This window comes from Lynx rufus, unplaced genomic scaffold (assembly GCF_022079265.1).
Source record: "Lynx rufus isolate CCGP_SWC_20201006 ecotype Redwood Valley unplaced genomic scaffold, mLynRuf1.p SCAF_1, whole genome shotgun sequence".
Lineage (NCBI taxonomy): Eukaryota > Metazoa > Chordata > Mammalia > Carnivora > Felidae > Lynx > Lynx rufus.
Window position 1 is genome coordinate 77,096,716 of NW_025814823.1, and position 60,948 is coordinate 77,157,663.

The 60,948-nt window shown below is 46.2% G+C and overlaps 1 protein-coding gene across 1 annotated transcript; it reads right to left on the reverse strand.

Annotated features, from left to right (window-relative positions):
• Nucleotides 1-15,260: 15,260 nt before the first annotated feature.
• EFNB2 (ephrin B2) lies at nt 15,261-57,722 on the reverse strand. The gene is made up of 5 exons (XM_047085740.1): nt 57,601-57,722; nt 35,411-35,694; nt 18,575-18,667; nt 17,709-17,822; nt 15,261-16,367 (listed from the first exon to the last, which is right to left on the reverse strand). Exons 1-5 carry the CDS (start codon nt 57,720-57,722, stop codon nt 15,979-15,981), a joined length of 1,002 nt encoding a protein of 333 aa, XP_046941696.1. The 3' UTR covers nt 15,261-15,978.
• Nucleotides 57,723-60,948: the final 3,226 nt, after the last annotated feature.

A 60,948-nucleotide genomic window follows, 5' to 3' on the forward strand; every position in this document is an offset into this window, starting at 1 on the left:
GAATCATGACTCTGATTATATGAAATCGGATGAAAATGGACATGCATTAAAGATTGTACTCAAGGGGCACCGGGGTGGCTCAGTCGGTTAAGCGTCCAACTCTTGATTTCGGCTCAGGTCATGATCTCACGGTTTGTGAATTTGAGCCCCGAGTCGGGCTCTGCGCTGACAACACGGAGCCTGCTTGGGATTCTCAGTCTCTCTCTCAGTAAATAAATAAATACACTTAAAAAAAAAAAAAAAGAGTGTACTTAACTCACTAATAAGGGAACCGGTAGGATGCACAAGATCATACAAAGGACAGACACAGTTTTACATCAGGAACATAACGCACGTGCCAACTCCGGCAAAGCCAGCCTCTTCCGCAGCCTAGGAGGAAATTGCACTGAGCCCCTACCTCTACCAGACAGAATGTATTTCCACGTGCTCAGACGGGCTTGCAATGGCGTCAGTCGTCTACACCTTACAGAGTTGCACACCAGTCAGAGGCATGGAGAGGCCGGAACGGGCTAAGCTGAATGATGTGCTCTCCTCCAGGAGTCTGCAGACCCCAGTCATGCTGCTTCTGTAAAGTTTACTGGGAGGGAGCCTCTCCCGTTCATTTACTTGCGGCCCACAGCCACCTTCATGGTACATCGTGAAGAGAGCAGAGAGCTCATGGCCAACAAAGCCGTCATGTTACCTGTCCGGCCCTTCATGGAACATGGCTGCCAGCCCCTGGCCGACACCGTGCCTGGTTTCCTGCTGAAGCGTCTTTCTCCCTCATACTGGCTGAAGTTCACCGCTTGGGATGTTATAGGAAGCAGGTGACGAGCAGTCTAGGAATGTCTTTCAGACCAATAACTAACGGCAGGAGATATTTGGTGTGTTAGTTGGCGAGCGCTGACGTAACAAAATACCAGAGACGGGGCAGCTAAACAACAGATATGTATTTTCTCACCGTTCCGGAGGCTAGAAGACTGAGGTGAAGGTGTTGGTGAGAGTTGGCTCCTTTCTGAGGACTGAGAGGGAAGGGTTTGTTCCCGGCCTCTGTCCCTGACCTGCAGACGGCTCTCTTTTCTCCGCGTCTTCACGTTGTCTTCCCTGCATGCACGTCTGTGTCCAGATTCCCTCTTCTTATAAGGACCAGTCGTGTTGGATGCGGGCCCGTGCTAATGGCTCCACTTGAAACCGGTCACCTCTGTGAGGACCCTGACTCCAAGTATGGTCACATTCTGTGGTCCTGGGGGTTAGGACTCAACATCCGAATTTGGGCGGGAACACAATTCAGCTGATAGCGTTTAGTTAGAGGGGAATTTGTGCCCTCAGGAAGTATACCGTGGAGATGGTCAGGTCGTCTACCAATGTGTGAGAATCGCACTCCTGGGGTTGCATCTGGAAGCCGTCACCACCAGCCCACTCATTCTGGGACTCAGTGGCTGTTCGTGAACACCTCCTTTCACCCCTCACTCTGTTCTCTGGCTGTAGCTCCAAATGTAGAATACTAGCGTATGAGCGGGAACCTCAGCAATGATACATTCGATGCACACCTTTATATTATTATATTTTGACTTAGTGTACAAACCAAGAAAAACAAGATCTTACTTTTGGGTCCGATTCAGTAGCACCTTAATATGAAGCAGATGTTGGCTTAAATAACAGGCATAACCGTGAGGGGCAAAGAAAGTTTGTTCTTTCTTTACTCTGGAAAAACTTTCTAATGGGTTTCCCCTGTGTTTAAGAGACATCTAACGATACTGTACGTATAACGTAATGTTAATATTAACGCTTCACGTGTCCAGTAGGGGGTAAAGATTTAAAAAAAATCAGCAACCCAGAAGGGCGCCTGGGTGGCTCAGTCAGTTAAGCGTCTGACTTCGGCTTAGGTCATGATCTCACGGTTTGTGGGTTCGAGCCCCGCGTCGGGCTCTGTGCTGACAGCTCAGAGCCTGGAGCCTGCTTTGGATTCTGTGTCTCTCTCTCTCTCTCTCTGCACCCCTCTCTCTCTCTCAAAAATAAATAAACATTAAAAAAATTTTTTTTTAAATCAGCACCCCGGGATCAAGCGTGGCCATAGTGAAATGTATCACAAAGCCAAGACTTCAGATCAGCTACTTAAAGTACAGAAGCACCGTTCAAAGATCATTATTGAGCGCCTATTATCTTCCAGGACTATTTACGCAGGCTATTTCCACGAAGCTTCACAATAGCTCTTCAAGGTGGGTGTTAATAGACCACTTTTCATTGATGAAGAAGCAGAGGTTCCAGGAGGTTAAGTGGCTTTCTCAAGAACCTGTAGTGAGTAAGCATCAGGAGTGGATTCCCACCACCACCCGTCGCCAACGCAAATGCACAGTGTCTGCTATCTCTTGTGAAAGCTGTGACGTGACAGCACTGCGTTTTTGAAGGACCCCCTTTACGCATCAAACCCTGCGCGCTTTGGATGGAACAGGAGGGCCACCGCTTGTAGATTTTGCACAGGGAGCAGGACAGATGTGCTGAGCAACATGGCAGGGAGGTGTGTCCCATTAGATTCCCAACTCAGGGTGGGGATAGCTCGGGCCGGCCAAGCCTGCTCTTCCTTGCAATGGGATCTTTCCTAACGTGTTTTGATAATGCTCAGGGGAAACCTTTCGTGGCTCAGATCCACGGAACACAAGCCCCGTGAGCTATTTCCCTGCATGTGGCAATTGGCCAACAAGAAAGGGAAAGAGCCTAACAGGAAACAAGTGGACTCCATCTTCTCTCTTCATGGTCGTCAACCGTTAGCTGTCGATTGTGTCTTTTTGCTGAAATAATTAAAAGCCTCGCCCAGTTTCTCAGTGCCTGTGAGGCGAAAAAAATGAAAGTATTCATGGCGTGAAAAAGAAGAAGGAAGAAAAGAGAAGCCAATCATGTTTGTCCTTACTGCTCCAGAAAACGACAGCCAAAGCCTGTTCTACATCTGGACAGGGAAGGCATAGGTTGAATGTTACAGAGAAGTTTTTATTGCCAAAAAAATAGTTGTGCATTGACTTGCTATAAGCTGACATTTTATTGGGGAAAACAAGAAAAATGGGCAGTGTCTTCAGGAGGCACGAGTTAAATAAACCAGATGTTTCCTGAGCAAAGCCCTCTAGCCTCTAGAACCTGTTCGTCAGATGAGACCGTTGAAATTTGGGGTCTACTAACCAGGAAGCCTGCAGCGGGTGCAGTTCATGCCAGTGGGATGGGATGTAGGGGACCAGCCAGGAGAATGTAAGCTCGGGGGGACCCGGGACACGTCTGGGAGGGCTGGGAGGGAGGAAGAAACAGAGGTGCCCAAAACCCACTCAAAAAACAGCTGCACCCTTTTCTTAAGGGCTCAGGCATTCGCCAGCCCCTCTGTGCAACGCCCCTGATCTGTTGGCTGAATCTCTATTTCTTAACCCTCCGTAATATGTGCGGACAAGTGAGGGTCAGATGGGCATCGTGGAGGCTGAGAGAGCGGGTGTCCATCCATAAATGGAGACTTTCTGAGCCCCATCCAAGACCAGGTGGGAAACCATACGTGCTGCCTGACGTAGGGAGTCCCAGCCCCAAGTTCTAGTCCTGTCTCTAAACGTTCTAAATACTTATCCCAGAAAAACAATGTACTAGAGGCATGTCTCCTCATACCCGTTGCTCCCTCTTATCTGATACATGGAATTATGTTTGAGCGTTTACCTCCTTTAACTGGAGAGACTGAGCCCGTAAGAGAGAAGACGTCAAGCTGTTATCAGCCATGTACTTGTCAGCAATCTTGTGTGCGTGTTGGGAAAAAGGGATTCTTGGGTCACTGTCCAGTCCTCATGAGATCTGGACCTCTGGCTTTGGGTACAGGAAGTGTTATTTTAAAATGGAGAATCAGGTGCTTGGGTGGCTCAGTTGGTTAAGCATCCAACTCTTGAGTTCAGTCGAGTTTGAGCCCCGTATCGAGCTCTGTGCTGACAGTGTGTAGTCTGCTTGGGATTCTCTCTCTCTCTCTCTCTCTCTCTCTCTCTCTCTCTCTCAATAAATAAATAAACATTAAAATGGAGAATCAACATTTATGGAACGGCTTTAGTAGGCAGTTGTAATTCTTAGAACACTTCTTTACCTTCCCCCCAATTTTGTTTTTCTTAAGAAAACAACATTTATTTTCCTAAAAAGAATATGTTCCTTTGGAAAACTAAGATTAAAGTCCCAGGTTGTGATTGCTACACCAATAGAAGCTTTTTATCTTTGAGCTTTTCCGTTTCTCCTTCCAAGCTTCCAGCACATTTTAGGCAAAATGAGGAGTCATTCGAGGGAGTCGGTCCCTCAGTACCCAAAGCCCATCCCTGGCGATTTTTCCATAGAACAATTAATGCCACCTCTGGCTGTTTCCACGTGCACATAGTAAAAACAAAGACAGGTCACAGAGCACACGAAATTCACGAGGGAATTACTGCCCAAATCTTACTAGTTGAAAGTTATATTAGATCCTGGATACTCAGTACAGTTTGCAAGAGAACTGCTAGCAAGTAGCTTATACCACGGTCTCTTCTCTATTGGAAGCAAAATGTAAGTCTGCATCGTGATCTCAGCTCAAGACCGTGAGTCTGAATGCACGTACACCCTGGGCCCCGAATTAGTTTCGAATACGCTAATGAGCACTGATGTATATATATACACCATCTCTCCTCCCCTCCCCCTCTCTCTATCTCTATCTCTCTTTCTGACATTTTTCATTCCCAAAGCCTGGCACCAAAGCAATATAGTGGCTTAACAATTGCTACTTAAAGAGATGGTATTTTCTTAAAAAAATTTTTTTTAAATATTTATTTATTCTTGAGAGAGAGCAGGAGAGGGACAGAGAGGGAGGAAGACTAAGAATCTGAAGCAGTCTCCAGACTACACTATCAGCACAGAGCCCAACGTGGGGCTCGAACTCATGAACCGCGAGATCATGACCTGAGCCGAGGTCGGACGCTCAACCGGAAGAGATGGTACTAACCTTTTTCATCGCATTTGCCTCTTGTAGCTTTTAAAGGACATCACAGAGCAAAAAACGCAAACAAACTGGAGAAGAGAGGCCGTGGAGTGGAGCGGTTATATATTTAAACCAGAAAAAAATTTAAAAAGGGGGAGAGAGAAAATTGGAAGGTAGTCCAGGTGTACCTATCAAAACTCCAGATGTGCAATCTCTTTTATACAGCAACTCCACCACTAAAAATGTTCCTTTCTGGGGAAAATACCGTAAGATGTTAAGCACATATAAAGTAGGGTCGTAGGCACATGCTGGGGCAACAGACGAGCCTGCAAATCTCCTGTCATAACGTGTGAATTTCAGTTCTCTCTCTAGAGCCCAGAAAGTAGCACAGATCAGTGGGGGCCTCTGCTCCCCTCAGTCATTCTGGACCCAGGCTGACGGAGCTCCCACCGTGTTTGAGCTCTGTCCTCTGGAATTTAACCACAAGTGAGGCTGGGGAAAATAGGAGAGCGTGTAAATTATCTGATGAGCTCCACTGTAAATACTCAAGATGTATTGCGTGTAGGAGCCTAAAAACCAAACTTGGCTAGCGGGTGATGATTTAAATGAACTGTGGTATATTATGTTTTTTTTTTTTTAAAGTAAATTCGAATGTGCCAATGAGGAAAAATCTCCAAGATGTATTATTTATTTTTATTAAAAAATTTTTTTAATGCTTTTTATTTTTGAGAGAAAGAGAAAGAGAGAGAGAGAGCAGGGAGGGAAAAAGAGAGAAGGAGTCACAGAATCCAAAGCAGGCTCCAGGCTCTGAGCTGTCAGCACAGAGCCCGACTCGAACCCACGGACTGCGGGATCATGACCTGAGATGAAGTCGGACGCTTAACCGACTGAGCCACCCAGGCGCCCCAAAGATGTATTATTTATTTTAAAAGTATGATGGAGACTAATGTGTATAGTGTAATCTCTATAGAGATAATTTTTTAAAAACATGCATTTATATGCAAGTACGTGCAAACAATGGCTTTCTGAACAGATAGACAAGATTCTGTTTATGACGGTCACTTTGAGGAGTGGAGAAGGGGCTGGGAAAGGAAATAACCTTTTTCAATTTTTACTTTATTATTTTTTTCTAGGACACATACTTTTTACCAGATGCAAGTACAGTACCGTTTTCATCCAAAATAAAAAAAAAGCTAAAAAAGATACAGGTAACAGACTAGCTGATTATATGATGAAATTCTTGTTAATTGCCCCAAGATCGATAACGGCATTATGGTTCCTTGAGGCGGATTCCTTTATCTCAGATGCTAAGATGCGAGAAGGAGGTGTCATGGGGTCTGTGACTCCCTTCAAATGCCTCAGCTAAAGAACCGCGCGTGTCAGGGAGTGTGTGCGTGTGTCTATGTGTCCACAGAGCATGCCCACATGTGCAAAACATTGACCGTCGAATCTCCATGGTAGATAAACGGGAGTTGGCTGTTCCGGTCTGTCAACTTTTCCGTGTAGCTTTTCCCAAGTAAAAAGCGAAGGAAAATAAAATGAAGGAAAGCGATAAAAAACATCCCGCCTAAGAACAGAGAGCTTCACAGATCTCCCGTCTTCCTACCTTGGGGCTGATGTAGATGAAGTCCAGAGGTACTCACATTAAAATGTCAGAAATCAGACATCAAAAATCTGAAGTCAAGACACATGACAGAGAACAGCGGTGACAATGGTCTGTCAGAGAACAAGTTCTTGAAAAGGATTTCTGTTCGGGCCTATAAAAAGCCGGGCGACCTTATTAAGCATAACCAGACTCTTTAAACTGCTTAATGACTGTCGTAATCACGGTACCTGCCTGGCTGGCTTAAAAAATTCCGCTGCCACATTTGAAACACTTTTCCAAACTCTGTTCTCCAAGTTAGCGTAAGTGAGGCTCTTAAAAACAATGCACAGGGGGACGCAAAGCCATCTGACTTTAATCCATTCTCTTGCGAGCCTGTGAGGTGGTGGTGACTCAGGGAAAAAGTATGTCCCTACAGGTCATTCTTCAGGAGGTGAGGTACACTGCCATTTCGGTGGACGGCCGCCTCTCCCTGTGTCGTTAATGGTCACCGCACACAGAGGTTTATGAGTCCTGCTCCCTGCATTATACACAGCCTCCGATCCGTTTCCCACGCTCTGGCAACTGTCTGCAACCAGACCCCAGTCCCCACGGGGGGGAGGGGGGGTCACGGCGCTGGAGAGAAAGGGCCCATCGAGGTGTATTTTCCATTGTGGGACAAGGTAGGTCATAGCTTCTTTGGAAACGGGGAAGGGTGCCTCGGCCACGTCCAGGAGATGCCTTTAACAGACCCGTGTCTGTCTGCGACATACACGGCGAACCTTGGACACACACGCTCTCGGCGAATGGCGTGTTCTAGTCTTTTCCTGACCCTTAGGCCACAGTGTGGAGGAATGCCTTGGGTGCGGTGAAGGCGAGACTAGCACCATCCTTATTTTTCTCGGAAATATTGAAGGGAGCCGGCGGGAGCTTATCTGTCCTCTTCCCTTCGCAAGGGGGACCCTTGAAAGGCAGAGACCCAGGTTCCTGCAGGAGCAGCCCCGCGTCTGCGCGTCTGAACCGCGTATGTTCCATGTACCTTCTAGGTCACTCTGGCAAACATCCCAGACGCTCAGACTTCATATTTTCCCCCTGCTGCTTCCGCGCTCCGTGCTAACTACCGTTAGCAGACATAAAGCTCCCTGCGATTCTTTCCTCAGAACGAGCTAGAGGAAAACTACCAATTATAGCCAAGAAGCAGTCCTTCAAACACACGTACACATTGCAGTGTGGGCTGGAAACCAATTGGAAATGTTTTGATTTGCCCTTTAAGGCCAGAGGCAGGCACTTAAGGCAAACTCCTGAGATGTTTGGAGGAACAGTTATACTAAATTTAGCATCCTAACCAGCCAGTTGGCATAGATGTAATGAAAGATTTAAAAGGAAAGAAATTTAACCCGCGGGAACATAAAGAAATTTAACCCGCAGGTGATGAAAAGAAGTCTACTAACAGACTAATACTTTTTTTTTTTTTTTAAGAAGATGCTCCAGGAATACAACCTCCAGGGGTTGTAACTGTCACTCCTTCCCTTCAGATGGCGTGTGAGATTCCTAATTGTTATTCACGGAAGATTTGGGTTGCCGACTGGGCTCTGAGCTCCCCATTGGGAGGGATTTCCTCTTTCATGTTTCCCCTCCTTACGTGAAGTGCTACGTAGATGCGTGTGGGATAAGCAAACAAATTGTGTGTGTGTGTCTGTTCACTGGACAGAAGCTTCTAGAGTAGATGAGCGTGAGTCTGCTTGCCCACGTGGGCTCCCGGGTAGTGTCTTGGGCCAGTCTGATGAAAGGTTGGTCCCACTGAGGCTGGTGGCCCCCGGTGCTCTTTCTGTCCTTCCGTCATCATTCTCTCCCAACCTGTGGGTGTTCGTTGCTGATGAGCTCCAGGGATACTGTTTCTTGACCTGTTGTGTTTTATAAGCTGCACTCCCAAACCAGGCACGTATAATTGAGCTGAAGCATGGGCAGTCCCCCAACGGCGTCCAGAGGAACCCACATCCCAAGGGTCGGCCTCGGTGGAGGAGAGAGGCTGTGCCTGGGTTCCCGCAGGGAGCCAGGAGTTCCAGACAGAGGCGTCCCAGCAGACACGGCTTCGGGGTCCCATGGCACTTCAGCCAAAGGATATAACGCAATCCAAACTGCATTAAAACTACACACGGAAGACACAGAAATCGGGAGTTATGTTTATGGAAACCTGTCGCATCTTCCTTAGCGGCTTGAGTAACACACAGACTCACCAGATGGGGAAGAACCGGGAGACCAGATACTTACCCAAGTGGAGGGCGTGGGAAGCCACGACCAGCTCCTTCTGTAGCGTTTTGTTGGCTTTTGTTTCATTTTAGTTTTCTCCCCTTGGTGGATCTTAGAGCCAGACGTTAATTTCCACCACTCTCTTGGGTCTCCCTTTCAGGTTGCATTATTGACGCCCTTGTATACAAATAAATGATATACCTGAAGGGCAGTCTTGTTGGGTTTTGCTTAAGATTTCAGTTGATTTTAAGCGATTGTCTTTGATGACATTTATCCCCCCCCTACTGTCCTTGGACTTTTTAAGATAGAGTCCCCATGGCTCTGAAAACAAAACACACACATAGAAAACTCTTGTCATGTATGAAGTACCAATGGTGCTTGGGAAAGAATGGCTCTATTATCAACTAAAAGATGTTTCTTCAGTCATACAATTCTTTGCCCTAGATAACAGAAGCGGAGGTATAAACAATAGAGGAGGTATACCTAACAGGGATGTGCTCCGGGTCCAGCATGGAAAGAATCAAATAGTAAGCGAGTGAGTCTGAAGTCTACGAGGAAATGGAGCAAGGCTGGTGGAAGAGACTGCCACCGACACTGCTGCTTGGCCCGAGGTGGGTCCCCACGAAGTATGCACGTACGTACTTGAAAGTTTATTTATTTTGAGAGAGTGTGCGCACATGCGTGTGAGCGGGGGAGGGGCAGAGAGAGAGAGGATCCCAAGCAGGCTCCACACTCAGCGCAGAGCCCGATGTGGGTCTCCATCCCGTGAAGCGTGAGATCACGACCGGAGCGGAAATCAAGAGTGGACGCTCAACCGACTGAGCCGCCCAGGCGCCCCTCCCACGAAGTATTTAAATAGAAGCTGGGGGGGGCCTGCTTGCAGTGACCTGAAAACATGTGTAAATGAAGAAGAAAAGATCTAGTTAACAATTATGAGTAAAAGGCTGCAAACCCAGGAGCATAGCGACCAGCGTGCATCCACTGCCAGTTAGTGTCTCTATTTGAATTTTCCTTCCTCTCCAGGAAGGGGCAGGGGACAGCAGGGCCCTGAGCCCCGTGTAGGATCCTGTTGGAGGGGGTGGGAGGATGGTCAAGGGCAGCCCAAAGTGGGCGGGGTGCGACTGTGAACCCCCGTAGTTCTTCAGAGCTTTGCCCCAGGGATGCCGGGAGAAGGAGCAGTTTACATCAAGGCACTTTTGTTCAGCTGAAAGGCGGGCGGCTTGACTGCAAATCGTGCAGAAGTTACAAGTGACCTTCAGCGCGTGGGAGTCCCACCCTCTCGCTTTGCAGGTGAGGCGGCTGCGCACAGAACGTGTTGGGACGCTCTGGAAGACCGAGGAAGCGTCAGTGGCAGAAACACAGCCGCAAGCGAGGTCTCCCCTTTCCCGCATTTAACGCGTGTATCGACCATCTATGACGATTGCTCATAAACTGTGTTGGTATTATTATTTCCCTCATACTGTGTACGTCTACAGATGGGCATTCTTCTCATGAGGGTGTTGGTTGTTTTTTAAAATGTAATTAATGTCAAGAATTGTTTTGAAGAGATTTTGTTAATGTATCACAGCATAAAAATCTTAGAGTGGCACGATCCTTCGCTTCTGGGGTGCAGTTTAATCACTCAAAACTTGATTCCTCCTCCTGGTATGCTATGTTTTATTACAAATAAATACAGTATCTCAATATCCTCCCCATCACTGATGAATACTTCTCTACCTAGAAAAATAATCAGTAGGATAGGCAAGACTCTGCCATTACAATGCTGAAAATTTGCCTTCAAGGGGCGCCTAGGTGGCTCAGTCGGTTAAGCATCCAAATTTGGTTCAGGTCATGACCTCGCGGTCTGTGGGTTCGAGCCCCGCGTCGGGCTCTGTGCTGACAGCTCAGAGCCTGGAGGCTGCTTCGGATTCTTTGTCTCCCTCTTTCTCTGTCCCTCCCCCACTCACCCTCCGTCTCTCAAACGTAAAAAAAATCGCCTTCAAGTACATCTATAGCATAAATACCACAAACATTATCCGAAACCAACTGGAAACCAAAACCAGCGGAACACACAGGTTAATGTCCTTTGCACAACAGCAGCAAGTATGTTTCCTTTTGAGGCATCTGACGCCGTATTTGCTTCCCAAGGAAAGAGTAGGGTGATCATCCTTTTATTACACACTTTAGAGAAAGGACTTTTACTTCTCTGGGTTGTTTTTTAACTTTCACTGATTCTTCTCTGGGTTAGGATCAGAGACTGACAGCAAGGTGCACAGCAGTTACCTGGCGACTGATAGTTTTTTTTCTGATTTCCACCGGGCACCTTTATCACAGTGTTCGAAGGGGCAACTGTTGTGCCAAAAAGGAACCTGACAATTGAAGAGTGGGATGGAAAAGCGGCGGGTGTGGAGAGCACAGGGACTTTACAGAAGCCTGCTTACCTTTCAGACAGAACTAAGAGCACCTGATTGTGACAACCTCCGGGAGAAGTTTCTGTAAGTGTCCTTCCCGCCAGTTAGAAAGAATACAAGTGGGTGCATTTCACTTCTTAGTGGAGTTCGGCTTGCCCAATTTGGGAAACACAGTTTCGAAAAGAGGGTGGAAACAATGAGGTGGGGTGTTTGGTAATTTAAGCTGTAATCTCGCAAAGGCCACGATGTAAGTTGCAAACGCAGTACTTACTTGGCTGTTGTTCTTTCATTTTACCCAGACCGCTCATTAGTGATACTGGCATGTAGGGTGGAACTTTCTGCTTAGTCACTTGGCTGTAAATTGTGCCCTGGAACTTGGATTTGCCGTGAAGGGGCAGGTAGGCGCCGCGGAGGAAAATGACGGAGTGGATGGAACTATTATTCCAGCGCCACCTGAAATCGTGGGCTCCTGGAGAAGCCCGGGGCGGGGAGGAGGGGGAAGGAAAGCATTTATGCCACAAACATTTCTTTAGTACAGGTACGCTAGGAAGATGCTGCTGAGATCGCTGCCTCTAAAACCAGCCTTTCGTGAGGCGTTCTTGGGGGGAGGGTGGGGCTTTTCAAACACTGGAATTCTTCACTTGGCTGGGGCTGTGATCTGTGGCTAGACAGTCTGGAGCATCGGGCTCCTCTGTGCTGGGGCCTTCCCCATCCGGACGCACCCCCCCCCCCCAAGGTAAGGAGGGGCCCGAGGTAACGCAGCCAGAGATCTGAGCACTTTCTGGTCACCGGTAGCTGCTTCTGCCCTGACTGCCGCTCTGCCCTCCACACCTGCGGGTGAGGAAGGTCTCCCCAGAGGGTGGGGAGTCTGCAGATCAGTCTTAAGACCCCAAGCCCACCAGCGCAGGGGAAGACATCCCCAACCCCCGGCCATCTTCCCCAGGAAGGCCAGCATTGAAAACGCGGTTAAAGTCACCACTGGCCTCTGGCTTGCTTCAATCTGGTGTCACAAAGCATCAGCGCTAACGTCGTACAAAGAACATTGGACTCCTTCCTTCCTTCCAGGATCCTGCTGTGAGGAAAAATGAAGGCTTCGACAGCAAACTGCTTTGCTCGAGTGGAAACTAGATTTGGAATTAGGCGTTGAGATAACTAAAGTCCATTTGCCTGCCTCCCTTTCCTCTGGTCACTTAGGTCACTACTCGAGACTGGGGGATCCAGGGAGACTAGGGAGGTTTTCTGTTCAGGGTGGTTAGGACTTTACAAAACTTTATGATCAGATGATTTTGTGAAATGTGAGCTCGAGTTTTATGGGGAAACCAATGGGCTCCCTCGTGGCCCTCTGCAAGGTTCACATTCACGTTATGCGAGTGTCCTGATTGGGAAAAAATGGGCACACAGGTGCCCACGGGCAGGAGGCTCTGGATAACTGTTAATTATAGAGAAACAGAGCAGAAAGCAAATTAAAATAAGCGAAAAAAAGAAAGAAAAAAAGAAAAGAAAAAGGAAGGAAAGGAAAATACTTTGAAGGCGCTTTTTCCATAGGAAAAAAATATTTTATTTTTTTAAGAACAAATTCAGTTTGAAACAGACGTGGAATGGGACCTCACGGATTCCGTTTCTGGGGGCTGACTGCAATGTGGAAGGAGGCTGGAAACCTAGGACAGGCCATTAAAATAAAATGAAGAAAGAACAAAAATATTTATAACTCAAGCATAATACTGTGTTACTTACAAATTGGACAACGAAATCTTAAATAAATATCCATGGTACATAATTACGGCACAAATATGCAGCAATTTGGCAACCTTTTATACCGTTTTTCTTTTCCTCATTACAGTGCAAAGGGGGGAAAGACACTGCCGTTTAACAAGCTGTAGCTAAATACATTGCAAAATTCAGATTTTATACAAAACATCTTGCTTAGACTTTATAAAAAACCAACATTGCTCTATGTACACAATCTGGGTAAGAAAAGCCATTTCTGTCTTGTTTTCATGTGTATTTTTATTAAAAAGGTGAATAAGGCTACTGTAACACCCCGAATCCATATACAGTAAAATCTGAACCCTATTTACAGCATCTTCAGTTAAACGTTATGGTGCAAATTCCAAAGTCAGGTGACTAGGGATGAGAATACAAGCAAGGCATTTACAGTAACTTTCCAAAGCGGCACCAACTTCAAATAAAGGGAGAGTTGGTAGATTGTCATATTCTGCACCAGACACAAAACAGACGCACAGAACACTTTTCCATTGGTTGCAGGTAACTCTTCATCGAATTCATCTGATTTTTCACAGTTTAGCATATAACCAAAAGGTAGCCAACCGATGAGACACATTTGATTTCATTAAAATCAGACTATTTCCCATGTTTCCCCTTCTTGCCCCTCTCCCCCATCCGAAAGGTAATTTTTGATGGCTTACAAGAAAATCTTGTACGAATGCACGTAAAGGAGAGGGTGGGGTGATGGAAAGAATTACATATGTACTGTGGCTGGTCACCATGGCAACCCTCCACAGAACTATGATATAGATATATATAATATATATTGTAGATATATATTATACATATATGTACACATGTATACCACTCACCCACTCACACACACACACACGCACTTTGGACCAACATCATTTTCAGGTTCAGGAAATAGAGAAGGAATAATTTCTGTGACAACTCATTTTTGCAGGCATTCACTGGAGGTCTGAGAACCTTAAAATGCTGTTGCTACATTTTTTTTTTCTCCCAATTCAGAAAGCAAAGTGTTACCATAGTAACGGGACTATGTTAAAGATGTCTATTTTGCATAGCACATAAAAAGTAGGTTTCCTGTTTACTCGTTTTGTTTCCCAAAAGGGAGGGGGCGGGGAGGGGGTGGGGGAAGGGGGCCGGAGCTAAACTTTCAGCCCTAAGCCCCCTCTGAGGGGACCCGGTGGATTTTAGCGAACACTTCAGCCATAAGGCAAGGGAATACACAACACAGAAATGAAATGCCGGAACATCTTGCCACTGTTAAATATACGATGCGGTAACATCCATTTCCTGGTATGCAGGGCTTGTATTTCCTAGTCTACGGTTACGTGAGATGCCTTCAGAGGACTGGGTTATTTTTGTATTTACTCCCGTTATTGTTATTTTTGGAGTGATGTTGTTTTTCCCAGATGGAGCTGTCCAATTTTTCTTTTTTTAAGCACTGAGCGTTGGGACCACGTAATTGCCACAAGTGAATTTCACGTCTTTCTGGTGTGATTTGTGTGCAATCTTAAAATATATATTAGTACAAATCTGTCAGTTTCTATCCCTTGTGTTCTATATACCTGTTATAAATACGTGCCATCTTCCTCCCCCCTCGACATCATGATTTATTTCCGTCTTAAGGACTCAAAGAAGTTCGCAGTATGCGTCACCTGGACACAGCCTGCGGGCTGTGGCCTTGCTCAGTACCTCCGCGTCCGCCCTTGCAGCCGGACAGGACAGCACCGCCATAAACCAAAGTGTCGTGAGGCTCAAGTGGGGGTGAGGGGGGAGGGCACTGAGGGGGGGGGTGGGGAATCTGACCTACCTTTCACATAGGAGAATGCCTCAATAACATGGATGATGATGGAATCACAGCCTGTTTGACCTTTGGCTTGTAAACTTCTAGGTCAGATCCGGCTCTCTGCTGTTCTCCTAAATGCTTTCCCTGTGTTTCATAAAATGTGATCAGTATAGCAGCTGAGTCTGCTTCAGACATCATCCAAAGCCGACCGACTCTCCTACAGCGCCGAGGCCGTGCGCCTTATTGCCAGTACGACAACAGTCCTGCCCAGATCTGTCATCGGCGGCCCTCCCGGCCCGCCCCTCTATGACAATGCCCCTTTGTCCTACCCAGCGGAGAGAGACTGTGCTCCTCCTGCGCGTTGCCATTTGATCGGCGGATCCCTTCCAAGGCGCCCCACCCCACCGCGTGCGTGGTGTCTCCTACTTGCCTCTTAAAACCTCAGCCAACCAAAGTGCTGTGCTACCTAATTGGGGTTCCCCCTCGACTTTCTGCTCCCGACGCACCAGCAGCAGCGTTGAACTGCATTTGCAGACAGCCCTCCCCACCCCCACCCCCCATCCCGGCCCGCCCCCTTCCATGAGCTCCTGGTCTTTCTGGTCTTCCGCAGCTGAAGGCTCCTTAGTAGCAGACGCAATTTCTAGAAGTGTAGGACCCATCGGCTCCAGCTGCCGTGGCGCGGGGGCAGGAGACTCCCAAGGTGAGTGTGCCAGCAGTGATGCGGGGTGTGGAGTGAGGGGCTCACGCTGCGGGGCCCCGGAGGTCGGCAGGGGTGTGTGCAACGGTGAGGACTGGGCGCGGGACCTCTGAAAGCCTCCCCCAGCCAGAGGTCTGTGTGACAAGTCCGGACGCTCCTCGGGAGGGACGCCCAAGGCAGAAGGCGGCGTTTCCAGGCCCCGCGGCCCCCGGAGGACACCTGCCCGGGATGCTCACGGCTCGCCCAGTCCCCCCCACGCCCGCTGCCGCTCTGTCGCCCTCGGCTTCCTGCAGGCCCAGGTGACCGCGGCACATGGCTTGGAGGTGGAGGGGGGAGGCGGGCGCTGCGGTCCCATCGGGCACCTTCCACGCCAGTCTCCCGGCCGGCGGTGGGCGTCTGTCTTCACCGCGGTCCGGGCGCTACAGACTAGGTAAGCTGTCCAACTCAACAGGGCTCTTCCGAGAAGGAGTGCTCCCTCTCCCCCGCCGTGCTCCGGTCCATTCGAGACACGGGGGGGTCATCAAACCCTCCTCGGGGCGGTGGCGGGACAGTGGGCTTCCTCCGGGAAAGCGAAGGCACCGCCGCGTCTCAGACCTTGTAGTAAATGTTCGCCGGGCTCTGGGGAGGCATCTCCTGGACTATGTACACGGGGTGCCCGTAGTCCCCGCTGACCTTCTCGTAGTGGGGGCAGAACACACTGTCCGCAGTCCTCAGCGGGATGATAATGTCACTGGGCTCCGAGCCGCTGTTGTTGCCGCTGCGCTTGGGGGTGGCCAGCGTGCTGAGCGACAGCGTGGCCGTGTGCTGCGGCGAGTGCTTCCTGTGTCTCCTCCGGTACTTGAGCAGGAGCACCACCAGCGTGATGATGATGACGATGAAGATGATGCATCCTGAAGCAATCCCTGCGAATAAGGCCACTTCGGAACCGAGGATGTTGTTCCCCGAATGCCCGGCACTGCTGCCGTCTGTGCTGGAACCTGCGGCCGGGGACGGAAAGGAGCAGCCCAGTTACTGCTGTCCCTGCTCGGATGGCAGCCCCCCAGCCTCGGTTCCCGGCCGCGCACACCCGGCAGGACGCGGCGATCGCCCCAAAAGGGGACGCGGACGGGACCCGGGCTCGCCGGCCGCTCTCAACCACAGGTGTCCCCATCCGTCCACCCTTGGGGACAGGAGGGGACAGGCTCCCACGCTTCCGCCCCAGGTCCTAAACCGCCGCCAGCCACAGCAGGTGGACACAAAGGAAGCGGCCACCTCTGGGGCCAGGGCTGACTGCCGTGCGCTGCCCCCCTTGCCCCTCTGGGCGCCGGCCTTCCCGAGCATCTCCCGCCGCCTGCTTTCTATAGACAAGCCCTGCCTGCTGCGCGCTGAGGGGACCCTGGGGCCCTGGGAACACATGCCGCTCGTAACTCGCTTGTATTATTTGGTTTACACCTAAAATATATTGGGAAGGCAGCAGAAACACTCACGCTGAACACGCTGCCAACCCAAATGGGAAGCACTAAAAACTTGCCTGGCATCATTAGATTATCCATTTATCGGAGTGACACAAGAATTTGACACATCTTGCCATTGAAAATTAGAAACAACAGCCTCCCTCCATGATGCTTGTAAAGCGGGGGAAGTGGCCTGCAGATGCTGACTGCACATGCCACCAACAGGCACGCTGGTCCCTCACACGAGACTGCTGACGTCGGGGAGCAGCTACCGTACAGAAATGTCATTAGCGTGGAAATAAATACGTAGCTATCTGCTCAAGGACCGGTACGAAAATGAAATTCAGTGGCGGCCAACTTTATCCTGTATTCTAAACTTCAGCCAGTGATCCGACTGGTATTTTATTTTACGCTGAAAATGTGAAACAAAAATGTCAACAGTAACCACTCGAAGAACACGGCATTATGCGATATTTTAAGATGCCACCACCTAAAATGTAGAGGAGGATCAATCAGGCTCTTTGTGGATCAGACATAATTAGGCGAGGGATTAGAACATTAATTACATACATGTGAATATCGGCTCTACGCTACTGTTGCAACAGGCACGATTAAGTGTCTCCAATAAAAATAACTTTGGTCTGAGTGAGTAGTGCTCATAATTGGCACTTGCATCTGATAAATTCTACTCTTCTGAATGGGAAACTTCCGTGGGAAGGCGCAATTCTGTTCTTATCGAGCCGTTAATAACAAGTACCTGCGAGCAAAGGTTACTGACTTGGGGAACTACAAGTTAATCCCACTAGTATCCAAGGGCTTGGACTCTGTTCTGCCTCTTGCTCACGGGACCCACGGACGCATCCACACACACTCACGCTGCCATACCTGGATTTGGTTTGACAAAGGGACTTGTCGTTGAACTTCTTCCATTTGTACCGGCTTCTAGTTCTGGGCGTCGTGTCGGATCATTATGCCTGGTTGACCCAGCGGAACTCGCATCTATACGAGGAACAAATGATTACTTATAGCCCAGACACCTAATGAGATCTAGCTCTAAGAACTGCCGCGTGTCAATCTCAAGAGGCACAGACAGCAATGAACGTGAGATTCTTTATGCAAAGTGCTGTGACATACAAGAATAGAGTTCTCCTTTTAAAATGGAACGGTGGTACTACTTATGTCAGAGGTTCAGATCGTGAGGCCATCTGTGGAAACTATAGGGATTCTTGCATTTGGCACGCAGAGCATTGCAGATGACATTTCAATTTAAATGAGCAAGTTGACTGACTACTATAACAATTTCTAATTAGAAGAATAAATCTTTCTGCACAATAGGTTATCTGTGTGGGAAAAGGCTCAGTGAACTAGTCTTCTGTACTCGAGATGCAGAAATGGGCCAAGTGGCAGAAACCTAAGTTTTCACTCCGGGTAGTGTAATTTTTTTGAACCAAAGAGGTGTTTTGCTTTTAATAAGAAAAAAAAAAAAAAAAAAGTGTGTATAGAGATACACGTACACACATATATGGCAATGGACGTTGTACCTGGCTGACCTTAACTGTGAGAAGAAACTCCAATAAAAGAAGTTTGTTACACCAACTTGAGGAAATCTGTCAGTGGCTCAAGGTGCAGAGAAAGATGTGCTTTCGAAACTAGGCTACGAGTGCGTGAAGGTGGGCGTTCATGGCATTGGTGCCACACTTGTTGGGGACTCAACCAGATTATGGTGGCTTCATGGAGCAGACGGTCTTTACCTTGTCCAACTTTCATGAGGATCTTCATGGCTCTTGTCTGGCACACCCCTCCCTCCTGGTTATCCAGGCCCTCCAAAGACCCATTTGATGTAGCTGATTAAAAATAAAATGGACAAAACAAAAAAATAAAGAAAAATCAGGAAATCAATAAGCCAAGTTTACATGAACATGAAATGTCTGAAAACAATTTGAAAAATAAGAATTCACTCTTAGTCACAAGTTTTCGGAAAGTATGGGATGCTGAAAGCCAAAAAATAAAAAATAAAGAAAATAAAGAAAAATGGATCCTGTCAACACCGCTGCACGTGTGCTATCTGGTTTCAAGTTTACTTAAGCGCTTTCTCCTTCCTTCAGAATCAACTGATTTAGGGTCAGTCCATACATAAAAGGGACAGGACCTTCCAAAAAGCTTACTATTTCAGGGTCGGCCTCAAAAGAGCAAAGTAGTTAATACAGTAACTTTAAAATGTGGTAATCATCGCACAACACCTGTTTCCTCTACTACAGATTTCCTGCTTCGAGAACAATTAGCTCGATGCTCCCTGTTTGCCAAGCATCCAAGTTCGGTAAACACTAAAAGAGGAGACTCCCACACCCCCTCCTTTTCTTTCCCCGCCTTATGTGAGATGAAGAAGTATGTTAGGATTCAGGTCTTCCACTTCTGAAGTTTTCTCTCCATCATTTTGCACTGGACTGGAAATAATAAGTGTGTTATCATTATCAAGACCGACCTTAGACTCTTCAACCAAGCTACCTGCTGGAGCACAGCTTGACCGACAGAGGGGACCACACGCGCCCTCTGCTCTGTCAGGGCCCTGGGGCAACCCTGGGGTATGAGGGGAGATTGTGCAGTACCCACTTGCCTCCTCTTTAGCTCGATTCCCTTCCCATTTCAAGAGGGAGGAGGAAGGACAGGACATTTGACCACTGTCAGTACTTTTAAACAAACAGCCTATGCTCCACTGTGTGTAAACACGTTGCTGTTGCGTCTCCTTAGGACGGTGAGTTCTCTGAATAGCGTTGTGACTAAAGCTGTAAAAAGACTGCCAGGTACTTTGCTAAGGAAGAGGACTTAAATTGCAGGTCAAGTTCCAGAAGAAAAAGAAGGTGGAGGGTGCTAGACGTTTCCATTCTTCCAAAGTTCAAGGGGCAAGGAACAGAAGTGTTTCATATACATTTCTGTGCGGTAAATCATTCTCTACTTTGATTATCAAAGGCTGGTCTACTAACACTGTACTTTTCAAGGCACGGAAACAGGGACAGAGTTTCTGGTAAAAATACATCCAAAGGCACTCTTTCAATGGGTTGTTTGTTTTCCAAATGGTGGACCGGCCAGCAAGGTCTACATGCACACATAGAAATACGTGGGCTACAGAGTTACAACTTTTACTTTCACTGCTTTGAAAAACAATGGCTGCTTCTTGTGTGTATAAATATCTCTGTGCTTATCTGAGTGCTTCCTTAAAGTTTACAGTCTTACAATCAGACCTCACTCCTCCGCTGACACTGGTGCCGAGTTCCTCCTGGGAAAATGGGCAAAATGGCCATAATCATTCTGGGGGTAAAAAGTAGACAGTCTCCTCTTGTAGATTGTTGAGAAAATGTTTGGCAGAGAAGTTAAAACAAATACCTAAAAACTTTACATGCCTCTGTGAATCTAATAAAAAAAAAACAATCGTTTTTTCCTTCCCCATTTCTCCACCCGCTTTCTCTTTTCCCTCCTCCAGACAGTTTCCTAAATATCGAAGTGTCCTTTCCTCCCAAAGCCATGAAACAGTGTGGCTGTCTACGTGCAGGCACTGTTTGAGGGCAGGTGCAGAACAATGCTATCATCTCTATTTAATCTTTCTCAAAAATTAGGATATGTTTTCATGTAGAAACCCTGGAAAGCTGAGGTCTAGCCAATGGCTTCAGAAGTTTACTTAATTCAAATGGAGTCTCAATGTTTTCTATGCTGTAGGCACATGAATGCACTTTCATGCAAAAGTGCACCCAAATGCACAGCGAAATGACCTCTTTCTGACTAACGGCTTAACAAATATGTTAAAAATACGATCTGAAGGGTGGTGCACAGAAGAGGCAGGGGTGGGGTGGGGTGGGTAGAGCTTTGTTTGTTTGAACCTGGAGGTCAAAAGGTCAAAGATTCAGATCTGAAGGAGAAAACACAATGAATACCAGAATGGGTAAGACAAGACGTGGTAGAGAAGAGTCACCCTGGAACAGAATTCAAACCTGCGTCCTCCAAGATAAAAGCTTCTGACTGCTTCTACCAAGTCCATTTGGAAGCAGGAGGGCTGCACCTCATTTGGGTGATTTTTTCTTTTGATTTTAATTTGTAGGTCACCGCCCTTTCTGAATACCAATGCTTCCGTGCAGAGTGCTTGTGGGTGTGCCCTGAATGCTGTCCAAGTGACCCCCAAATGTAGAGAGCTCCAAGAATTCAAATTAAACTGCAATCTGTAATTTAGCATCCACAGACTGTAAGATGGTAGGAGGAAAACCGTGTAGCCGGAGAATGAATCTGCTCTCCATTTTTAACAGTCGAAACTTTTTTTTAATTCCTTGAGGGAGGAAGAGCCTTCAAGCCCTGAGCTGCACAGAGGGAAATGGGAGCTTGTGCCTTTGCCTGGTTCTTGGAGATCAGAGGCCGATGCTGGTTTGGCGGCGGTGGGGGTGAAGGGGGAGGATGGGCCAAGAGGGAGAACACTGTGATGTGCATTCCAGACGCTTGCTTTGTTCCCCTTTAAGTCAACTTGCAAGTTGCAAAGGTGACTGGAAGATATTGGAAAATTCATTACTAACGTTAACACAGCATCCCAGATACCTGGTTGTTTAAAAAGGGAATGAACTATAAAATACAGCTGGATGTTTGCTGTGAAGGAGTTTTGCCCTGCCGTATGGTAGCCATGACCCGAGCGGTCCCAGAAAGCCTGGTTGGAAGATGTCAGCAACCAACTGAAGCTTCAGAAGGTTAGCTTTCTAGCAAGCATAGAATAATTTAGAGTGACTTGAACTTACTTTATATTTGATTCTGTAATGAAAATTACCCTCACTCTTCCCTATGACCTCCTCAGCAGGAAGTGTAGGGAGCATCATTCTCATTCTAGTGGTCCTCCTGTCCCATGCCTTGAGCAAGGACACTGACAAGTGTCCTGTCCTGCTAGCACCTCCTTATGGCAGTCAGCTCTGAAATAAAGCCACAAGATTAATCCTCTGAAGGCATAGTAGTGGCTCACTCTGAAAGACAAGAAAGTGCTAATGCTTGGGGAGAAAATCTAATTCCATTTCAGGAGACAATTTGGCAATATTTTTTATTGTTGATCTGAATGTATTAGGAATTTTTGACTTAGAGAGAGGGTAAAAATAAATTGCTACCTCATTATCCTTCGCTTTTCTTTGTATCTACCAACATTATCTAATGCTGCCACAATTATAGTATTCCTAAATAGATGAAATTGCATTTAATCATTTGGAGACAGAAAAAATAACCCTGTTATACCTAAGCTTTTAGTGCCCATTTTTTTGTTCTTGGTCTAGAGAAAATATAGACTTTATAAAATTAAAAATTACTAAGCAAAGTTTCTCCATCCAGTTAGAAAATGGGCTTAATAAAGATACATGGGCATTTTATAGCCTGCTTTTAAAGGCTTCTGCTTCAGGGATCTAATTGCATGTAGTAAGTATACTGAAATTACCAGATTGTTCCCCTGGGGCCTGATTTCCAGTGGGTGGAGATCATTACTCAGCAAAAAAGTACCCCGAGTTCTCACTGCCTAAAAGTTCTTCACATCTGAAAACTGCACTGCCCCACATCTGTGGCTTCCCATGAATTTGCACAGGGACCTATATCTGCAGCTCCTACTCCCTGAGAATGGTACACTGGTTATCCAGGGAGAAAAAAGAGAACCGGTGAATAAAACAGACTAAAGGGGCAAGAATCTTTCTGGCCGTGTTTTCTAGACTGTGCCCACAAAGAGGAAGTAAGAGTGCATTTTAACATGTCTTCATCTGATGGCCACTGCCCCACGCCCCGGGAGGCTCCACTCTGTGGCACTGGCTTTGGGCGGTTTTCAGTCTATCACTTCGGTAACCTTGTGCTAATCAGATGGAGGAGTCACTGCTGGGTTGGTACCGTTATATGGGTCTCATTCACAAGGAGGTCAGGAAGGAGGGCAGCACAAAAAAAGTCTGCAGGATAATATAACATCACTAGGAAGGAATTCTTGGCTATTCTGGAAAGGATGAAAAAACACACTCATACTATGCAGGTGATTTCAAACTATTCTCAAATGTAGCTTCCTGGGATGGGGCAGGGAATGGACGGACACTCAAAAGCAAACCTTTTTATCCACTTTATCAAAGCAGTCTACCAAAGGAGAGATAGATAATAAGCGCAGAGGATCAGGAAAGCCACAGAGATCAGTTTCCTAATAAGAATAGAAACTATAATGTATATAAAGCTGCACATATTTGCTCTTACTTGATGATGAAACAAATAGCACTTTGTGACAACTCTCTATCAATATCATCCTCTTTGCACAACTCTCTTCCATGCATGTCATGATACGCTGGCCCTGGTAATTCTGACTTCTTAGGGCCGGTCTTCCTGCACGTGGGTCTTTCTCCTTAAGCTCAACACAGACTCAGAAGAACCAGAAGCCTATCACCTGACAATCCGAGGAACCCAAAGCAGCAGAATCAAGTAGGAAACAGAGAAAGCCATGACCTTCAAATAAACATGATACACAAACAAGCTTACTGTCTTCTACCAGGGCTTGCAATTCTTGGAACGTCTAAAGGCTAAAAAAGCTGGAGTGAGATGTGTAGGTTGAAAACTAAGGAACCCGATAAAAATGTAATCGATGACTGTGAACATATAAACCCGGGAAACTTAGAGCATTGTCCTTAACACCCTGACAGCAATTCAAAGTCAGAATGTCTAGTATCAAAACAGTGATTTAATTTCTAGATCTCAAGGTAGTTCAATGCCTTGGATATCACAAGGGTCCTTTCAGATACTGAGAAGAAAGATTCTAAACATGGACATGATAGAGTTCAGTGAGTGCCAAAAATAAATGCCTTTTTCTGTAATTAATAAAAACTTCTGAAACAGAAACAACTGTATAATGTGCCAAAAGGAAGGAGAAAACATCCCTTTTTCTAGCTTCTTTTCACGTGTTTTTCTTTGTGGATTTATAGTGTAAGAAATGAGGAATGTGTCATCATCAGTTTCCAAGGGCTTCGTTATTTCTCCTTGCCAGAACGTTCAAGAAAATTCAGCATGATTTCAAGGCAAATGGCATTTCATCCCATAATACCAAATTTGCCTTATCTTTGCTATATAAATAAATGCTTCTTAAAATGGCCTCAATTTGAAGAAAAAAAAAATACAAAGGAAGATATTTTCAAAGTGAAATATACATCCACAAAAAAGGTTGCTTTTTTTTTTTTTTTTTTTTTTTTTTTTTTTTTTTAATCTCTACTTGATGTGACAGCTCTCACGGGCATTTGATTAGCTGATTTTTACTGTGTGGGGAACAGTTCACAGTTCAAACACTGTATAAGCTACTAGTGAGGTAGGATGTGTGTGTTTCTCCCCCAAGGAAACATTGTTCCAGTATGATAAGAAGAATCACTTGAATTAAAACCACATCACTGTGGTTGTGTTTTGAAATTTTAAGGCAGTAAATCATGCATTAAGAATTAATAACTGGCTTAGCCCCAGTGACTTCTACCCAACACAATTAATTAGTTTCTCTGCTAGACAGAACGATTTGGAAAAATGAATTTAAAAAGGGAGTCACAACTTAGACCCTCCCTCTTGTATTCTAGCATTAAAATAGGAGTGAAAATACCAGGTATCAAATTTAAATGGATGCTCTTGAATAAAACAGTATAATTTTATTTCCTTAGTTTCAAATGTTCATCATGAACAATGATAGGATATTCTATTGACAGCTCAGGAAAAAGAGGTGGTTTTAAAAATGTGTTAACAACCTTGAAACAGCTTAGTAAACTTTGTGTGTTCACTAGAAGATTTAATGACCGATATTGCCACTTTATATTAATTTGGGGGGAAGAGGGGAGGTAAGAGGTTACTACGTAAACTGAGTATGAAGGTGCCAGTGTATTTATTATATCTCGTATCTCATATACCGCATGAGACTTGGACACTGAGGGAGGTCAACCTATTGAGAGAATCGTAACAGCATAGAGTCATCATATCTAGAACATAAGAAATCCTATCACAGCTTACTCAGAAAATCTTTTAACCATCAAGAACTGTATACAAAGATCAAGTTAGTGGCAATCATGAAAGATGCTAAGAGCCAGTTAGTTACCTTTGAGAACACAGTCCCGAAGAGTCACTGATTACATATGACCAGACTGAAAAGGAGAAGCAGCGACCATGTGTGAGTGTGCGTGTGGGTGCGTGCATGCATGTGCTAGTGCATACATAAGGGGTATATGTTAGTGAAAGGAATACCCTCCGGGTTCCAGCAGTGTACTGACGTTTTTCTGACAAAGATCAAACAGTCCCAGCAATAAATTAAGTGTCCGTATTTTTACTAAAGGCCCACTAACCACATGAGACTGATTATGGGGTTGTTTACTCTGTTTCCCCTTAAAAATACTGCCTCCAACACCTTAGTGCCTTGATTTTTAATGGAGAATTCTGTGGAGAGAAAACACCCCTTTCTAGGTCTAGGATTTTATGGCTAAAAGCTAGGATGATTTATGTATGGAATCTTTCATTAGGTAAAAAAAAAGTTTCAATAAGATCTCAGAAAACAAGTTTTCATTTAGGTATGCTTTAAGGGGATTTATCTTATTGTCACAACAATTCAGACAAAGTTAACTTTCTAAGGATGTGTCAGTCAACAGTAAAATTACCTTTATACACGAGAGTCAACCTGAATATGGGCCAAAACCCACTGAAAGGAATTATGTCTTATTTATTTTTTAAAAGTTTATTGATTTATTTGAGGGGGGAAGGGCACCAAGAGGGAGAGAGAGCGAGCGAGCGAGAGAGAAAGAGAGAGAGAGAATCCCAAGAAGGCTCTGCACTGTCAGCACAGAGCCTGACACATGGCTTGGAACTCACAAACTGTGAGATCATGACCTACGTGAAATCAAGAGTCGGATGCTCAAATGACTGAGCCACCCAAGCACCCTAGGAATTGTTTTAAAAATAGGTGGCCAGGGGGCACCTGGGTGGCTCAGTTGGTTGAGTGTCTGACTCTTGATTTTGGCTCAGGTCATGACCTCACGGTTTGATAGTGTGAGCCCCACATCAGACTCTATGCTGAAAGTGTGGAGCTGCTTGGGATTCTCTTCTTCCTCTCTTTGCCCCTCCCCTACTCACTCTCTCTCTCTCTTTCAGAATACATAAAATAAACTTTAAAAAAAAAAGTGGCCAGATACCCATTTCAATAGACTGACCAAAACTCAAGTTAAAAAAAAAAAAAATGGCAAGAATGATATAAGAGTTCAAAAGATAAAACATTATTCCCGGTTGCCTACATTAGCCTTACTTAAGCACTCAGATTTGTAAAACTGAGAACTCCCGGTCAAGACACTGTGATATCATCTCATCCAAACATTCTGAACCGTGGAGACGCATGTGTTTGAGTGAATTATTTCTAGCCCACAATCCGCTGCCCACTCCTGGGTTTTTGACAGTCTTAATCATTAAGGCATCTGTGTGGAGATATGGAAATGTCTAGATCGCAAAGGGTCGGAGTACAGAGTTCATGGTGGGGAGGGCGCACCTCCCCCCAACTTCTTGCTCATTCTACTGTCACTAATCGGATGCAATGATATTAATGGCCCAGTAATTGGGAGTCTGCAGCACTGAAGTGGAAAACATCCATCTGAGGCAGAGTTCATCTCTGGGTGGTAAGACTTCACTAGTGACTGAATTAATGTTTGCTGACAGTTTAGAATATAGCCCTGCGGATGAGAGAATGTGCCCCTCTCCATGGCACACGCGTTTAGATGGACGTGATGTTATTTGCTTTGACCATCTAGAGACCGCTGGTAACCCCAATAAAGTGCCCTGTCTGAATCTGCCCTACACCTGAACCTTATTCCATTCAGGGAACACGTTCTATACTCTGGGAATCCAGAGCAATTTTCCACATGTTTGCTTCAATAAAAGAACACCTTCGTCTCTTGGTTCAACATCAGGAACAATGAGACTAGGCTACTTCACTGATGCAAAAAGCTGTTTTCAAAGCAGAGCTGTTGTTAGTAACACACAGCCTGGCTCCCTCCGTAATGTAATCAATTATGTTTCTTCCAGAGGTGCTGCACACCCACCCATCCACCCACCCTCCATCCATCTGTCCGTCCGTCCATCCATCCACACTGCAGCACTTGTACTTGACTAAGAAAATTTAAAGTCTCATTGCCTCTATTTGTATATTTGAGAAATTAAAAAATTTTGTAATTTTACTATTTAGCAACTTTCCATTGAGGGGCACAGCGGCAAAGTCTGATTTGATTAACAAACGGAACTGACAGGGTGCCTGGGTGGCTCAGTCGGTTAAGCGTCCCACTCTTGATTTTGGCTCAGGTCATGGTCTCACGGTCTGTGGGATCGAGCCCCGTGTCGGGCTCTGTGCTGACAGCGCAGAACCTGCTCGGGGCTCTCTCTCTCCCTCTCTCTGACCCTACCGTACTCAACGCGCATGCACTTGTGCTCTCAAAAGAAATAAACTTCTTAAAGAAAAGGAATGGAGTTGATTAAAAGATCTACAAACAAAGAGGCCACGTGGAAGAATTGACACACTGTTATTACAGCCGCCTTTTCTCACTGGCCCTTTTTCCTTTCCTATTGCTCATGGGATGGTCTTTGTTCAACTCTGGGGCCTATGATGGAAGTTAGTTCTAGTCACACGACAGACCACAGGGCACAGGCCCTACACGTTTGAACAAGCACAGAGATCGTTCGGTATCTGGATCGTGCGAGCTTCTTGGTACCGCTATGTGCCATGTGCACACATGCCCTCTCTCTACTGTCCCTGTGTATGTGGCGTGCACACAGGCATAGTCTCTTTACAGTGCGTGTGATGGCACGCGTACATGTAAGACCTTTCCTCTCACTAGGCGAGAGACCCAGGAGCACCGTCGCGGACCAATGACGCTGGTCTAAGGCCCCCCAGCCCTGGTCTGAGTTTGGACTCTGGCATTTCATGGCCTTGGGAACTGCCCATACCATTGAGGAAGTACTCATACTTTCCAACCTCTGGTTTTCTCATGGCGATAAACATTTCTCTGCCGCGTTGTTTCTGAGACTGCAAAGTGACACAGTATGTGAAGCCACAACGCTTTCCTTTATGCGACCAAACACCTGGCCAGGGATCTCAGAATTCGGGGAACAATTGTACGACTCATAGGAACTGCACAGGTTTTCTCAAAGTGATTTTTTTTTTTTTAATGCCTGTCTAAGCCTCTTGGCTATTTTTAAAAGTGCTTTAGTTTGCTTTAAATTTTGATCTTCAAGGTGAATATTTAAAGGCTATTAAGAAACTCGTTCTCTCTCATGCTTGTATTAGGTCTCCAGTATTACTCAGTTATTTATAAGGCTAAGTGAACTTTCAAAAAGCTATAAATACAGGTGTTAGATATTAACATGCATTTTATGAAACTGTAAAGGCAGTTTTATTCTGAGCGATTCTTAAAGAATTCCACTTTTCACATGGAATCTTCTCATCTGCTCTTGTTCTGCTTATTTTGCACATGAGGTTTTTCAGCGTCTACCACCCCCCCACCCCCACCCCCTTCAACGCCTTCCCATTGCTTTAAGAGTCGGTTGTCTTTTTCTTCCCTTAGTGGTTTTTGGGGGTAAGGAATAGTGTTCACAGGACTCTCTCTGTCTAGCTTAAATGAGATAACCTGTCACGCCTGCCCAGGTGACACCACTGGATGTGAACGGAGTCCCATTCCATGCTAGCCCTGTCCTTCTGCACCCTGGGGGATCCATCGGGATAATTATCCCAACGGCCATGACTCCATCAGGCCCATGAGCCCAAAGTTTCTCAGCACAATGTCCAGTTAAGCAGAAGCTGAGACTTTATTCCTCAAGTGCAAAGAACGTGAGCTTTGTTCGTCTGAAATCCAACAAGGAGTCTTACTGATACATTCTGGAAGAGCCTTCAGTACAGTCAGAAGACGATTTCACATTATGTTAAAAAATAATAGAAACAACACTTCTAATTATCCGGCTAATGAAATACCTTTCCCAGCCTGTCTCAGTGACAAGGCAGCCCTGACACCCTTCTCTCTAGGAGGATACTTATACCACGTTAGAATGTTGCCGAAATTATCAATAAAAACACAGCGTTTCCTTTGTGTGGCAGGGAACTGAGACAAAGCCCTGGCAAGGTTGGGGAAATGCAAGTAGAGAAACGATTCCATGGACAGAACAGTCCTCCCGCTCTGTCTCTTCTGGGTCTTACAGAGGATCTGCTAACAAGCTCAGGCAATTCCACCAACAGAAAGATACAGAAATGCATGTTTCTTCGGAAAGGAAGCCCAGAGACAAAAGAACTTTTATGACACTCCAACAAGACGAAGAGAAGAGATCTTATAATTAAGTTACGCAGCATTCCTGAAACTTGTAAACTCTCTGGAGTTTCATTTTATGGATGGTTTGCAAATAACTTATACTTTGTTAGCACATCTTCCCCACCCGCTAGCTTGCAGGAAAGCCTGGCTTCGCCCTTGGGCTCCTGCCTCACACACTCTGCTCCAAGGGGACCCCATGGGTTGTACTTACTGGGAGCCAACCTTGGAAATGAGCACTTTATATAGATCATGCATTTCAATTCCTGTGACCCTGCGCAGGCAGATACAGTCAGCATCCCCAGTGCACAGATGAAGAGACTAGGGCAGAGGGTGGTTAAGTTACCCGCTGAAGGGCATTCAAGAACCCACATCTGTCTGACTCCAGACGCACACCCACCAAGCTGATCTGTTGCTCTACGTGGCATGTGTAGATAATCCTCCAGACACCCAAGGGTCTGATGGACAGTCTATTACAAAGATGACAGTTGTAGGGGCGCCTGGGTGGCTCAGTCGGTTGGGCGTCCAACTTCGGCTCAGGTCATGATCTCACAGTTCGTGGGTTCGAGCCCCGCGTTGGGCTCTGTGCTGACGGCTCAGAGTGTGGAGCCTACTTCGGATTCTGTGTCTCCCCCTCTCTCTGCCCTTCCCCTGCTCACGCTCTGTGTCTCTCTGCCTCTCAATAATAAATATTTAAAAAAAAATTAAAAAAAAACAAAAACAAAAAACAAAAATGACAGTTGTAGGTTAGAAATAAATGTGTTTAAATGCTGGAATTTGGCAATTATATACAAGGTATAAAGATAAATCCTCACCCCAAAGTCAGGGGCTTGAGTGACAGGCTGATACGATCATGTCACTAAACTTGATGGAAGCATAGCTTTTGCTACGTTTATCATATAAAATAATTCATGAAAGAAAACCCATAATCATTTTACACAGACCACACATTCTCACAGAGCTGAAAAGAAATCTACATGTACAAGGATATTCGAAAGTTCCCACAACTTTTGTGCTGGCGAAAGGTTACGGTACACCCAGTATATTTTAGTGTCAGCTGCCAGACCTACTATTCCCCGAAATAAAGAAGTATGTCGAAAACCCAAAGGGAAAACAAACCCAAAAGGAAGACAAATATAATGAATATAAATACAAATGTAATAAATGCAGGAAATGGAATCTGCTGTTCCCCTGCTTTGATTTCTTTAAGGACAGTATTCTGTTATATTTGTATGTAAGCATTTTGATTTATTTTGCAATTTTGCTCAGAAGTGAAGTCTATGCCTAAAAAATAGCAAGCAAAGCTGACTGTGGAACCTTCCAATTTTATATGCTCTGATTTAAAAAAAAAAAAAATTGCTTTAGAGAACTAAACCAATGGCCTAGGAAATGGTGACTCCTTCAGACTTGTCTACTGCTCCCTAAGGAAGACCTTCCCAAGGCAAAGAAAGGGAGAGGCAGCTTTGGGAAGGACCGCTGTGAGTACGGCAGGGTGGACGTTAAAGAACGACCTTTGATCAAACCATCGTTGGAAATGACGACTTTCAGACTATTCCACAAGTCCAAATCTTGGCTACGGATGTGAAGTAAAACATCGTGAAAGTTACATAAGGCCAAACTGGGGCAGGGGTGGGGGTGGGGGGGGCTCGCACACGTGGTCTTTGTCACACGGCTCTGCTGCGGCCACTGTTCACTTAAAAAGTATTAACACAGCGGCACTCACTCGTCATTCATGTCTGACTCACATAATTTTGGAGGTGGGGTGAGAACCTCTTTGTAGGTATTTTGCAAGGTCCTGTGCTGAGCCTGGATAACCAACCTGTGGAACCTTCGTGAAGTCGGATGTGGCCTAGGGCCAGAAAACTGCTGACTCATTCGGCTCTGGGTTGTCATCTCTAAAAAGAAATTGGAAGCCAAGCACAGAGAGTATCTACAAGAAAAGTCTAGAACACAAATATGGATGAAGGCTGAGAATACAGTCAGGGAGGTTTTCCTTCTGCATTAATTGGACTGTTTACCAACAAGATAGAGCTTCCCTTAAAAATGCACACTTGAAAACAGATGGTTATTTCACAAACTTTAAAAAATGTTAAAGGCAAAATAAAAGTATAGGTTACACAAAATAACGCGTACTATGCTTTTAAGGCAATTGAGACTCGGAATGTAACTGGGGTGCCTGGGGGGTTTGGTCGGTGATGGGGGTCCAACTTCAGCTCAGGCCATGATCTCTCAGTTTTTGAGTTTGAGCCCTATGTCAGGATCTGTGCTGACGGTTTGGAGCCTGGAGCCTGCTTCGGATTCCGTGTCTCCCTTTCCCCCCTCCCCCATTTGTGGTCTCTCTCTCTCTCTCTCTCTCTCAAATTGAATAAAACATTAAAAAAAAAAAAAGAATATGAATGTGATAAAGAATAGGGGGCTTTTTCAGACCAAGTGGCAATAACACCCCCCTTTTGAGTCATTTAAGATTAGGAGATTTTTTGATGCAAATTAGGCCCAAGGCTAATTACTGAAATAGGTCACTTGAAAAAGTCAATTCTAAACATTTAGAAAACCCACATATATCATTTTGCCACATGTCAAAGCAAATAATCATCTATGAGAAGAACTAATGAGGAAGCGTATCATTTTGTCACTTCCTAAGGGAATTTAGTGGATACTTGGTAGGTTTAAAAATACACATCCAATTAAGAATTAATATTTACTTCTAAAACTCCAAAGGCTGGTGACTACATTCTATATCCGGTAACACTGTAAATCATATTAAGTGTCTTTAAAGAATTCATAGCAGATCCCGTCCATTTCTGTTGGAGGAAAGGCACGTGGACAAGAGACCCTACCCTGGATGTGTGTTTCCAGCCCTAAGATGGTTTGGAACTGCAGCCCTCCATCATGGGCCATAACAACAACAATAAAGGAACATTCTAGAAAACAAATCAAAATTCAAAGAAATAAAGGGACTTTCTCCTTAAGCACAGGCGGCAGGACTGGAACCCAGGTCTCTGGGCTGCTGGTGCAGTGCTCCTGGAATCAGTTTACCTAGGGAATTAGCCAACACCTCAGGACCCCACGGGCAATCTGGACCCGTCCCCTCTGCGGTAACTCGACTCCCAACTATCCCTTTCCTTTTCCTTCCCCTGAAAAGGAACCACACACAACGGTGATGGTGTTAACACTACTACTCTTAGTTATGAAGGTTCTGAGACACTAAGATTTGGAGCTGAACACACTGTCCACATGACAGCATCCTCCACACCAACATTATTCACTGTCTCAAAGTGAACCGATGACCTGAAGTGTCAAAAATACATTTGTAAAGCTGAGTACTTTCCAGCCCGCTATCTTGACTGGTGCTATTTTAAGTCGAGTGGGACTCCTGGGTGTGTGTGAGTGATCGTTGGAGGTGGAAATCAGTGACTTCTAAAAATCCTGAAATTCTTGAAGAAGCCATGGAAAGTCAGCACGAACTTTTTAAACTATTTTAAAATGTGTGCCTCTCATCTCTCACCTTCTTTCCTGGGAAAGCTGTCTATCCATGACCTCTGCTGTGGGGGTGGGATAAGAAATGAGCTTCTGGCTTTTCCCAAGTCTCTGCAGTGCCTTTCTGTGTGTGCGACTTGACAGGAGTCCCTCAGCTGCCTAGTGAGGGACAGTCCCCCAGGTTGGCCTCTCAGCCCCAGGCCCTTTCCCCAGGACCCCCCCACAACCACCCAGTGCCAGCGCTCAAACAGCCTCTCACGGGTTCCCACTGGAAACCCTTCACTCTATTTTAAGAAAGATTCTTTTATCCCAGGCTACCATGTGGTTTTATACAGCGAAACTTAACTCTGAGGCGAGTCCTGGAGGCCAGTGTAGCTCAGCTACCTGCTACTGAAGTTAATGATGAGTTTTTATCAAAAGAAAAACAGTAAGAGATACCATGGTTGCATAGATTAATAGTATAATTTTAAATTAAACTGTGCTTCTAATGTTTGTTTTTGAGAGAGAGAGAGAGAGAGAGAGAGCGCAAGCAAACATGAGCTGGGGAGGGGCAGAGAGAGAGGGAGACACAGAATCCGAAGCAAGCTCCAGGCTCTGAGCTGTCAGCACAGAGCCCAACGCAGGGCTTGAACTCACAAACTGTGAGATCATGACCTGAGCCCCCAGGAGCCCCTAGACTGCTTCTAAATACACACCTGTCATGTGTTGATGCCAATACCAAGCACGCAGTGTTTGTGTTCCCACCTCGGACCTCAGACTGAAGGCTAAATCCCACCACGTGTGCTGAAATCCCACCTGTGCTCAGGGGGGGATGCAGAATGTACAGAGCCATCTTTATGAAGTCATCATTGAAAATAAGGGGGCAAAATCTGGGTCTGTTGGCTTATCTCCATGGAAGAGCCAGCTCATGGACTTGGGCTGCACACACAGTTCTAGTGACAACTCAGGAGCAGCGGGCACTCAACGGTGCCCCCTCTCAGGCACTGCACCTGCCCTCTCCCACCTCCTCTGGGCACCAGCCTTCTGTGTGAATTCATCTGAGGTAAGTTTCGGTTCCCTGCACTAAAACATTAGGGTCCTTGGTAAACAGTCTTTAAAAGTATTTTTTTTTTTAATTTTTGAAAGCTTATTTATGTATTAGTTTGAGAGAGAGAGAGAGTGCAAGTGGGGAGGGGCAGAGAGAGAGAGAGAGAGAGAGAGAGAGAGAGAGAGAATCTCAAGCAGGCCCCATGCTGTCAGCACAGAGCCCGATGCAGGACTTGAACTCATGAACTGTGAGATCATGACCTGAGCTGAAGTTGGACGCCTAACGAAGCCACCCAGCTGCCCCGTGAAAAAGTCTTTAAAATAAATAAATAAATAAATAAATAAATAAATAAATAAATAAATACGTAAACTGCTAGACTTCCAATAGCTCCATTTATGTTACCTAATAACTTTTATATTTTCAAAGATTTCTCTATTGTTTTGTATCATTTACCACCCCACCTGCTTGTTTCTTCCATCGGAATGCTTTTATTTTCATTTTATGATAATCATTCTTTGAAATCTATAATTTACCCCCTTTCCTTTCTTCATGGTACTTACTCTTGATAAGCTACTCTCTGGGTGTCACACTGGCTTAAAGATAGGCTTTTAGTCTCTAGTGTTTCAGGTTTGCACAAAGGACAGGATAATTAGACGGCTATGACCATCTTCATTTTAATAACTAACGTGGTAAAAACTAGTGTACTCTTGAGTACCAAGTAAGTCAGGGAGTTACTGACTTTGCACACTAAAGAGTGAGTGGCCGGCAGATTGAGAAAGCCAGTTTCAATGGGATCGAGAGAAGATGGTGGGCGTGCCCAGCGGAGAGCAGTTCTGCATTCCCTGACGGACTGAAGCGTGGTGACAAGCGAGCAGACGTGCGACCCAGCTCTGAGCAGAGCTTTAAACCAAAGAAATTAAGAAAAACATATTTCATTGCTTGAGTGATATAACCAGCTAACTAACCTCAGTCACCCAGATTGCACTATGACAAAATCCTGGGCCGGGAACAATCCTGCCTTTGTGCCAACATGCAATCTGCCCCTAGGGGGCATGTGTTTGGATGTGTGCCGCCTCGGCCTTCACAGCTTCATGAAGGGAGTGCTAGTTCAGATGCGACCCAAAGGATACACAGTATGTTTCCTGAAACAATATGTCATTTTACTATGTAGATAGAAAAAAACAAACCAAAACAAAACTAATTCATTGAAGAAACCCAAGTTTTTGTCTTATTCTTCTAATCGTGGTTTGCCTAAAACACCCTTCCTTTGAATCTGGGAGTCCCATGCGGAAAGGGTACCATCATCCCACCTTGTTTATTGTTGAATCCCTAGTGCTATGCAGTTTCTGGTGCAGAGTAAATACTAAATGCATGAATGAACAGATGAATGGATGGTTGGATGGATGGATGGATGGATGGATGGGTGGATGAAGAGAAAAGTCATTGCACAAGATTTACCTATCAGATCTCACCAATGGTCCTTAAAAATGTTTTTGTCAGTAGAGATGCTGAGAATATTCATATATATCCATTTATTTCAATACTATAAAAAGTCTAGGAGGTTTTTTTCCTCTTTGGGTATTTATATTATCGAGTACTAGGAGTATAGGGTCCCTCATTCAATTAAGGTTTCTTTAAAAATGGACAATTTTCAGCAAAGATTCTCACCAAATTATTTGCCATAATAACACTTAAAAAAATTGATACAAACCTATTTAGCTTATCCTATATTCTGTAAAATAAATGAATACAATTATACTTACATATAATGTAATAATCTCTGTTCTTCTGAAATTCTAGACCCCAGAGGTTAGGGCTGAACTCTTGAAACTTGATGGTGAATTTTACATCTTGGTCTGGTCTGGCACAGTTGAGAAGAGGGGTATTTTCCTTCTTAATAGTGCATCGATCTGCTTGCTCTTTATCAACCATATAAACTTTATAATATTCATACTGGCCAACAGTTTTAGAGTCCACTTTGGGGCAAATAATATCCAATTTGTCTCCTATCTGTGGGTATAGTACCAGTCCTTGTCCAGGTAGAAATCTAAAAGCATTAAAAAGAAAAAAAAAAAAAAAAGCCACTGAGTTGATAAACATGAACAGTATTCACAATAATTACAATACAGCCACGCAAGGCCAGTAATTCCAAAGCATACTTTTATAAATCCACATTTGTATTCATCCAAAGTATCTTAGTTCAGATCATCACGGGGTGAATGTATTTAGGAACCAAGCTTTAAAGAAAAACAGTCAAAAAGAAACCACTCTCCTTACTCCCGAGTAGGATCAGTCAACCTCCTGACACTTCTTTTTACCACCTCCTCGCTTGTAATATTTCAGGACTCCTTTGTATAACTTCACAATAACTTTTCCTCGGTGGTGAGTCACACCTTCACACCTGTTTGTTATTTTTTAAACCATCGGCAGCTTTAGTTTATTGGGCATGCCACAGAAAGATGGCAGGGATTCCAGGGAACAGTGGGTGCACTCACACTCTGTTGTCCTGTTAGTTTCCATTTGCTGTTGATGTTAATTAACAGACAAGTTTCATCAAGAATGTTTCAAATTACTTATCGTAATTAGTGAGCCACTGATCAAACAATGGGGTTTTTATTACACCGAACAAAAGAACTGTCTTACAAACCCATAAAAGATAACCAGAAGTAATTCCCTCGAGTATTGATTCAGCTGCAAGATGAAGAGTCCCCAAATTACAAGGACAGCCACTACGGTCCCTGCTTCACAGACCTTTTTTTCTGCCTTGAGATGTATTTGCTCCAATTAATTCTTAGAAGCAAATCTTCAGAACTAAGATGACTGAGACAATATCCCCCTGGTGCTTACAGCTGAAAGCTTACAGCTTCTCTCCTCTTTTCTCCCTCTTGCTTGCCATGCTGCTGAAAGATCTTTCTTAATGGGGAGTTTCTCTGAGAAGCGGACACAAGAGCTTTCTAACGAACATCCACCTACAAGTGCTAACACTAACAACACACTTAGAAACCCCATCTCGTTCCTCCCTCCAAGCAGCCAAGCCTGTAGGCTCATTAAAATACTCAAGCCCAAGAACAAAGCATCACGTCTGAATCCTTCCAATCCCACCCTTTATTTAACCAGGGAAGCCCACCAGCCATGACAATGAACGGGTCATAATTCACAGAAAGAGAGAGAGAGCGAGCGAGCGCATGCATACCTGGATGATGAGGCACCCCAATTTCAAATACACAGGATACAGGTTATGATTTATGCTAATGAATGGTATTAATTTTTCTGAAAAGCACATGAGGTTGTTATGAAGCATCAAAGAACATAAGAAATTGTGGTATAGATTTATATTAAAAACCAATACTCTTTATGGCAGGAAAAACGCACGCTGCACACGGTTTATCACCTTCCTCGGGAATGTGTTATTTACAATCCCTAAGAGAGTGTGTGTGGTTCCTCCTCCCTTTCTTTCCCCCAGACTCCTTTAGCAAGGACATGGCATTCATAGAAAGAAAGAAAGAGAATCTAACAAAATCTTTCTCAAAATGAGTATTTTTTAGAACAATGACAAACTTCAAACAACCATGTGTGCACCTTGAAGAATTTCTACAACTTCTGACAAATGAGGGTCACCACTAGTCAAGAGCCTCTCTGTGACTTTTTTGGCCATTTGTATGGTTTTCTGGGGAGATGCTTTGAAAATTCAAGTCCCAGGCTATTGCCCCCGCCTCCTAAGTGCCAGTGTGCTCTCTTCTCGGCAATTCTGTCTTTCTTGTGGGTAAAACACAACTCTGGGTTCTGGGGGGCGGACTGAAGGGCTGAACCAGAATTTACTCCTGCCTCTCACAGCGATTCTCGTGTATTCTTGTGGTCACGCAGTGGGGGCAGGATGCCTGGCAGTCGGTACGAACGAAATGTGCTCGCCTTCCTGACACATCCTTTTCCTCCTCTTTTATTCCTTGACCTTCTTAGGAAATCTTCTCTGCGTCCAAGAACCAGGGGCCAATTCCTGCCTGGGGGTGCCCACCGCACTCCAAACTTTTTCTGTCCTAGGTCTGCTCCTCGGGGAGCTGGCAGAGAGAGAGAGCAGCACATGTTAGCTGTGTTAGAAGTATTCCTAAACCACAGCTAAGGCCTGCAGCCTGCAGGCCTGGGTCTGCCTCCTCTCAAAGCACTGGTCTTCACCATCAGCTGTGACCTGGGACCATCTCCCCAGGGACTCACCTGGGGCTTTAGAGACCAGGATCCTTCGCGGCCAGATGGACCCACCTTCTTGTGCATCCAGTCAATTACCTCCGGGAAATGGTTGGCTCTGCCCCCTCCCCCCCAGCCTCGGATCATGGCCACTTATCAGAACTTGCCTGCATCACACCCCGTATGTCACTAAGCTCTCTCTTCATTCAAAATGCTCCCTAGATTGTGTATCCTTCATGAGAGGGCTTTTTTTTTTTTTCCTGGCTTCACTAAAGAATCACTGCAGATTTCCTCCCTGCCATGTAAGTAACTGCTTATGATGGTCTCTTCACACTCCCCAAATGCGAGTTCCAGCTTGGGCTGTGGCTGACGGGCCGAGGCCACGAACCTACGACACACGGGCCGGTCTGGCTGTGAGGACCAGCATGTTTTAGACTGTATTCTCAGAAGGCACAAATCACCTAGAAACTGGAAACTGTCAGTGATGAGGGAGTGACGTACGGGGAGGGTTAAGCCATGGGATGGCCTGGCAAAATGAAAGAGAAGGGCAGAAATCTCGAATTTCAATAAGCCTATCTGATATGCTCATAAAAACTAAATCCCGATGAAGCACCCTATTGCAAACACTTTGCAAAGTGTCTGTTTGCTTTTCAGAACACATTGTGGCAAAAAGTAAGGCGACGATTTGATCCTTTTCCCTTTCAAGAATCCCTTAAACGAAAAAAAAAAAAAAAAGAATCCTTTAAAGAAAGGCCCAGCACTTCAGTGTTTTAAAGGTATACTTATTATATATATATATACACACACACACACATAATATATATTTGCACGTAAACTGGTTTATATAACATGATTTATATACAATATAGTGTATGTAACATAAAAAACATATAATGTACATAAATACACGCATACATACTGATGAGACTATGGTTTCTCAGCAGAAACTGAGAGCCTGAATCATACATTTCTTGCCTACATTACCCACTGTGCACCGTCAAACCTCAGAAGCTCCTTTGCTTCCCAGGAACCCTCAGTTTCTAAGGCAACACGAGAGCAAAAAGAGAGTCAAGTGAGTGTAACAACTAAAGCAACCTATTTTGTGCCAGATGCGCCGATCGACAAAAGTGTAAGGCTCTCCTCACCAGCAGGGCACAGTCTAGCTAGCTCCCTGAGGGCAGGCAGGTCCCGTGTGTCTGAATACTGAATGCCCGAGGGCCACATATGGTAAATGCTCAATAAATTACGTATTCTTTGACAAAATACGTAAGAACTAGTGGAAGCTAAGAAAATGCACAGAGAAGTTCAAGTCCAATTACGTGCCATTGTCTATTTGTGGATCACAGGCATGGAAGAATTCTGTAGACAGGACCCCCGGGTGTTGGGACAGGGATGGACTGAGATGAGAGCAGGGATGGGATTTCCAAGACCTCATTCCAGGCCTGGCGGTCTTTCTGGAGAGCACGGAGCAGTGCAGACTGAGCCTGTGATCCATTCTTTCTGGAAGGATCTGTCAGCATGGCAGTCTTGTACAATCCCTTCCCATCTAAAATGCAGGGCACTTAGCCCCTCCAGAGCCACTAACAACAAAAACACCACTGCTTTGGAGAACTTATTCTCGGCTACGCACCGATCAAAGCCCTTTACATCACATTATCTTCATTTAGTCACTGCACACGTACATGACATGCCAAACAGATGAAGACTCGCTGTGCCAAACACGCGACACGACAGGAAAAGCCCCCTTCCTTTGCACACTTTTCAGTTCTCGCTGCATCACATTACAGCATAAATCTGGTTTTGCGAGCCGCAAGTTTTTCTAAATTGAGGTTTGCATAGATAAGCCACGAGGCTAAGCAAAATGAAGAGAGTCAACGGGACACACAGGCTTGCAAGAGCCACGTGGGGCCTAACTCCATGCCAGGCATGTGCCTGAAGCCTGTTCCAGATGTGGTCAGCTGAGACCACGGCTCACAAAGGCAGCCACCTGGTAACCCTACCTGGCCCAGGAGGCTGTGAGCAAACAGGTGGGGAAGAAACCGACCAACTCTATGAAATTTGTGTTTTGATTAGAATGCCACGGACGGTCTCCTGACAATTCATGAGAATCCAAAATGAAAATGAAAACAAAATGGGGTGAATTTCTTAATACCACTTTTGAGTGGAAAACAATGCGTCCCATGTGTTAACATCAAGTCGGTAACCGTAGAGTTCTGCTTTTGAGGCTGGGTCATTTATATTTGGATTTTACTACCTCAAGATTGAGAGACCTTAACAATAAGTCAGACTACACAGCATAAACAATGCCCTGAATATTTCGTAATATTTAGTAATACATTTCTCCTATTTTGAGTTAGGAAGTGTTCAAAAAAACCCACAGAATGATGGGGGTGGCAATGGACTAATTTCAAATCACTAACCTGGCTCTCCACGGTGGGGATCAGATACAGATTTCTTTTTGTGTGATGAAATAACCTTTACCTTCTAACCAAAAGGAGCACAGAGGAAAAGCCCCAGAGGTACAAGCCATACCACGCAGGGGAGGCGGTTTTTATTAAACTATACGCAAACAAAAGTAGGTATAGGTGTCACTTAATAAAGTCTGCTGATTTCTAATCCCAAACAGAAAACAAAGACCTACGGGCTTCGTGTCCTAGATAGGACAGAGACGGCTCCCTCTCTGAGCCAGGCTACTCTTCTTGTTGGGAAGGAGAAGTCACATCTCCTGTCCATCAGGAGACCTGGGGCTCAGGGCTGCTTCCTGGAGTGGCGCGGGCTGGGCGTGTCAGTGGAGGGTTCCCCAGAAGGCTCTAAGAGGGGAAGGCTGGGCATAAACAGGCAGCTTCCATGGTTTTCCCCAGTGAGTCATTTCCAAGCAAGACAATAGACGTGATGGCTTTGAATCAAATATAGAGACAATAACGGAATAAAACAGAAACCCTACATAGGGTTTCCAAAGTTAAGCTGCATGAAATGAAAAGGTCTGATAGCAGAATGTTTTTTATCTTCTGATTACCTATCAAATGTAATCCAAGTTTTTTTTTTTTTTAAAGTTATTCAGCAAACCAGACTCTAGTATTTCCCATAGGGAATACTTTGAATCAATCTAATAACTGAAATTAGACATTAATATTTAGTAATCTAAATTAGATCTCTAATAATCTAAATTAGACATTTCAAGTTCATATTCATTATTGTAGAAACTATTTATAATACAGCTCTCATGTGACATGATATTCCTTAATGTATTAATAATCCACACTGGGGGCACCTGGGTGGCTCAGTCAGTTAAGCGTCTGACTTCAGTTCAGGTCGTGATCTCACGGTTTGTGAGTTCAAGCCCCATGTCAGGCTCTGTGCTAACAGCTCAGAGCCTGGAGCCTGCTTCAAATTCTGTGCCTCCCTCTCTCTCTCTCTCAAAAATAAATACAATGTAAGAAAAAAAAATGTATTAATCCACACTAGGTATCCATGCTTAAAAAACCAAAACAACAAACAAAACAACAAACAAAAACCCCAAGCATAATACATTTGAAGTATAAACCAGCTATTTCAGAGTTCAAGGGTCACAACATGCAATTTTCTCTAACAGACCAGAACATCACACATGAGACCTCAAGTCTGGATTCCTCTGTTGACTCCTGTTATGTTACCAGGACTCAGAGGTGCCTGGGAAATAATCGGATGGAGGCAGGGGGCGCCCCATCAACTTCAAACCCTGGCCAGATGGAATGCGAGGATCCATGGGAAGCCAGGAGCGGAGATACTTAGGGATAGCTGTGTCGGGGAACCACAACTGCACCCCTAACCCCACGACAAATGCCCCATTTCCTCCCCTATCTGGTCCCGTATTTGTCCCTGACCATGACACCCACACCTCAGGACAAACATTCAATGACTTCCTACACTTTTCTTTGGAGTAACCCACCCAAAATTAACCTAGAAGAACGGCCAAGTTGTGGGATGGCCCCTTGATGCTGCTACAGTCTGTGAGAATCTCCATGAAAACCAGAAGGCCTGGTTCTCCTGGGGGAAGCAATCCTGGGAAGGTCGACTGAAGACTATGCCAAACTGCCGTATAAACAAGGGCAACTCAGTACATGGGAGCCGAATGCAAAAGTACCACGCTGACACGGAATAACAGAGATCAGAATAAGATGTAGACAGGACTGACCAGTTTCTGTGTCCAAATAACTGGGTCGGGCAAACCCCCTCCAGCCAGACACGATGACAGTGCTTCTAATGTAAAAAAGTCTCAGTCCCGGTCCAGAGTCGCTTGTATTTGCTACTATGTACCTAAGAATCTATTTAAACATCTGATCTTTCTGCATAAGTAGGGCAGGTATCATCCACCTGAGAACAGGAACCCTGTCAAATCCTGCCAATGGGCAAACTGGGGAGACTGGGGACCCACCCATGATGTGCTTGCTACCTCAGGAGCACGCGACTGAGCAAAATAAGATTCATAAATGAACAGAGGTTACTTTTTTTCACGGAGGACTGATCTTTCCTTTCGTTTCAAAGTTACCTCAGAGTATATGGTCGCGGCCAATTTCAGCTGCAAACATGCACGCTTACACAACGTGCCTTACACCATTCTGCTTACTCTGCTGACGACACAGAAAACATACACCGATGATCCAACTGAGGGCCTTTACCTGAGACTGCTTTGAGCTACTGGGTGGTAGGTTTAGGGTGATTTTCAGCTTTCTGCATTTTTCACAATTTTCTGCAGTAAACATTAAGTGCTTTTGTGATCAGACCTGGGACATCACATTCAGCGTACAGAGAACAAACTGTAGCCTGTTCCCGATCAGTCTTTCCAAATGCTGGTTTTAAAAATAAGCACTTAAAATATTTAAAGCCTGCAGACGTTTTAACCTTTTTGGTGCACTTCCTTAGAAAGTAACTAAATAAAGTTATTATGGGGGGAAGTGTGGTCTATTTAAGAAGTCAGTTCCTGAGTCCACAAAAGCTTAGCAATTAGTGCACAACCAGTGTATTCACATGAATGAAAAATACGGGATGGGTATGGTTTATGCTGAATCATTGCACTGCAGAACTCTGTCAGTTGGCTAACATTTGAGGGAATCTGAGTTCCAGCTTCAGAAGCAGGTTTGGCCCAGGAGCTGGCACCAAAAATCACATCCGATCGCGGAATGGGTTTATTTGCACGCCAGAGTTCTTGATTAAGTACGCTTTGCATTTACTACATTTTGGAAAACGTGCCCTTTTCCCAGAAGATGCTCCTATTTTTAATTAAACGTCAAAGACTGCAGAGAAAAGGAGCGGGTCTGTTTGTAAATTAGTCCCTTTTGAAATCTGAATGAGAAGGAGCCCTCTGTAGCTTGGCTGGCCCCTGGTGGGGCTTTCTGGTCACCCCTGACAAACGGCTCTGGGTTAGCCCAGACCCACACGTGACCCAGAACGTCACTGTGCCCTGGGGGCCTCCCACGTCCACATGGGCTATTAGAGCATGGACACAGCAGCCCAAGAAGATCCCGTTCAGAAACACTCTGTGCACCAGAGAATAGAAATCCTGCAGAAGCAGGACTTCAGTTCGTATGTGGATTTCATCAGCGAGCAGAATATACTCCTCTTGTATCACTTTGTTTAATGCTAGATTGCTGCCACGGTTTAATAAGACCAGCTCTCTGAGTGCCCCGCACACAAGTGTTTCTTACAAAGGGAATAAATAAAAGCTGGGCCCATGGCAGACAGAGGCAACATGGACCCGGAGAGATACTTAGAAAAAGTTTCCTTTTTGTGGATAGCCCTTTACTGCCCCCTTTAGCACTTTCACATCAGAACAAGATTCTGCACAAACTTTCTCCGAAACCAGAGAGAGTGGGGTGTAGCTGTGGGGGTGTCAGCTTTATCCAGAATTAGGTCACCAGATACCATGGCTTGGAGTAGCAGGTTAAAGGGCGAGTGCACCACGATCGTGTCAGTGGCTCTAAACCTCCAAGAAATAAGGCAGTCATTGGAGGTCTTAATTGACATTTTCTGCTTTAATTCGAAAGTGTATGGGTGCTGGGACAATGGCTTGTTTTCACAGGTGCCCCTTCTTTCACACTTTTCTCACACAAATATCATCTGCAACATGAACCTGATTTATTCAAGGAAAAGAAAAGGGGAATAAAAGCAGGCTGTACAATCTGGGACCATTAAAGTGTTATAAATCTAAGAGCTGAGTTGGGGGGGGGTGAGGGGAGGGGTGCCTTTCAAGCTTCACACCAATGACAAGCAAAATCTTTTCCAGAAAAAGAAAGATGAGAAGCAGAGAAATCGCAATGCGCTGTGAGCCGGTGGATGAGCAAACCAGTTTACCAACTTTTCAAGGTGAGGAGTGTGCCTCTTTGTCTCTGTACACGCTGGAGAAAAAGCATTCAACTAGAGTCTAAAGGAGAAGTTTTCTTTCTAAAATCCTAATATGCAAAGCCAGAGGCCTCACTCTGGCCAATGACCTCAACTGGTGCTGCTGAGTGCTTTTATTTCAACTTAATCCACTTCCCTGTCGTCCTACAATTACTGTACGACTCAAAATAATATTAAGTTTCACAGCCTGCAATGCTGCACAATTGAATGAAAACAGACTCCTTTTGATGTTAATCTTGTTTTTTATTTGTGACATAGTGCTCAAACATTGGTGGCTAAGGTGAATTTTATTTTAGAATGTTCAAATATTCTCATGGTTTAGGTTTCCATTCAGGAAAATAGCGCAAGTTATTTATTTAAGTTTTATCTGTCCCACTGTAATAAAAACTTCCAAGTCAGAGGCCAGTCTACAGCAAGCTGGGGTTGAAAAAGATATCTTCGCACACTTATGATGAGCAGCGAGTACTACAGACAACTGTTGAATCACTCTGTTATACACCTGACACTAACGTAACACCATGTTAACGATACTGGAATTAAAATAAAAAACTCAATAAAAAAAGAGAAAAAGATAGCTTTGTCTCTGTAAGTCAGACGTTGAGCGTGTCACTGTTTTCCTTTCCCAGGTTCACAGAGAGGAGCTGATCTCTGCAATGGAATTAAAAACAAAGATCGGCCACTTGCAACAACAGCAACAAAACAATAGAGGTTTTTATTTATGGAACAGATCTAAGCTCCCCCCTTCTCTCAAAACTTTCAGAAAAGCCACCCCATGAAGTCTGTAGCTTGAGAAGGCAAAACTGGGGTGGCTGGGAGGCGCAGTGGGAAAGCAAGAGGGAAGTGAGTCACCCAGGCCAACTCTGTCCTGCTGGCTCATCCACTGGTCCCATTGGCGAAACAGGTATTTCAGAACCCTCAGAGGCAAGAGACGCTGCGAGCGTCTTTCCCAACTGGGATCTGTTTGCACCTGTAAGGTCTTGTTCCAAACGTGCTATTAGCAAGAGTCTATAAAGGAAGGTGGGACTCCTGCTATTTATAGGTGAGGCACCAGAAAGAAAAGTGGCTTTCACATCCATACAGAAAGAAATTCAAGGGGCATTTCCAGATGGTTCTCTGTTGTTTTAGAGAGAAGTGTGTGCATCCCCTTGCTCATCTACTTGAGTGGGAACATCGCAGACATGAAAGGCACATGTAAATCACAGAAGGGAGTGGTTTGGCATTTTAAAAACTGGAAGGAATGGGATTAAGATCTCCACGCACAGCAACATCACAGTCTAGAGTGTGGGTGTCTCTTCCTTCCATCTCTTTCTTCCCCATCATCACAGTTTTTTTTTTTTTTAAATTCCAAAGAATCTTGCCTATTTAGAAAAGCAATTCACCCATGTTTCACGGGTGAATGAAAAACCTCTCCCGTTTGGTGGGGAAACGGCACTAAAAGAAAGAGGCACACCAAGAGGGTCCAATTCCTGCTTTTCAGGCTGGGGTGTGACCCCAAGAGTGAGCCTGTTGTGTTTACTGAGGGATGCCCAGCCCTCCACCCCACGGCCTTGCACAGAGTGGGCTGCTCAGAATGAACACTTGGATAAGTAAGGTTTAAGAAGAGACAAAACTCGCTTCTCTCCTGATAGAAGCCTGCCAACACAGCTTACAAGGCTGTGTGCCATCGCTTTACAACCAACCACCTAAACGCCTGCCTCCTGTGCCCTTCCTTCTTCCCTGGCTCCGGAGGAGGGTCAGGGACAGGTGTGCTGGGGGCACTGGGCAGGACACAGCCCAGAGTGGGGGAGGGGGGAGGGAAGGAGGAAAGCAGGTCCCAAGGCGGGCACGTGGGTCCTGCTGACATCACACAGGAGTCAAACCTGACCGGCTGGAGACTTGCATGCAGATCCCCCGAACGGTATTTTATGAAAATGTCCACGGCGCCCTGCTCTAACTGTGCGCAATACATTTCCTGCTCTGTCGCCACAAGCAGCTCGGATGCGGCTTCACCAAAACACAAAAGTGCACAGGAATTCAATACTCTTAAGCTATTCAAGCAGGCCGCGTGACTGAGTTAAACCGAAGGACATGGGACACGGACAAACGAGGAGGACGCCCTGGGCCCTGAACTCTGGCCTGGCTGAGACCTGTAGCCGGCTGCGGGGTCCGCAGGTGAGCAGACGCCGAGGTCAGGTCCTGGGGAAGTTGAGGAACCTCCTTCTGGAGGCAGGAGAGGCCCAGGCTGCCTGGCTTCCTAAAACAAACTGCTCCGAACTCGCAGAACATCAAAAGCCAGATGGGATATACTGAATGGATCCACAGGCAAGAAGCCAGAATCCCAGTTTGCTGTAGAAATAGGCCTGGACTTGATTTGAGTCTTCTCAGCTCTGACAAGCTGGAAGCTGGCCCGGGTCCCAAAATCCAAAATAAAATGGCATTTAATTGTGACTAGACTCTAAAAAAGATGTCATCCTATCTCCTTAGCCTGACACACACCCGCGGCACCTTACCAAATGCAGCCCTCCTCGGGAAGCCGACCTCTTCTCCCAGCAAAGAAATGATCAAATATTTAAAATTTTTAAAAGGAAATGTTAATAGTCAAAGGAATAGTACTCGATAAATGCATTAATATTACATACTTTCATAACGGTCTAGTTTCCATTGGGTAGGACTTTGTTATCAAACATTCAAAGGATCCATTTAGAATTGTAATAGCCATCATGGGAAAGGTTATAAATCAAGATCGACATGGAAAGGATTATACCTCAAACTTTTTTTTTTTTTTAAACCCACCATGCATGCACTGTTTTTGGTAAACGTAGGCTTAATTTAGTTACACGATTTCTAATTACTCCGTGCCATCACATGAGAGAGAGAGAGAGAGAGAGAGAGAGAGGCAGAGAATTAAGAGAAAGGGTCCCGGAAGCAGAGGAACCAGAGGAACCAGGTTCAAACGCAGACGGTACCACTTATTAGCCATATGACTTTGGGCGAGTTAATTAATGTGCCTTGGTTTCCCCACCGATATCACAGGAGTCATCAAAGCACCTCCCTCAGACAGTTACTGTGAAGGTTTAATGAGTCAGTATTTGTCAGCTGTTGGAGTAGCATCTGGCACATGGAAGGAGCTCTGTACCACTGTGGTTAACACCAACCGTGTCCACCAGGTGAGTAGGTTTCTAAAGAAGTAACATGTAACATTAATGCAAAAAAATGCTACTCTTCTGCCCATCCCTACAGGTTGCATTCACGTATGTGTTCAACAACACGATCTCTTACTCCATCCTGTACTAGGATCCACAAAGCGGATTCAGCCCAGGCTCTGCTCAGTCCATGGTGGAGAAACTGATTTCTTCAGTGTTATAAATGTTACAACAAAGCATCAGGGGTCGGGTCGGGGAAGGGAGGAGAGAGCGCCTACTTTACGGTAGAGAGGAAATAACGTGCTTCATATAACAAAAAAGTCTTGAAGAATGAGTAGAAGTCTGGCAGGTGAACCCAATACAACACAACAAACCTTGAAAGGTGAACATGGCATTTTGTAATCTTTATTCACATGTCATTTTTACGTATTCTGCATTTGTATACGGTAGGCAAAGTAAACCATAGCCAGGCGCACAGATATTCAATTAGTTTTTATTAACAATAGTTGACATTTATGGCTTCATTGTGCCAAGCACAGAGCTAAGCTCTTTTAATCCTGACCACAATTTTATTACTCTTTTATTCAGCACTATTAGATTACCGCCTCCATTTTAGAGACGGGACACGGAGGTTACTCCCCTAGTTACACAGTAAAAAAACAGCTGCACTGGGACCGGCCCCAAACAGCCAGATTCCGAAGCGTGTACTCTTAGCTCTTAACTCGGTGAAAACAGCACTTGCCTGGTTGTCTTTGCTAAATCAAATCGCCAGACCTTTCCGCTACCATCACATGCGTCTTGAACCAGGAGGCACTGCTAATTGTCCTATTAGGAAAGGTAGCTGAAATCACTGTTGGCATCCCCCCATTTGCCTCATTTGTAGGGTCCGTCTTGAGCTACGCTCACATGTATGAAGTGCTGTGGGTGCTTCACGGATGTACCCTTGACGGACACACACACTCTTGAGCTGTGGTGTTACTGCTCTGACTTGCTTCCTGCGTATTTCAGAGATCTCCTGGGACGACACCTCCACCACGGCTTCCCTCTCCTTGCCTCAGAATTTAAGTCTCTTGAGGGTAGAGACAGTCCTTTCTCTCATCAGTAACGGGGCCTCAGAGTTAACAAATGCCTGCTGACTACATCAATGCTTTATCCACTGGGGATGACCGAGATGATCCCTATGGCCTCCAGCAAGGCAAGGACCACAGATTTCTTCGAAGATTCCAAAACAACCTTAGAAAATGATGAGCTAATGTTGAGCTGTTTCCAAAAAAAAAAAAGAAAAAAGAAAGAAAGAAAGAAAGAAAGAAAGAAAGAAAGAAAGAAAGAAAAAAAAGGTGATTGAGGGCAGTGGTTCTCAAGGTGTGGTCTCAGAGTGGCATCAGCATCAGCTGAGAGCTGGTAAGAAATGTAAATTTCAAGCCCTGCCCAGACCTTGGGAAGGTAGAACTCCCGGGGTGGGGTCCAGCAAAACCCTGTTTTAACAAGCCCTCCAGGTGACTGTGCCACTAGGGCCACTGCTCTGGAGGGTAGATCTCTAGTAATAGGTACCATTTCAACACAACACGAGCAGCCATAAACACACATCTGGGTTGTGTCTGGCCATCAGACTAATTCTTATTGGATGTCACCGCTAGCTAGTAGTAGGTGGGGGGACTGCCAAAATGAAACAGCTCTTGCCCCCACCTCTTAGGGATAGAGAGGGCCCTAACGGGGATTAAGGCTTACAGTATGAATCATGACAGCACAGTGTACAAGGTTTTCTATACCCTAGTTATTTAACTAAAGTGCTGTGGGATTATGGAGAGAAGATTTATTAAAGAAATTATGTCTGATCTGTCATAAAGAGGGCACTCATCTAGGGGAATCTGTAAGCTCTATTAGACAGTCCATTATAACGAAGATCCATCTATAGGAAGGAAGATCCTTCCTATAGACAAGGGGAATTCGGGGCTAACAAGAGCTTGTTTTTATCTAAGATGTACCCCCAATTTAGTTCTGGTAGTTAGATAAAAACTGGCATTTTCTAACTTCTTTGGCAGGGAAGTTACATTCTGAGCTGGCCCTGAACACGACCGGCCTGGGCCCACTCATTCGTAAGACAGTTGTGACTCAAGGCAAATGTTTCAGGCCACTGTGAGCCAGCTCAACTAGTGGAAAGAGCAAAGGACCATGATTCAGAGGCATTTCATCAGGTGGTGGAACCACGCTGTGCCTCAGGTCACCCGTGGGAACCATACAGACTGCAGAGAAGCTGGAAACTCTGATACGCCAGAGGTGAGGCGTCCTGAAGGGAGTGTGGCTGGGGAGTAATAGAGTGGGCAGACGGCAGGGTGTTGCACCTGACACACACACACACACACACACACACACACACACACACACACAGGCGTTGCATTACAAGCACACACCCCGTAAGTACCACCCAAGCCAAAGGCCTGTCCACCATCACTTTCCTCCAATACAAACACGTTGCCTCTACTGGTGTCAACAATGAAGAGTGGCACTCATTATTCTGGGGTGACATGGGAGGAATCCATACACTCTCAGCAAGTACTGGAAGACCTCTACAAGGACTGGAATTAAAACTGGACGTAAATGAGCTTACATTGGGAAAATAAACTGGACCATTCCGTGGTTTCACACAGAAAGCACGAAGCCTCAATAGCACTGGAGAAACCAGAGCTTTCAAAGCAAAGCACGTCACCCGTGGTTCATTCCGAGCGTCCTGAATGTCTGCCCGCCACTGAGCTCTTGGAACCTTTACCTATCCGTGCTTTTAGAGAAAGAACATAGTAAACTATTAATACTTCACTGCAGCCATTTCCCCCTTCATATTCTGGGTAGAGAATTACTAAGGGCTTGTTTTTCCTTAATGGAGTGTTCTCCTACCAGTTTTTTTTTTCCTTTTTTTAATTCAGCAGGCACGCACTCACCAGCCACAAAATGCTTTGAACTAGAATTACACGTTTGAGTTTATACAGGAAAAAGGAAAATAAAGAGGCCCTGCCAATTCTCTACAGGAGCAGCAGGAAGAGGTTCACCTGGCACTCAGCGTGCGTGGAAAACGTGTCATAACTGATCACCTCCTTTTTTTCACCAGCACACCAGATCCAACCATCCTTATCTCTAGGATTGCTGAAATACGCTCATGCAGGTAGAAGGAGCGGCCTGAACGCACCACATGTCGGTCAGCGGACAGAGGCAGGGCTCCCCGGTTCCATGTAATCACTTTAACCCCCAGTTCCTAGCAGAAAGCCCGAGGCCAGGGCAATTCAGCTTCTCCTTTTGTCATTTGCCTGCCATAAATATGCACCAGTCTGCATATGAAAAGCTGAAGGAGGCCGCAAGCTTGCTGGACATTTATCATGCTCTGTTCCCTGTTAACAAGCAAATACTTTAGCTGAATGGGCCATTAGCAATCATTGTCAAACGTAGAATGCAAGGTGCTTGGATGTGACCAGCTTGTAAATTAGGGGGTGTCCCTTCTCTTTGGCGAATCTAGACAAGTGCAAAGGATCTTTTGATATGGATTACTGAATTAGACTGGAAAGGAAGGTAAAGTCCGCAGGCACTGGACCTGGGCGAGTGCAGGTGCAATAATTTTTAAATTGTTTGTGACCTATGAAAGCTACATAGTAATGACCAGAACAAACAGGCGACAAATCCCAGCGCCAAGCAGAGGGTCGGGTCGGCTGAGCATTAGGAACCAAATCAACCCAATGGGCCTGGAATAGAGTATTTAAGATTTGATGCAGATCTCAGACGCTCACAGGAGGAGTTAGTTAGTCTAGAAGGGCCCCGTGTTGCTGTTAAAGGGAACAGCATGGAACCCTCTTCATCCACTCCATCAAGAAAGGCACTGGGGGTGTTTGTAGCTTTTGGGATTGTCAACGTCTTAAGGGTTCAGACTCTCCTAAAGAAATGCTGAGACTCTTCTAAAACGCCAAACAGGAGGCAATAAAGCAAATATTTCCTCTCTGGCCCGACCCGACTGGTGGATGTCACTCCGCTTGTAACCCAATCATGGTTTTGTGTTTTGTTTAAGGACTAAAATGGAAAGTGTGGAAGGCAAAAACAAAAGTCCAGTTTACTCCCAAGATTGTTCAAGACAGAAGGCAGTAAGACCCTACAGCACAGCGATTCTTTTTGTGTTTGTTTTTAACTTTCAAGCGGAGCAGCGCTAACACTTTACAATCCTATCCTTAGGTGAAGGGCAACCATCCCATTCAACTCTAAGGTGAAAACTCACATCCATGAGTAAAACATCCTCTAGATAGAGCCCATTGGTTTGGTCCTATTGGATTACTGCTGATTTGAATGAAAACACCCCCCACCCTGGTACTTATTGTATTACATATTCTTTTCCAGGGTGGGAAGGACCAACCTTGGAGGAGAGCTCTCTGGCTGAGGGAGAGGGACAATATGGAAAGTTTACCTCTGCTTCTCCCATGCAGGGGGATGTGGCACCGGGTCTGAAACATGGCTACAATCCAAAGGTCTCCCTTTCTTTGCGGGTAGCGCCAGCCTTACCTTCCCCTCTGGTTTCTGAGCCTTCCCAGCATGGCCCTGCCTCAAGCCCAGACAGATGTAGGCAAGGACCGCCGAGGGCAGTTAATCCTACAGAATGGCCGCCGCTGTCAGGCCAGGAGTTAAAAGGGAAAATCTTGCAGGCTTTCACCGCGGCGCTGATCCGAAGTTTTAATCAGCCCCGTATCTCAACCGCTAGGAAAAAGGGCGGCCAATGAAATCTACCTTGGCCATATTATCCACCATCAATGAGCAAGAACTGAGCAGCTTTTCTTTGCTGCTTGAACCATCCCGGGCCACAAGTAGGGCTTTCATACTTTCTAATCCGAGTTTCCAAGTCTGTGTGGTTCTCACATAATAGCCAACAGCCTGGAGCAAGGGCCTGCGCTTCGACACCCTTTTCAGGGACGTGTCATTTCCAACATCAAGCTAATCTATATGTTGCCATGGCTTCACCCTTTATCTGCCTTTACATCTTATGAACTGCATGGATTTACCACATTATTTTTATCTGAAAGACAGAAAATGGTGGTTTTATTGCCATACAATCAGATTACTGCCGCTGGTTTCTCTATGCCTTTTTACCATACTTCAATCAAAAGGGATCAGTTTCTTTATACTCTGCCCTTGATTTACATTACATCTGTAAAGACCTAGTCTGGGTTGTAATCCCCTTATTAACTATGACCAGGGTTGATTTGCCTAAAAATAAAAGCAAATTGTGTCAGACCCTTTCACTTTGTTTTTGATTCGGAACTACAAAATGGATTACTGAAGAAATCTTCAGAGTTCACACGGCTAGCATAGCACTGAATTTAAAACAAGAATTAAACAAGTTAAACAGGGGGCCGTGTCAACGGTTTACATTTTCCATCATGGGAGAAGGACTGAGTTCCTTATGTCTTTGTATTCTCTGGCTTTACAGAGACAATGAAGCCACAGGAGTTTTCCCAAGCTGTTCGGAACACTGTCCCCTTCGCCATCCTTCTCTTCGCTTTTCTTCTATCCCTCTCCCAGCCCCATTCTAATCCCATCCCTAAAAAAAAAAAAAAAAAAAAAAAAAAAAAAAAAAAGGTTGGGGAGGGGGGAGCTCTTCCCTGAAAGAGCTAATTCCTGCCTAGAAGCTTATAGCTCTATGGGTTCTGCATATTTTAATCAAAATATTTTAAACAGTTGAACACTCCTATTTAAGGCTCTCCTCCACTGCACAAAGGCTGAGCTCATAAGCAAATCTATGTAGATGTATGATAAGTGACCTGAAAAACAGGCCCTTTATGTCAGCAGCCAACGAAAGCAGAGATTAGACAGACAGAAGTGCCATTTTCATCACTATTTTTCTTACAAGAGCCCTGCTTTTTGTCTACTTTGTGAAGGAACGGTTTAAGAATAAAGTTTTCATAAGACGGTAAGGAAATATCCTTCCTACAACAACAACAACAACAACAAAAATATCCTTTTTTGCCGAGGGTCCACAGTCTGTATTTCCTTTCCCTGCCACTCCCATTCCTATGACGCATGGCTGCAGTCACGCTGGGATCTCAGATCGTCCCCATTAGGCAGACGCTCTGGGAAACATCACACTAAGGTAGATGTCACCCTCAGCCTCCTGCGAGCCACCCAAAGCGTTTCAGGGGAAGGCAAGGTGGCAGGGATTGACTTGCACCCGCTGCTGCAGTGTCCCTCTGAGGATAATTACTGCACTGATCCACCAAGCAAAGGATTTCTCTCAGGAAATTTACAGACAAGAGGTTTTACAATAAGTAATCGAAATGCACTGATGACTCTTCAGCCAACTCCACATGGAGAAACCCTGCCCATCTATAGTTTTCAGCTGGTCCGGGGGATGGTGGCTAATCCACCTGTCCTTCTCCTTCTGCCCAGGACTCAGAAACGTTCGAGAAATTTGCAGTCATTTGCATTTCTTTACATCCATAGGACAAGTGTCAACAGCTACGCTTTGTGAAAGATTTAGAACCGAGTGCTTAACAAATCATCTTAACCTCCAGCTCCCGTTTCTGAGGCTTGAAGCTGTAATTGGCGAGGTTAAAAAGTGCAGTCCCTAGACACACGATTCCCAAATAAATTCTCTTCTCGCCTGAAAAGGAGGCGACCAGGCATGTGGTGAGATATCGCTTTAGCTCCGTCTTTGTGCTCGCCCTGGCTCAGTTGTCCTGTGGAACAACGACAGTCCATTACCTATAGTTTATCATCCTGACAAAACGTGAGGAATGTGGATGGTAAAGCACTAACAATTTCACCCCTGGTGTTTTGTGCTTTTTTCTCTCTATATTAAAACCGACAAGATTAACCCAAACGCAAACTGTGGAGCATAGTTCAAGGGGCTATTCAATCCGTGTTGAATGTGCATTTGTTTATCTACAAAAATAAGAATTTCAGACACAATGGAAGGCAGGCTGGCTTATATATGGTATTGAATGGACTGTTTAAACAGCACTATCCTTTGTAGTTTATTTTATCAATCTCTGACAGGTCCGTATTTATTCAGAGCCTGACTGTGGTGGGGCCCACGTATCATAGGTTATCTGGATATTATCCAGCCATTCTTTTGTATCAAGTCAATCAATACCAGGAATTCAGCATTCTGCGGGGAAAAATGACATGGGAAAAGAAAAATGCTTTGCTAACTAACCAGTATATGGTGCACAGGGAACAGTCCCCCTAGCCAAAAGAAATTAATGCTCGGCTGAAATCTTCAACCAAGTCAGTGCAATTCATTGTAGAATGCCACACCAATACAGCCTTGCCTCTGACGTGGGCATCCTTTTAGAAGAGGCAACTATTTGATTCTGGCAAAAACATCACGCTCCTTAAAGCTGTTCTGCTGAAATGTTAATTGTAAATGAAAGCTAGGCTTTGCTATTCTCTGCCGAGTTGGGGTGGGGGGTGGGGGTGGCGGAGAGGCTGAAACAACCTGATGGGCAAAAACTGAGGCAAGCCTACCAGTGCCTGTGCATGAGATGTGGGTGACCCACCTCGCAGGGCGGCCGCTAATGTTTCAGCATACAGAACTTCTTTTGATTGCTGTATAAACTCTCGGGGATGGGAGCAGCAGACAGTGTGATTCAAGTAGTTATGGAGACAGTGAACTTACAAAGGATTTTCTGGACCCTGCATCCAAACAGCTGCTCACACTCCCTATGTCGACCACCTGCTAAAAAAGCTGACCTCCGAATGAAACAAATCTAATTACTGATGGCTGCTTCATTACAAATGAATTGTTCCACAGTTCATACGAACTGATGTGAAACTTCCATGCATTTGATTACCTTCCTCATCGCATCTACTGACTGAAACTTTTCCCTGGAAATAAATACGCAACTTCCCCAAATAAAGCAACCCCTTGGCACGAGGGGTTTTTATTCATTCTCCAACTGAGAAAAGGCTCTTTCATATCATTCCTCCAGGAAGAAATCTTTCTGACCTCTCAAGCTAGCATTCACAGTTGCATACTTTCTTAAGTAGACCTTTTCCAGGGACAAATTATCCAGTCCTCCAGGCAAGGCATTATCATGACAATTTTAAAAGAAATTCTACTCTTAAGGACCGGAGCCGTCATAGCCAACAGAAACCTCATCAGGGCAGGGAGGCAGGCTTCTCCAAAATGCAGGCCTCCAGCAGGTCTCCACATCTGTGGCCAAAGCACAGAAAAACAGTAATCCTCATCATCCGGACGGTGGGTAAAATACCAGTCGCCTGCCCCCACCCCAAATACAGCAGGAAAAGAAGATATTGATGTCCATGGTGGGGAATAATCATGGTTCTACATTTTTTTCCAAGAAGGTTATTTCTAATCTTCCTCCGGGATACACACCAAGGAGTAAACACGGAGACACATAGATACTGAGCTGAGCAATGGACGGCTTAATGGGAGTTTCTTCCGACGAGATTTAAATGTAAATACTAAATCCTGGTGGAGGGGAGCGGGGGAGGGGAAGCAGCCTCCCCAAACAATCCGTCAGTGAAAGTGCAAAGTGGAGCGGAGCAGACAGCCCGGGGGAAGAGGTGAGGGCTGGCGCCGGCAGCATTGCGCGTGGAAGAGTGACCTCTGTAGGCGCAAAGCGAACACTGGCTGGCCTCTTCCCTGCTCGCCCAGCCCCGGCTCCCGGACCGCCTGGCCCGGACGCCGGCTGCTGCACGCGGGGCTGAGCCCGGCGCCTCCCCGCACCACCCGCTGCCTCACCACTCCGGATCTGCGCGAAGATGTCACCGCGACTACTTTCTCAACAAATACAAATCTTATGTTAAGGGAAAACAGCAGTCCCTACAAGACCAGGCGGATGGAAGGGGACCGCACGGAGTAACTTTTAACGGGGAGCAGTGTTGCAAAGTGCCATCTAGCATCATGCAAGAATGTGTTTAATCCGATTTATCGCTGTGACGTTTCTTGCCTTTATAATGGGGAACTCTTGGTAAACATGTTGGCAGATTTGAAATTTATCACTTTTAAAAGAGTGGATGCAATTCTTTAATTAAAATGTGGTTTGTAAATCAATCCCTCTTCTCTTTACTCCTAAACCCATGGCCAACTTGCCTGTCTTCAATTAGGCCATTGGTTTTCCTTCTGATCTCAAAGACTTACTCCAGGAACCGGCCAATGTTTCCACACTTTCCCCAAGTTTCCCAAGGCTAAAATCCCATGATTCTGTAAGACATTTCTGGATCTGATTCGAAATGTATCCCAAGGAGGAGCTAATACGCAGAACTGAATGTACAGGTAACTAATTAGGAGTCACCGCCGGGTATATTTAGGGAAGAATCGCCTTTTCTAAATTCTAAATGTGTCGTATGCTGGTAGCTCCCACTGAAAGTTAATCTTCACGAGGCCTAGCTTTTTCCTAGCTACACTGCTTGATAAAACCAAGTCGGATCCAAGGACCCCATTTCTACACAGGCTTCCCAAGCGCCAAGGCTTCAGGGGCCGTGTCGACTGGGCAGGGCCTTAAGCTTTTGCAGAAAGCGCCCTTAAAAATCAAGTCAACTAACAGGACCGCGCAGAGTTCGGGGCCACTGGTTTAGCAACGGAGGGAGAAGCCGACGTGCAGAGAGCTCTCCGGGAGAAGCCTAAGGCACGTCTCCCCGGCGGGGAGGAGAGGGCTCGCCGCCCGAGTTCTCCGGTGGAGCTGGCGAGCTCCCCGCGCACCCTCGGGCAGGCGGCGGGGGGCCGAGGCGCGCGGGCTCCGGGGCGCAGAGGGCGGCGGGGGACCGCAGGCTCCGTCCCCGGGGGAGCGCTCCTCTGGCCCGGGCTCATCGCCGCCGCCCGCCTGCGGGGATCTGACCGCGCTCCGGCGCTCCCGGAGAGCGCAGCATCCCCTCCTCTCCCCGCAGCCCGCCAGCGCCTGCGCGCCGGCCAGCCCGGTTTGTGGCCATGTTCTCCGTCCTCGAAAAGAAGTGAGGGTCAGGTACCGCCATCGGATACTTTCCCGGACGTGACAGCCTAGCCGCCGAGGGCTTTTTAGCTCACCCCCCCCCCGCGGGAGCTCATGGGGGAAGGAAGGCGGGGAGGGCGCCCCTTAGAACCAGAGCTCCGGCTGGAAAGCCGAACGAAGAGTTCCACCAAGTAAAATGTGGCGAGGGTGGGGGCCAGGGAACTTGGGGTGCGGGGAACCGGGGTTCCAGACACAGGCTCCGAGGCTCCGCGGCTCAGCCCTTCCTCCCGCCCGGAACGGCGCAACGCGGCGAACCCCCAGGCGGGGACCGAGGGGGGAATCGCGGACGCCACTTACTTGGAGTTCGAGGAATTCCAATAGATGGGCTCTAAAACTATCGACCTGGAAATGGCAGTTCTGCATAAAACCATCAAAACTCCCCAGCAGTACTTCCACACGGAGTCCCTCCTCGCGGCCATGGCCAAGCCGCTCCCAGCTCCGCGCACTCCGGACGACGGAGGGAATGGGCGCAGGCCGGAGCCCCAATCCTCGGGGCACACAAGGGGGAGACGGCAGGCAGCTCCGGGGCGCGCCGAGCAGCTCCAGGCGTCGCCGAGGTCGGGGGGCGCTCCGCTCGGGGCCCTCAGGGCGCGGGGCGGGAGCGCACGCGCGGGGCGCGGCGGCGCGGCGGGCTCGGGGCTCCGGGGCGCCGCGCCGGACGCAGCTCGGACGGCAGGCTCCCGTGTGGCTCCAGGGTGCCGGGCGCGGGGCGGCAGGGAGGGCGCGCGGCCGGGACACAAAGGCGGAGAGACGACTCGCGCTGGCGGCGGACGCTGCGCTCCGAGCGGGCCGCCTCGCACTATAGATCCAGGGGGGTGGGCAGCGGCCCGAGCGCGCGGGCGCCGCGTCGGCGCGGTTCCATGTCCCGGAGCGCGGAGCGGCGAGAGGCGCCTGCGGGCGCGCGGGAGCCTCCTCGGTCTTCGCGGCTCCCGGCCCGCGGAGCAAGCAGGAGGGCCTCGGTCCCCGCCGCGGGCGCCGGACGCGCGCGGGCCTTTGTGTGCGGGGAGGGCGCCGGGACCGCTGTGCGCGCGGCTCCTAGCTCCCGCCGGCGCCGCCGTCCCCGCCGAGGAGAGTCAGCGCGGCCGGCGCGCTGTCAGAGCACTATAAACGCGGGGCCCCGCCCCGCGCCGCGCAGCCCATTGGCCTGCGGCCCGGCAGCCGCGCGCCGGTTGGGTGGCCGACCCGTCCGTCATCCACCCCCGCCCGACATTGGGCGCCGCGAGGCGGGGCGCCGGCTGACAGGTGAGCCCCGCCTCCGGCTCCGGGCGGTGGCGCAAGAGGAGCGCAGCCGGGCCCGCCAAAGACCCGGCCCTGACGCTTGCACCGGCGCCCCTCCAAGCGGCGGGGTGGGGACGCTGTTCGGGACGGTAGAGAGGGGAGAGGGGACAGCACGGGGCCACCTGTCCCCGCGCCCAGCACGCGCCTTCATTTGCCGGGCAAGCATTCTAACTTCAACAGAGAGACAACGTCGAGGGCGAAACTTTCCCTGCGGAATGGAAGGCTTTTCCCGCGGGTCTCCGTGTTTTACACGGAGTGTGCCCTCTGCGGGACCGGCTCACACCCTGTACGCGCATCCCTTCGCTGCCCCCAGCAGCCGTCCGAGCGTTGTGTTTCACACCTGACTTCGGTACCTAACGTCAGCTCAGGCCCGACCAAAGTCAACGGGGGCCAGGGATGCAAACGACTCCTGGGGACGTGGCGCCAGCGGGGCGGCCGACGATGGGTCCTGGCCCCGCACCCTCCGCACCTCGCTCTGGGAGTTCCCTGCAAGTGTCGCTGGCCCGGCCACGGGACCTTCTCCTTAACTAGTCTCTGGGACACACTCACGCCTCCCCAAGGTGACCGAGAATTTAGGGTGACGGTGACAAATAACGTCCAAATGGAGAGGTGGCAGGAATTCTTTGGTTCTCGGCAAGTGCTTTCCCAAAGAACGCCTTGGACGCGCGCCACCGCGCCGACGGCTTCCACGGACCCACAGCGCCCACTAGCGACCGGCCTGACTTCCCTGCGGGCGAGAGCGCGACGGCCCGCCCACCCGGAACCAGACCGCCGGGACTCAACCGCGCAGAGTCCGCGCCGGCAGCTCCTGAGAAGACGGACAGCAGGGAGGACTCGGCAGAAAGAAGGCATAGTACCCACGTACAATTGTTTGAATAAGAGGAAGATACGCCGTATGCCCCCAACATGCTTTAAAAAATTCTGTGTACTCCAGGATTTCTTTAATGTTTCAGACGCAACGAACCGGACGGTATTCCTGCAAGATCTGTTTCTTTAGCTAAATTATCTACTCTACATTTAAAAATATACATGGTAAAACATCTTGTTTGGATATTTACCAGTATTTCCTTCACTCTTCTTTATGACCACGTTTGAGAATGTTTACGCCTTAGTAAGTATTCCTTTTTGGCAATACTAAACAAAAGTTGATGTACGTTTCCACTGGGAATGTAAAAGTTTTGTTAAGACTAGTTTCTTAAGATCGAAAACACTATGGCACGCGAGGTACCGAATACATTCATTCATATTATTCCGGGTAAATCTTTGAGACGAAAACTATTTTATTTTCTCTAATTGCTAGTTTTAAAGTAAGCCTCCAATTTGAGGATTTTTTTTTTTTTTTTTTTAATGCTCAAATACTGCACACCGATTTGAAGTCACGGACTGATTCCCTTGAAGACTAAAAAACCAGGAAGGGGCAGATAGTATTATTCATAACTTTATCACAAGGGTTAAAAAAGGAGTGGTTTTAACAAATGTCCTAAAACATTTACGGAATTCGTTTGAAATTTAATGTAAAGCTCGTGATTTTCTAAAAGAACTAAAACCGAAACAGTACCATCCGTTTCATATTTAGCAAAGTTATTTTGTGAAATTTAAATGGTGACCTCTTCGCTCCCACATCCTCTCTCCAAGTAAACTAGAGGAAATAAAGGAAATTTGCATGGTCTGAAAATAACCCTGGCTTCCATTTTTAGTAAATCAGATATTCACACGTCCAAAGCATTTTACCTTGGGTAAAATGTAACGTAAAACTTGTTTTTAAACAAAGTGTGTATTTGATCAAAAAAATAAAATCCTACACAAAGATTACCACTGTGTAACTAGGGTGTGAATATTTATCAATTTATTTTCAGTAAACACGGATTATCTGTAGAGACTAGGTGAAAAACATCAACAGTAACAATTTCAAGGTGAAAATGTTCCTCTACTGTTTACCATAATTTCAGTTCCATTAACCTGTGAAGGAGGAGAGGGTCGGGAGCCCCTGCCCCCCCATCAAAAATCCTTGTGTAACTTTGGACTTCCCAAAAACTTAACTACCAATAGTCTTGTTACAGAACCCTTACCAATAACATAAAATCAGTCACCACATATTTTGTTGTTATATGTATATTCTGTATTCTTATAGCAAGCTAATGTTAAGAAAAATCTAAGGAAAACACATGGAGACCACTGTATTTATTGAAAAAAATCCCTGTAAATGGAACCACGATTTCAAACCCAAGTTGTCCAAGGGGCAACTGTAATTAAAAGCATCATCTCAAGCCATTTGTGTCTGTATCTGTACATATATGCCAGGCAGAAACTGTTACATCAGCGTGTTACAAGACAAAGTTCAAACTTTAATGGATGCCAAACCAAAAA

What these genes read in the sequence shown, in the direction of transcription:
- EFNB2 (XM_047085740.1), bottom strand. Translation starts at nt 57,722, where the DNA reads ATGGCCGCGAGGAGGGACTCCGTGTGGAAGTACTGCTGGGGAGTTTTG. An exon ending in CCTCATGAAAGTTGGACAAG is followed by an intron (nt 17,823 to 18,574) that starts GTAAAGACCGTC and finishes TTCCTCGTATAG; the next exon opens with ATGCGAGTTCCGCTGGGTCA. An exon ending in CTTTGTCAAACCAAATCCAG is followed by an intron (nt 16,368 to 17,708) that starts GTATGGCAGCGT and finishes CCCCGGCCGCAG; the next exon opens with GTTCCAGCACAGACGGCAGC.